Source organism: Chelon labrosus, assembly GCF_963514085.1.
Source record: "Chelon labrosus genome assembly, chromosome: 9".
NCBI classification, from domain to species: domain Eukaryota; kingdom Metazoa; phylum Chordata; class Actinopteri; order Mugiliformes; family Mugilidae; genus Chelon; species Chelon labrosus.
In genome coordinates this window covers 2,679,277-2,733,530 of record NC_140359.1, presented here as the reverse complement: position 1 = coordinate 2,733,530, position 54,254 = coordinate 2,679,277, and the positions used below count along the sequence as shown (strand labels likewise).

At 40.1% G+C, this 54,254-nt stretch overlaps 1 protein-coding gene and 1 pseudogene across 3 annotated transcripts; both read left to right on the top strand.

The window, feature by feature from the left end:
* Positions 1 to 23,020: 23,020 nt before the first annotated feature.
* On the top strand, positions 23,021 to 31,688 carry LOC311493160 (annotated as a pseudogene). Its single transcript has 4 exons — positions 23,021 to 23,111; positions 23,207 to 24,286; positions 28,233 to 28,295; positions 30,781 to 31,688. The product of its transcript is annotated as an uncharacterized misc_RNA (transcript).
* A 9,274-nt stretch (positions 31,689 to 40,962) lies between these two features.
* Positions 40,963 to 46,637, top strand: ptrh1 (peptidyl-tRNA hydrolase 1 homolog). Of its 2 annotated transcripts, XM_084550744.1 has the most exons (6): positions 40,963 to 41,232; positions 41,553 to 41,678; positions 42,338 to 42,557; positions 44,077 to 44,176; positions 45,182 to 45,227; positions 45,824 to 46,637. In XM_084550744.1, the coding sequence occupies exons 2-6, from the start codon at positions 41,571 to 41,573 to the stop codon at positions 46,088 to 46,090; spliced, it is 741 nt and encodes a 246-aa protein (XP_084406870.1). In that variant the 5' UTR covers positions 40,963 to 41,232; positions 41,553 to 41,570; the 3' UTR covers positions 46,091 to 46,637. The 2 variants fall into 2 exon arrangements, with proteins under 2 accessions (XP_084406870.1, XP_084406869.1); XM_084550743.1 differs by having other exon boundaries at positions 40,963 to 41,678.
* The last annotated feature ends 7,617 nt before the right edge of the window (positions 46,638 to 54,254 follow it).

The following is a 54,254-nucleotide window of genomic DNA, read 5'->3' as shown; positions in this document are numbered from 1 at the left end:
GAGTGACACAGCCCACTGGGGAAATAATATATGGGCCACGACAGTTGGGCTCGTGGTTATACCACAGTCACAGTTCACGGGGGTGAAAGGGTTAATTAATTGGCCACCGACGTCCAGCACCGTATTTTGAGTTAAGCTTCGTCTCATCCCGCATCCCACACTGCTCCTAGCGCAGTCACAGTCTTGTTGAAAACTTCCGTATTCACCACTTGTTGCCTTTTGTTGCTTAACTGACACTATGAATGGGTTGGTGGATGCTGAGGGTGGCGGGGTGAGCGGCCATGCACCCCCGCATCGTGGTGTCCGAGCATGCTCCGTTGCGCCACTCGCAGCTGCCGTAAGCTCCATGTCGGTCATGAACGGGTTAGTGCTATTCCGCTCACCGGCGTATCCTCCATCAGTGTGATTTACAAAGTCCACATTCGCTCCAACAGTCTCCGTTATATCCATCAGAAATGGGTTAGTCCCGGCGTTTGGGTTAGTCCCGGCGTTTGGGTTAGTCCCGGCGTTTGGGCATGCCACGGCGTTATCTTTACGTGCAGCCATTCTCTCTCTTTGCCCACCAAAAACGTCTTCCGAGGGGATCCCGGACGAGCCCCCAGTGTTACCTGAACCAGTCTAGTCGGCTCCGAACCGTAGTTGGGAGCGCACCGGCCTCTATTTATCTTTCCGCTTGCGGCTCGTAGGTTAGCTGGTAACACGCTAATGTCTGGGCATCTCTTGATAAGAAGGAGGACTTAAGTGGAATGCCGGTCACAAACGAACTTTATTTGGACGACAGGAACAGCGGCCTTAACAACTTATGGTGCTGTAGCCCTGAGCCTATCTAGACACTGTTTTTAACTGCCTGGCTTCACCTGCGGAGTTGTAATGTCACCCTCTTGCACACACCGTTCTGGCACTTCCTTTTTCCCACAATTCCCTGGTTACACATAAACATAGGTTACATCCAAGCCCCCCAGCTGTCTCAGGCTGTGCCTGTAACACGCTTTATATTGAATTTGTCTGCATTTTTTTGTAAAAAAATAATCTTTTTTTTTTTTTTTTTTTTTTTTTTTAATAAAACAACACCAAAGTATTTAGGGGGGCTAAAGAATATTTTAAAGAAGCCTAATGACGCCACTGCTCCCACTCTGTTTCTGTAGAGATCCAGGTCCCGCCAAACCACAGGTGCAAAGCCCGCATGTTGGGCTATAAGTACAAGTCAAATGTCCCTTTTAATGCGCGTCTCACCCGTAATGCAAATCAAACCTTTTCCGTTATAGGACATAAAAAAAAACAAATTTAATCCAAAGATTGAACATGTATTTCATTAAGCAATCAGACAACTGTTGGAACCAATATAAATGTAAAAATACAGTTTATTTTCTTTATTTTTGAAGAAACAATTGAATAATCAGAAAAAAATCATTTGGTAACAGGAATGAAAATCGGTAACAGGAATGAGTATGTGAGTGCGTTATGTGAGTGTGTGTGATCTGTTTATTGTGTCAAACCCATTGCACTACTGAGCTACATGAAGAACATCATATTAAAATACATTGTTGCTAGTATTGGTAAGATTAAAAGACAGAACATATACAAAATTATTAAAATACATCAACATTTCAAAAAACTGATAGAGGTAGTATAGTGGGAGTCAAAAAGGAAAGCCCCACTAACTAACTATGTGTGTGTGTGTGTGTGTGTGTGTGTGTGTGAGTGAGTGAGTGAAAGAGAGAGTGAGAGTATGTGAGTGTGTGTGACCTGCATGTAGCTCAGTCCGAACATCATATTAAAATACATTGTTGCTATTGGTAAGATTGAAAGACAAATCATGGACATAGCCTATACAAAATTATTAAAATCCACATATCAACATTTCATTAACTGTTCGAGGTAGTATAGTGGGAGTAAAAAAAGAAAGGCCCACTAACTGCAAACTATGTGAGACATCAGGTTTGAATGAGAGATCTGAATTCTGTGTGTGTGTGTGTGTGTGTGTGTGTGTGTGTGTGTGTGTAAACGTACTGGCTTTGTGCCTTTGTGTATGACACAGTGAAAGACAAGAAAGAGCAATGTACTGTAGTGGTTTGTCGGTTTGTTTTGCTTCTCTCCCTTTAGCATGTCATGGATGCACAGTATTGGTTCTTTACATCTGAAAAAGATATAATGGACACAGACAAAAAGTTAAGATGTTACGTTCTTGGATCTATGCATTGACCGTAATTTCCAATAAATTTGAAAATTTTCTACACCTTCTACAAAATATATTCATTATCCCCAGTTTTACACTAATCATCACTTTAATAGATTTAAAAAAAAACAAGTAACTGACCTCTTCTAAGACTTTGTGTAGCTTTCCCCAGATTTCTTTGTCAATTTCCACGTGACGTGATGTGACTGGTTTAGGGGGATTGATGATGGACACAATATCGTCAAACAGGTACCACAGAATATCATCTCGGGCTGGCCAGAAAAATCTGTTGACCCCTACTTTTGCCATACTGCGGACCTCAACATGTGTTTCGCTCATGTCTGTGATGACTCCAGGGTACAGATCACCATCATACCTGAGGACACACCACTGGCCAACAGCTTCAGGCCTTTGCCACTCTGTAATGTCTGAGGATGCTGTAGGAACTGCCTGCGAATGAGTGAATGTAAAATGCTTTGCATCAAAGCATTTACAGTGGAGATTTTGTGCTGCTGTGCACATGCAGCTGACATCCCTATAGGAAAGTTCTCCATAGGCAAGGGTCACTGTGGATGGAAGAGGAGGCAAATCATTGGGCATTCCTTGAACTGCTCTGTCGATGTCTTGTTCATCCACAAAAAACAGCTTGACTGACGTTCCACTTTTCTGCAGTGCAGAATACAGCTCTGCAGCACCAGGTAAGTCTGTGTCCTTTGCAGACCATGCTGTCTGCTTTCCTCTTTAGTGCCCCTCCGATGCCATCAGGGGCACCCTTCCCATGACTTGCCTCAAAATAGTTCCACGTCCCTGCTTTAAATCCACGGCTGAAAAGCTCAGTGCTAACCAAAAACAAGTTACCCCGCTGCCTATACTGGGTGCAAGGTCCATCACTGTAAAAATGGACTGTAGTGATCTCAGGGTATGTACTCCGCACATAGTCAAGCACTGGGGACAAGTGCTGCCAAATTGCTGGTGGGCCCTTCAGTCGTGAGGGGGAAATTGAGCAGAAGGACACTGGACTGGAGTTGGAATGTACATAAAGCACGCCTGTGTGCAGTGTTGCTTGCTGGTGTGACGCTCCGAAGTGTACAGCTTGTATTTCAGCACTGTACTTGCATATGTAATTTTCTGAAAAGTCTACATGAATTAAACATTCATGGCCTTTCAACCCATTTCTGAGAGCCCTGTAGTGGGTGTACTGATTCCTGATGTTATAAACATGTCTCGTGAACCTATGCAGCTGGAGGTTCAGCTGGTCCAGCAGATCTTCAAGAGTTGACCGGAACTCCTTCTTCATGGTGACTTTCGATGTTTTGTTTGGGTCATTCTTATGCTCCTTATCCACTGTCGCCCACTGCAGGTAAGTAACCTCACTCTCTACATATGAACTTGAGACTGGGCAGGAGAGGTCTTTACATTCATTACAGTCACCATACATGCATTTTATGTTTTCAGGGTCACATGTGATTGATTTCACCAGCTCATCCAAATTGGTGTTGTTGATGACCCTGAGCTGGTGTAGCTTCTGAACGATGAATGCCAAATTCTCATGCATTTTGCACATGCATGTGTCACGATCACTTAGCGTTGGAACCACAACCCAGAATGGACGTAGAGAACAAAAAAGAGAATAAGAGATAAATCTCTCTTCAGCCAAAAATTTCAGGTGTAAGTTCTTCATTGTATCTAAAAGGAATCGCTTTTGCTTTTTAGTTTTTTTAACAGTGATTGTCTGCTTTTTCCCTGTTGTGATTCGGCTCACATCATCTCTCTCATAGAAAGCCCTCACGCTGTCCACCAGATAATTCCCTATCCCTCTCTTTTGCATCCGTTGGTAGGTGTAGCCATCAGTCACATTCTGCCATCTTCTATTTGAAAAACCCACTGAAGCCTGGGCAATCCATTGCAGCCTGTACTTCTTCATAACCTGCCCCGTTATGACTTTGGAAATTATCTGCCTTTCTCTCTCCCCCTGTGCATTTCTGTACTTGTTCTCGATCAAAACATGATGAAAGAAGAGTCTTTCTAATGGCCGCATGTGGAAGCTGTCTTATTTTTCGGTTTTTCTTGTATTTGTCCTTTCTTCATGTTACATTTTTCAGACGACTCTGTAACTCCTCAATTTGTTTAATCAACTTATATTTTGTTCTCCTGCGCCTTCGCTGTCCTTGATCCCGTTGCCTAAAACACAAGTACATCACAATAAATACACATTGCATTGTATTACACTGTTCAGTAACACTGTTTAATTAATGTCTGTAGCCTATTTAGAAATGTATTTATTGATTATTTATTTATTTAACTATTTATTTACCTCACACACATACACATGAGTAAAATAATGCATTATCTGCCGCGAAACTCATTTCACCAATATTTTGTTATCGTACGCTAGTGCTATTCCCCGTTGAGTCTGGAGTTACCTGTTATCATGTCTTCTGACCTGGATGATGTCGCATGCATCGTGATGGTCGGCTTGTTTACCTGTTTACCTGCCTTCTCGACGGCGTACAAAGATCCTGCGTGATGAACCGAAGATTTGAAATTTTGATTCATCAGTCCATAATACCTTCTTCCAGTCTTCAGGAAACAAATGCTCTTAATCATTAATATGTTGCTTGCCTTGTGTTATGACAATTTTTCATGAAATGTGTTTTTAAATGTTTTTGTTTTAAAAGCAGATAGGGACAACATTAGCATCTACTTAGAATTGTGTCTGGCCACCTGATAAATGTATGTCCAATAATCACTCAACCAAAAAACACTGTTTTGCAACTGGAGTTTCTTGAAGATCTTTCAACTGAGTAGCTTCTTCCATTCTCACAGACTCGTGGTGAATTTGGGTTTAAATTGGAACATCTGTGGTGTTGCCTGTGACAAACTCACCCACTCATGTTTTCAAGGTTACCATCTTTTTTCCTGAGGTAGTTCTGGCATAGCTTGGACTTGTGTTTTGGGGTCATTATCTTGCTGTAGGATGAACCTCTGACCAACTAGGCGCATACCAAAGGTTATTGCATGGCGCTGCAGAATGCTGTGGTAGCCGTTTTGGTTCAGGGTGCCTCTCACTCTGTACAAGTCACCAACCCTGGATCCAGCAAAACAGCCCCAGATCATCACACTTCCTCCTCCATGTTTGACAGTTGATGTCACACACTGTGGAACCATCCTCTCGCCTACTCGATGGCGTACAAAAATCCTGAACCGAAGATTTGAAATTTTGATTCATCGGTCCATAATACCTTCTTCCAGTCTTCAGTAGTCCAATGGCGGTGTTTCATGGCCCAGGCGAGCCTCTTTGTCTTAGTCTGACATCTTCTTTGCAATTTCCCTGTAGGAAAGACCTACATTTTTAAGTGTTATGATGGTCTGTCTCTCTTCCATTGTTAATTGCCTTTTTCTCGCCATTTTTGTAGCAACACACTACTTTCTGCAGTACAATACTGTTCACCTAATGCTCATGAGGGTCTGGTACCACAGTGTGTTTCAACACTGCTTTTATGCGGACAGATGGGGTTGTAAGTAACCGAGAAAAGTTGGAACATCTATAGAAACTAGTAGCCCCAGCTTTCAAGGCTGATTCAACCTTCATTGTTGCAGAACAGCTTTAAATTGTTAACCCACTTCGTGTTCCCTGAAAGAGGCCTTTTTGTATAATTCTGAAATGTACATTATTTTTCAGTTTTGGGTAACCAAACCTTTTGTTTTTTTAACCTCTGGCTGTTCAGTACTTACCTTTGTACCATTTCAAGCTATTTATTCGACATGAATTGCAATAAATAACTGGAAAAAAAATTAGGGTGTTCTAAAACTTTTGACCCGTTGTGTATGTAAATGTCAGATCTTAAATGTCAAATCTCTCTCATCTATATATATAAATAAACAAGAATAGTAGTTACTTACATATAGAAGGGTGAATGGATTTCTTTAAATATGAGAAATCGCAAGTGGGAAAAAAAGTCCAACATAAACTACTTTTAGAGCGGCTGTGAGTAGATGTTAAGCATAATCTGAGTAGAAGGTAGGGGTTGTATCGACCAGCTACATTAGCTTATCTTACAACACACTGTAAAGTACTATTAAACGATACTGACAGTGCCAATTTATATAGACAATACATATTTGCAGTAGGCTACCCCCCTGGAACCATGACAACCCAGAGTTCAGACCAGGAGGCAGAGTTGCAGTTTCACACACTTCTGTGCCGCTTCTCTAGGACTATCTCACACCCCAAATTCTCTAAATTCCATAGATGTTTTGTCTGCTCCCAGACTCTTTAAACCAAACAACAACAAAATCTGAGTTATTCATAGGAACCTTATACAAAGCAATACAAATTCATTGGTAGAACAGAAGAAAAGGAAAATCAAATGTGGTCTTTTAAATGTCAGATCTCTCTCATCTAAATCTCTCTTAATGAATGATTTGATAAGAGGAGAGGAGAGGCAGAGGAGGAGGAGTGGCAGCAATCTTCCACTCTGATTTATCTATTAATCCTAGACCTAAGCAGAACTTTAACTCATTTGAAATCCTTAGTCTTAGTCTTACTCATCCAGGCTGGAAAACACAAAAACCAATTCTTTTTGTTGTGTGTTGTGCACCTGCTCCTTACTCTGAGTTTTAGCTGAATTCTCTGAGTTTTTATGTGATTTTGTACTAAGGAGTTAATTCCTTCATTATTTACCTCAGTGGCATGTGTCAACGATGTGGACGACAGCAACCACAATTTAACTCCTACACAAATAGATTACTTTGTCGATAGCATTGCAGCATCGCTTAGTATAACTCTAAACTCAGTTGCCCCTGAAAAAGACGGTCATAGTATAATTCACAGTTGCGCAATTCAAAGCAGGCACTAATTCTGAAGAAGCTCACATAGCCTGGAAAGATAGTTTAACAACTTATAAAAAGCCCTCAATAATATTAGAACAGCATATTATTCATCATTAAGAGAAGAAAACGAGAACAACCCCAGATTTCTTTTCAGCACTGTAGCCAGACTGACAAAGAGTCTGGCTACAGAGCCATCTATTCCTTTAGCCCATTCCTTTAGTAGTAATGACTTCATGAGCTTCTTTACTAATAAAATTGTAGACATTAGAGAAAACATTCAAGGCATTCTTCCGACAGCAGTCAAAGATGTAAGTACAGTGGCATTAGAAACTTCTGTAGGACCTAATCAGTATCTGGAATCCTTCTCTCCAGTAGAGCAAGATGTTTTAGAATAGAATAGAATGTCACTATACACATGTACAATGAGATTAAAAGCCAACTAAAGTTAGTCAACTATAGACCAATTTCCAACTTTCCTTTTATTTCTAAAATTCTAGAAAAAGTTGTTGCTAATCAGTTGTGTGACCGTTTAAACAGGAATGGTCTGAAGAGTTTCAGTCAGGTTTTAGAGTTCATCACAGTACAGAAACAGCTCTGGATAAAGTTACGAACGATGTCCTCATGGCCTCTGACAATGGTTTTGTTCCTATAGTTGTGTGACACTATTGATCACAATATTTTAATTAATTAATTCTAATTAATTACTATTTTCTCCGTTACAGCGCTGTTACCGCTGTTATATGACAGTTAAATGTGGTGCGTGAGGTTGCGCAGTCAGCCAGCCACAAGAGCTGCGAAGGTGTTTTTCCCTCTGGGTGGGGGACTTAATAAACATATTTATTAAACATATATATATATATATTTTAAAAGTAACGCAATAGTTACTTTCCCTGGTAAGTTACTTTTATAGTGGAGTAATTGAGTTACTAACTCAGTTACTTTTTGGGAGAAGTAACTAATAACTATAATTAATTACTTTTTAAAAGTAACGTGTCCAACACTGGACACTATTGATCACAATATTTTACCACAGAGACTTGACAGTGTGTTAAAGATTAAAGGAACTGCATTAGACTGGTTTGAATCCTATCTGTCAGACAGAGTCCAGTTTGTCCATGTCAACAATGATTCTTCCACAAAAGTAAGTTATGAAGTTCCTCAGGGTTCTGTGCTAGGATCAATACTTTTCACAGCATAAACTTCCATTGCTATGAAGATGACACGCAGTTATATTCAACCACGAAACCAGACAAAACGAATCAGCTGATTAATCTCCAAGTATGCCATAAACACATAAAGGCTTGGATGACCTGTAAATTTCTACTCTTAAAATACTCTCTACTATATTTGGCCCTAAACATCTCAGAGATTCATTATGTGATCAGTTAGTTTCCTTGGATGACATTACCTTGTCCTCCAGTACTACTGTGAGGACAAGGACAAAGACCTAGGTCCATCGTATCTGAAAGACCTCATTGCACCATATCATCCCAACAGATCACATCGATCTCAAAGTGCAGGCCTACTTGTGGTTCCCAGAATTTAGTTTAGATGAAGTGATGCACCCATCATGCCTAGTGTCTACTGTACAAGCCTGTGGGGGCAGTGCTATGATCTGGGGTTGCTGCAGTTGCTCAGGTCTAGGTTCAGCAAAGAATGCCCAAAGTATGAGGTCAGCTGACTACCTGAATATACTGAATGACCAGGTTATTCCATCAATGGATTTTTTCTTCCCCGATGGCACTAGGCATATTCCAAGACGCCAATGCCAGGTTTCATGGGGCTCAGATTGTGAAAGAGTGGTTCAGGGAGCATGAGACATCATTCTCACAGATGAAAATCTACAGCACCAAGGCTGAAACATCAGAGGGCCCCGATGACATCAGTATCGTGGTAGAGGGTGTGAAAGTCCTGACTGGTCTGGGTCATTTTCCAAGAGCTTGTGCCATGCTTGTTGGTTTGACATATGCAGTGGACCTTGCCTATCCCAAGGAGTTCAAGTACACTTGAAGTCTTCCAAAAACTATTTCTTGAGCTGGATTGTTTAAGGCTTTCCCCAGAAGTGAACACGCTCAAGAACAAGCTGTTAGCTTAAGCAAAAGGCCCCTTGCAGACTCAAATGACTGTTCAGTATCGTGTCTTCAAGGCTTTAAATGCACAAGTTTCAGTGCTCCAGTTCGAGGTAGTTGTTTAATTCACAACTGATTTTTCTGAAACTGTAAATAAGCTTCATGCTTTTCACTTAGTATTGTTATTAACAGGGTAATTTACAGTCTTTTACATGCCTTGTGATTAGATGGTGAAGGATGTAGATGCAAATTTGTTATTTATAATGTAAACATTTATAACTAAGTTTAAAATTCAGCAAGTGATATCCATTTTATTGTTGTGGTTTGACCAAACATGTCGTCAAGATGTTTACACTGAAAAAATCTTTTATGCATGGTCATTTCTTACATGCCACTTGGGTAGATTAGACACAAAAAATAAAGTGTCATTCAATGTTATTGAGTAGATTTAAAGTCCTTTAGTATTAATTAAACCTTGAATATTCACACTTTATTTAGGTGTAGATAATTAAGAACTGCAGTTTAAATCCGTCGAAATTAGCAAAAATGCTTAAAAAATTTGCCAATGTTCTTCCTGTGGCATTTTGATTCAATTGGAGGTTTTTTAAAGAGCTATTTGGACAGCCAGACAGTAATGAATTACAGTAAGCCAGCCTGGATGAGTCAGGATGTTCCTAATTTTGACAATATTACACAAGGTGAAAGAAGGCAGTCCTGGTTACTTGCTTTATGTGCAAATTAAAGGACATATCCTTGTCAAATATAACACCAAGGGGTTTTGTTTGTACTTTTTAGGCAGATATTGATCATGAGGGTGGTGCAGAGGTCTCAGAAACTCATAGATCAAACATGAAGCATATGAGTTATAGTGCTAAGAATAAGAAAACACCTTATCGAGTGCTATTGCGAAACCGTTCTAAATGATTTACAAGATGAAATAAGGACAAATTTCATTTTAAAAGTAGTTTAAAAGAAATGAGTATTCTTTTGTGGAAAATGCAAATGAATTCGGTGCACTTATAATTACAATAATATTAGATATTTCTTTTGTGTGTGAGGACATTTGGACCTCTCATTAGAGGAATGACATGCAAAAAGTGCATGAAACACTAAGGGGTTATTGCTAAAGTAAAGTGTAAAGTACAGGGAGAACAGAGATAACTGATAACTGTCTTATCAGTGTGTTTTTTTTGTTTTTGTTTTTTTTTTACAGCGCATTGTTTTCTGCGTCCTGATTGGCTAAGGGACTGTAGACCATTGTCAATCAATCTCCTCCGCACGGTGTCTCTTGTACAGTAGCTACAGAATGCGTTCAGCTTGCCAAATTTACAGTATCTTTGATCGATGGCAGTGTGACTGAAGTGCGGTATGTTTGCAAGTTATTGAGAAAAGTGTATAAAATGTGTAGTGAGGGGTTTTGCAACTGTAAAACATTTATAATCATTGTAAAAAATAAAACTGACTACTTCGCGGATTTCGCCTATTGCGGGTTATTTTTAGAACGTAACTCCCGCGATTAACGAGGGACCACTGTATTGCGATTGTAACAAGCTTGATTGTCATTCAGTGTTTGGAGAATATCTCTCCTGTCTCTTCTTTCAGCCATTTTCTCCTCTGCTTAAGAAATTCCTAAGCCTCCTAAAAGTCCTCCTCCCTGCTCTTAGCAGATCTCACCTCAGGAGCACTCTTAAGAGCTAAGATTCTTTAGGAATAGCTTTTATCTTGACTAGGAGCTACTCCTAACTTTGAGAGGGAAACGTCATGATTCTAAGAATTTCCTTAGAATTTGGCCACTAGGAGCAACTCTTAGCACTAAGAATCTTTAGGAATACGGACCCTGGTGTCTTGTAGAAATCATGGATTCAGACTTGCTGTTGTGTGACACTGTGATGGGAATAACGGCGTTAAAATAAACGCCGCATAAGTGATGATGATTGGCTAAGGTAGATTTCATGGTTAGCAAACAGCGGCAGGTCAGTGTTCAGCTGGGCAGGTGTTGTTTACACACAAACGCACGCATCGCAGTATCACATTGCCGTTTTCAAGGTGAAAGTATAGGCACTACTTTAACCTCATTGAGATAAAAGGCAAGAACGTACACATGAAAAAAAATCTAATTCTTAGACGTATTCAAACTAGAGCCCGACCGATATATCGGCCGGCCGATATTATCGGCCGATATTAGGCATTTTCAAAACTATCGGTATCGGCATTTATAATGGCCGATAAATGAATATTTCAAAAATAAAATAAAAACGAAACACCCTTCAACCATGTCATGAGTGTTGGCGTTGTATAGTTTAGTTTGTCCACCAGAGGGCACTCTACACCGTCCCTGTTGGCAACACTCCAGCCAGAGTCGGCAGAGAGAACCAGTTATCCGCGAGTAAGATCATCGGTGAAGTGTGTTCATGGTGAGTTGGTCACGAGACATACATTGCTTGAATAACAATTAAAAGAACATCCCCATCAGTTCTCTTAACTCAAATAAGCATGACAAAATTCGTGACTATCATGTCCAGTTTTGCTGCTGTTAAATAAGCCGAGAGTGAAGCGGAATTAGCTAATTACGTTACGTTGTTACAGTGTAGTTGACTGACTGTCCTTTTAACTTTTGACAATGTGACTGAAGTATTTCTTTAATAGCGTGACAGTTATAGCAATGAGACGTATCATCTCTCCTTGGCCTGTTATATTGAAAATGTATGTTTTACAATTTGCAGTATGACGTTATCCATTGCTAAATTATGGCTCATCATAGACTAGCTAACCACAAAGCTAGCTAATGCCACTATCAGTGGAAGACCGCTAACGTTAATGTTAATGAGCTTGGAAACCACAACGAACTTATTCTGCCTAAATAAAGTACTGTAATGATTACTGTATTTATAACTAGCATATCTCTAGTTACAGTCCCTGCATTGTAAAATGTAAGTTAGACTTGCGAGGAGTGAACATTTAGACATAGAGAAAAAGTATCAAACGTAGCTTGTGCATAAAAGTTAGCTTTTCTTTTACACGTGTGTGAAATCCAGTGACACCAAGTGTGCGTTGCAGACTGTCGTTCAGCCGCAGCATTAACGAGTCACATAATGGTTTTAGAAGGCAGGCAGCAACTGATGATTGAAAATGGTTTGATGTAGCTTGATGGAAAGAATTTAAAAAGTGCAGGTAAATGGATGCATTATCATATTATTTTAGTTAAAACTCATAAATAACTACAAATAGCTAATGTTAGGGAAATCTGTTAATGTTTTGTTGCGCGTTTCTGAAAAAAAAAAATATCGGCCGATATATCGGAATATCGGTTTTTAAAACCAACAAATATTTGTATCGGTATCGGCCTTCAAAATCCTTTATCGGTCGGGCTCTAATTCAAACATATATATTTTTTAAAAAAGTAACGCAATAGTTACTTTCCCTGGTAACTAGTTATTTTTATAGTGGAGTAATTCAGTTACTAACTCAGTTACTTTTTGGGAGAAGTAACTAATAATTAATTACTTTTTAAAAGTAACGTGCCCAACACTAGACACTATTGATCACAGTATTTTACTACAGAGACTTGACAGTGTGTTCAAGATTAAAGGAACTGCATTAGACTGGTTTGCATCCTATCTGTCAGACAGAGTCCAGTTTGTCCATGTCAACAAAGATTCTTCTACAAAAGTAAGTTATGAAGTTCCTCAATACTTTTGACATTATACTACATATCCCTTAGGCGATATTATTAGAAAACACTGCATAAACTTCCATTGCTATGCAGATGACACCCAGCTATATTCATCCATGAAACCAGACAAAACGAATCTGTTACGGGTCCCACAGTGTTTGACTACGTATCAAATACGGTTCTGCTGGAACAGATATAATGCAGCGGTAATGAAGACACGGAGCATTCACTCTTGCGTACAGGTCGCATCTTTATTCATTTGCACAGATTCGAAATTCATTCCAACATAATTTATCGGAATCTCTCAATCACTATATTTCTGTCAAACAGTTCACAAAATTCTGTTGCAAGGTAAGTAATCAAAAATGTGAGGATTTGTAAGTGCATCTGCGGTGTAAAACACCTCCGCCTACCCGCCTGCTAGACAAAACACAGGGCAAAGCGACATTACGTACGCGCGAAGCGGCGCGGTTCTTTTAACTTTTCCACAACTTATAAACATCACGAAACACATTCAAATGGCCGGAATACACAGCCTGCAGACACGTATACATCTTACGGCTCAGAAACATAACTTCTTTCTGAAGTACTGACCTGTTGGAACAGATATAATGCAGCGGTAATGAAGACACGGAGCATTCACTCTTACAGGTCGCATCTAAGATGTGGGCGGAAATACACACCGAAGACCACCCGAACCGCAACAGCCCCGGCCACAAAGGTTCCGCTTGCATCCTTTTTCCACTATCTCACAAGATATGTAAATAAAAATGTGATTAACACATATTTAACAGGGGAATTATCTCGACCCTTCAAAATAAAAAAAAAGAAGGAAATATTTTTTTCCCATATACTAAATTAAATTCACATAAATGTGGTGACACCATTTGAGTGCACTACAAATCAGCTGGTTAATCTTCAAGCATGCCGTAAAGACATAAAGGCTTGGATGACCTGTAATTTTCTACTCTTAAAATACTCTACTATAGTTGGCCCTAAACATCTCAGAGATTCATTATCTAATCAGTTAATTTCTTTGGATGGCATTACCTTGTCCTTCCGTACTACTGTGAGGACAAGGACAATGACCTAAATCCATCATATCTGAAAGACCTCATTGTACCATATCATCCCAACAGATCACGTCAATCTCAAAGTGCAGGCCTACTTGTGGTTCCTAGAATTTAGTTTAGATGAAGTGATGCACCCATCATGCCTAGTGACTACTGTACAAGCCTGTGGGGGCAGTGCTGTGATCTGGGGTTGCTGCAGTTGCTCAGGTCTAGGTTCAGCAAAGAATGCCCAAAGTATGAGGTCAGCTGACTACCTGAATATACTGAATGACCAGGTTATTCCATCAATGGATTTTTTTTTTCCCTGATGGCACGGGCATATTCCAAGACGCCAATGCCAGGATTCATGGGGCTCAGATTGTGAAAAAGTGGTTCAGGGAGCATGAGACATCATTCTCACAGATGAAAATCTACAGCACCAAGACTGAAACATCAGAGGGCCCCGATGACATCAGTATCGTGGTAGAGGGTGTGAAAGTCCTGACTGGTCTGGGTCATTTTCCAAGAGCTTGTGTCATGCTTGTTGGTTTGACATATGCAGTGGACCTTGCCTATCCCAAGGAGTTCAACTACACTTTTGAAGTCTTCCAAAAACAATTTCTTGAGCTGGATTGTTTAAGGCTTTCCCCAGAAGTGAACACACTCAAGAACGAGCTGTTAGCTTAAGCAAAAGGCCCTTTACAGACTCAAATGACTGTTCAGTATCGTGTCTTCAAGGCTTTAAATGCACAAGTTTCAGTGCTCCAGTTCTAGGTAGTTGTTTAATTCACAACTGATTTTTCTGAAACTGTAAATAAGCTTCATGCTTTTCACTTAGTATTGTTATTAACAGGGTAATTGACAGTTTTTTACATGCCTTGTGATTGGATGGTGAAGGATGTAGATGCAAATTTGTTGTTATTTATAATGTAAATATTTATAACTAAGCTTGAATTCAGCAAGTGATATCCATTTCATTGTTGTGGTTTGACCAAACATGTAGTCGAAAATGTTTACACTGAAAAAATGTTTAAACTGTCACTGCTTTTATGCATGGTCATTTCTTACATGCCATTTGGGTAGATTAGACACACAAAAAAATAAAGTGTCATTCAATGTTATTGAGTAGATTTAAAGTCCTTTAGTATTAATTAAACCTTGAATATTCACAATTTATTTAGGTGTAGATAATTAAGAACTGCAGTTTAAATCTGTTGAAATTAGCGAAAATGCTTAATAAATTAGCCAATGTTCTTGCTGCGGCATTTTGATTCAATTGGAGGCTTTTTAAAAAGCTATTTGGACAGCCAGACGGTAATGAATTACAGTAATCCAGCCTGGATGAGTCAGGATGTTCCTAATTTTGACGATATTACACAAGGTGAAAGAAGGCAGTCCTGGTTACTTGCTTTATGTGCAAATTAAAGGACATACCCTTGTCAAATATGACACCAAGGGGTTTTGTTTGTACTTTTTAGGCAGATATTGATCATGAGGGTGGTGCAGAGGTCTCAGAAACCCATAGATCAAACATGAAGCATATGAGTTATAGTGCTAAGAATAAGAAAACACCTTATCGAGTGCTATTGCGAAACCGTTCTAAATGATTTACAAGATGAAATAAGGACAAATTTCATTTTAAAAGTAGTTTAAAAGAAATGAGTATTCTTTTGTGGAAAATGCAAATGAATTCGGTGCACTTATAATTACATTAATATTAGATATTTCTTTTGTGTGTGAGGACATTTGGACCTCTCATTAGAGGAATGACATGCAAAAAGTGCATGAAACACTAAGGGGTTATTGCTAAAGTAAAGTGTAAAGTACAGGGAGAACAGAGATAACTGATAACTGTCTTATCAGTGTGTTGTTGTTTTTTTTTTGTTTTTTTTTTTTACAGCGCATTGTTTTCTGCGTCCTGATTGGCTAAGGGACTGTAGACCATTGTCAATCAATCTCCTCCGTACGGTGTCTCTTGTACAGTAGCTACAGAATGCGTTCAGCTTGCCAAATTTACAGTATCTTTGATCGATGGCAGTGTGACTGAAGTGCGGTATGTTTGCAAGTTATTGAGAAAAGTGTATAAAATGTGTAGTGAGGGGTTTTGCAACCGTAAAACATTTATAATCATTGTAAAAAATAAAACTGACTACTTCGCGGATTTCGCCTATTGCGGGTTATTTTTAGAACGTAACTCCCGCGATTAACGAGGGACCACTGTATTGCGATTGTAACAAGCTTGATTGTCATTCAGTGTTTGGAGAATATCTCTCCTGTCTCTTCTTTCAGCCATTTTCTCCTCTGCTTAAGAAATTCCTAAGCCTCCTAAAAGTCCTCCTCCCTGCTTTTAGCAGATCTCACCTCAGGAGCACTCTTAAGAGCTAAGATTCTTTAGGAATAGCTTTTATCTTTACTAGGAGCTACTCCTAACTTTGAGAGGGAAACGTCATGATTCTAAGAATTTTCTTAGAATTTGGCCACTAGGAGCAACTCTTAGCGCTAAGAATCTTTAGGAATACGGGCCCTGGTGTCTTGTAGAAATCATGGATTCAGACTTGATGTTGTGTGACACTATCAGTGATGGGAATAACGGCGTTAAAATAAACGCCGCATAAGTGATGATGAGGTAGGACCCACGGTGACACAGGTGTCACACACCCTATAAATACTCTGGAAAGTTCCAGATAGAGCTTTTTTCTTGAATGTAACTCATGAAGTCCCAGAGTGACATCCACTTAACATCCTGGCAAAGTCATGTGACAGTATGTGAATCGTTGTCCTCATGACATCACTTCCAAAATGGTGGCATACCTGGTTAGCACTTGGGAGAGAGCTAGCTAATTTTGAAAAATCTCTTTTTGGACAGTAAAGGTGAGTTTCAGCCCATGTAACAGTTGTAATCCTTTAATAACAAGTCCATGATCACTTTTAAACTGTTCTGACCACATTACTTGCACAAATTTATGCGTAGAAAGTTTAGAAAAATCGCTGTGACATATGTGTCACATCAGGCCTTTAACATAAAAATTGCTGTGGAAAATGCCATGTGACATATTTGTCACAATAAGAAAAATGGCAATGTTTTGCTCAAATAATTAAGCTCAATCAGTTAATTTGTATTAACTGATTGTATTGGTGGTTCATTTGAAAGCATAATGTCAAGTTAAATAAATGATAAGATGTATAATGACACATGTCAGAAGGTGCACATCAGTCCCAAAAGTGCACCTTCTCTTTAGCGGAAACACTTTTCTTGGTAAATAGCTGGACAAACAAACACACAAACAGTTTTTATTAAACTATGCTGGCCCTGGTTCAATTCAATTCAATTCAATTCAATTTTATTTATATAGCGTCAATAACAATACAAATCGTCTCAAGACGCTTTACAAAAACCCGGCCTGAAACCCCCAGAGCAGCCTGAAGGTGACGGTGGCAGGAAAAACTCCCTTTTAACAGGAAGAAACCTTGAGCAGAACCCAGCTCATATGGAGGGACCCATCTGCCTAAGACAGTGTCTCTTTTTTTTATATTGTAGTATGCATAAGAAAAACCGGTTCAGTGTTGGCATCTTTACATTTCACTGACAACACTGACTCGCCAAACAAGCATGTACAGGACAAGTGTTGGAAGATCCGCCCATGGCTCGATATGTTTCGCAAACAATGCCTGGAAATCACACCAGAGGAGTACAACTCCATTGATGAGCATTCATGGGTGGAGTAGACCTCCATGATGCATGCGTCGCAAGGTACAAGTACCACATGAGGTCACGGAAGTGGTATCTCTACCTGTTCTGGCAAACCATCATGCTAGGCCTAGTCAATGCATGGCTGATCTACCGCCGTGATTGTAAACTACTTGTTGTCCAAAAGCCACTGAAACAAAGCCACTGTTGAAAATACTTCTAATATGAGGCTGTTTTATTGTTTTATTGTTCAGTTTGACATTTTTGTGCTGCAAATCAAATTTGAATAATAATTTGTGGCTAAGGGCGGCACAGTGGAAAGGTGGTTAGCACTGATGCCTCACAGCGAGAAGGTCACCAGTTCGAATCCATGGGCCGGCTGGCCTTTCTGTGTGGAGTTTGCATGTTCTCCCTGTGTCTGCATGGGTTCTCTCCAAGTACTCCGGCTCCCTCCCACCGTCCAAAGACATGCTGGTTAGGTTAATTGGTGATTCTAAATTGGCCGTAGGTGTGAGTGTGAATGGTTGTCTGTCCCTCTGTGTTAGCCCTGCGATGGACTGGCGACCTGTCCAGGGTGTACCCTTGCCTCTCGCCCGATGACAGCTGGGATAGGCTCCAGCAGACCCCCGCGACCCTTAACAGGACTAAACGGGTATAGAAAATGAATGAATTTGTGGCTAAACCTTATTAAAAAATAAGTCATTTTGATTTATATTGTGGAAATGCAAATAAAATGGCAACTCTGTGTTTCTAAAGAAGAAACTGCCAAGTGGATTTATTTTCAAATAACATATAAAATCTATAATAAATTTCCTTTAAACGCCTGATGTGACATATATGTCACTTTACAGATCTTGGCCACTAGGTGGTGTTTTTCCAAAATAACATCAGAAATATGTTCCAGGTGATCCACCTGGTCTGTTTTATATCCAGCATAATTTTCCCTTAAAGAAAAATGGGTCTGGGTTCTTATGGGTTAAATTCACATAAATGTGGTGACACCATTTGGGTGCACTACAAATCAGCTGGTTAATCTTCAAGCATGCCGTAAAGACATAAAGGCTTGGATGACCTGTAATTTTCTACTCTTAAAATACTCTACTATAGTTGGCCCTAAACATCTCAGAGATTCATTATCTAATCAGTTAATTTCTTTGGATGGCATTACCTTGTCCTTCCGTACTACTATGAGGACAAGGACAATGACCTAAATCCATCATATCTGAAAGACCTCATTGTACCATATCATCCCAACAGATCACGTCAATCTCAAAGTGCAGGCCTACTTGTGGTTCCTAGAATTTAGTTTAGATCAGGGGTCTTCAACGTTTTCCAGGCCAAGGACCCCCAATCTGATGGAGAGATGGAGCGGGGACCCCCTACTTATATATATATATTGTATAAAATTGTGTTTTATATTAAACCGGTCCTATAGTGCCTTGTAGAAATGTACCTTGTTGTTCTGCATTCAATACTAAGATATTAAAATAACAAACAGGTTAATATATTCATGTTTTTATTTTGAACATGCAAGGTACAGTGGTATGGGTGGCCGTGCCACTGCCATTTATAAACATACCTCAAACTGAGGTGAATATAAAAAAATGTCTAATCAATCAAAACATTTTCGCGACCCCCCTGCAGTACCTCCGCGGACCCCCTAGGGGTCGCGGACCCCCTGTTGAAGACCTCTGGTTTAGATGAAGTGATGCACCCATCATGCCTAGTGCCTACTGTACAAGCCTGTGGGGGCAGTGCTATGATCTGGGGTTGCTGCAGTTGCTCAGGTCTAGGTTAAGCAACATTATGTGCCCAAAGAATGAGGTCAGCTGACTACCTGAATATACTGAATGACCAGGTTATTCCATCAATGGATTTTTTTTTCCCTGATGGCACGGGCATATTCCAAGACGCCAATGCCAGGATTCATGGGGCTCAAATTGTGAAAGAGTGGTTCAGGGAGCATGAGACATCATTCTCGCAGATGAAAATCTACAGCACCAAGACTGAAACATCAGAGGGCCCCGATGACATCAGTATCGTGGTAGAGGGTGTGAAAGTCCTGACTGGTCTGGGTCATTTTCCAAGAGCTTGTGCCATGCTTGTTGGTTTGACATATGCAGTGGACCTTGCCTATCCCAAGGAGTTCAACTACACTTTTGAAGTCTTCCAAAAACTATTTCTTGAGCTGGATTGTTTAAGGCTTTCCCCAGAAGTGAACACACTCAAGAACGAGCTGTTAGCTTAAGCAAAAGGCCCTTTGCAGACTCAAATGACTGTTCAGTATCGTGTCTTCAAGGCTTTAAATGCACAAGTTTCAGTGCTCCAGTTCTAGGTAGTTGTTTAATTCACAACTGATTTTTCTGAAACTGTAAATAAGCTTCATGCTTTTCACTTAGTATTGTTATTAACAGGGTAATTGACAGTTTTTTACATGCCTTGTGATAGGATGGTGAAGGATGTAGATGCAAATTTGTTGTTATTTATAATGTAAATATTTATAACTAAGCTTGAATTCAGCAAGTGATATCCATTTCATTGTTGTGGTTTGACCAAACATGTAGTCGAAAATGTTTACACTGAAAAAATGTTTAAACTGTCACTGCTTTTATGCATGGTCATTTCTTACATGCCATTTGGGTAGATTAGACACACAAAAAAATAAAGTGTCATTCAATGTTATTGAGTAGATTTAAAGTCCTTTAGTATTAATTAAACCTTGAATATTCACAATTTATTTAGGTGTAGATAATTAAGAACTGCAGTTTAAATCTGTTGAAATTAGCGAAAATGCTTAAAAAATTAGCCAATGTTCTTGCTGCGGCATTTTGATTCAATTGGAGGCTTTTTAAAGAGCTATTTGGACAGCCAGACGGTAATTAATTACAGTAATCCAGCCTGGATGAGTCAGGATGTTCCTAATTTTGACGATATTACACAAGGTGAATGAAAGGCAGTCCTGGTTACTTGCTTTATATGCAAATTAAAGGACATATCCTTGTCAAATATAACACCAAGGGGTTTTGTTTGTACTTTTTAGGCAGATATTGATCATGAGGGTGGTGCAGAGGTCTCAGAAACCCATAGATCAAACATGAAGCATATGAGTTATAGTGCTAAGAATAAGAAAACACCTTATCGAGTACTATTGCGAAACCGTTCTAAATGATTTACAAGATGAAATAAGGACAAATTTCATTTTAAAAGTAGTTTAAAAGAAATGAGTATTCTTTTGTGGAAAATGCAAATGAATTCGGTGCACTTATAATTACATTAATATTAGATATTTCTTTTGTGTGTGAGGACATTTGGACCTCTCATTAGAGGAATGACATGCAAAAAGTGCATGAAACACTAAGGGGTTATTGCTAAAGTAAAGTGTAAAGTACAGGGAGAACAGAGATAACTGATAACTGTCTTATCAGTGTGTTTTTCACATGATAATAATCCTGAATCATCTTCCGTATCTTATCTGCACTGCAATTTTATAACATGTCCTCAAAACAACGTTGTCAAAGGTTACAGTCTTCATTTTCTGCTATGGTGAGGATTGCCTATTTTTTTGTCATGAAGAACTGTAACTCCTCAAGCTTGAGGTATTTTTTTCCACCTGAAAAAGGAAAAAATCACAAATACAATAACAGCTCCAAAATTGTGAGGCCAAAGCCTTATAAAAACCTGTAAATCACCCTTTTAACCATGAAGCATGACACAAGCATGATGATTTTCAACCTTTTCTAAAACTTGTCAAATACTACCCTACCAAACGTATTACAACTGAAATTGCTACATCCATTCTACCACTGTCTGAACTTGGTCTTCCTTTCCTGGGATCATTCCAGGAGAGGAAAGTCAAGAGTTACCTCTGCTGCAGAGGATAAGTACATTAGAGTTAACTCAGATTAGAGCTCACCCTAGACTGAGTATCAGGACTTCCTGGCCAAACTGTTGCAATGAAGAGGTAACTGAGGAAGAACAGGAAGAAGAAAATAGCTCACACAAGGAATGGACGATATAACAGTGGAAATCTGGACTGTGTGATTTTTGATGCAATCAAGACAAAAATGTCCACATTAGACATGGTCAAGGAAAACAGAGCTGGACACATTGCTCTGCTCGCTGAGTTAACTAATGTTAATTGTAAAAGAAAGAACAAGCAAAATGATGTTACTCCCTGGAAGATAACTGCTTTTTATTTCAAACTGGGTGCCATTGTCATAGTTAACTACTTCAGAATGAGTCTAGTAACCCTATATCTGTATTTCATTATGAGGCATTTTCAACCAATACTGCAGAAAAAAATAAAAACCTTGAATGCGAGTGGGTAGTTCTACAACCAATTAAAGCCCCTTTGACATTCAACTTCAGACCAACTCCATGTGGCCAGGGGGATCCTGCACACATAAAGAATATGTGTGCAGAGAGGGACGGTTCACCTCAGAATTCTCAGTTCTTTAGTAGATTAACCTGCAACTGAACAGCTGTCCAAATACTCATGAGTCCTTCTTCTCTGACTTGTGGTATACCTCCTTCTGCTGCAGCTTTTCATGCTTGCTCCCATAAGACAGAGCTTGTGTTTCTTCAAGGGAACATATCATGTCGAAGGCTGTTGGTGGTGCCAACTTTTTACTGATCTGGTGTCTTGTAGAAATCATGGCTACAGACTTGCTAAACGTCTTTCTCATTTTTATCTGCTGGCCAAAGACTGCTAACCATCTAATGTTAGCAGATACTTTGCAGCAGTCTGTGTTTGTTGGTCAAAGATCGAAAGATTGAAAGTGCACAGTTTATGATTCAGCTGGAAAGCAGCTATATAAACTGGAGGTGAGTGGAAAAGGACTCACCAGAGAGCAGCGGTAAGGGTAAGTGCTGTTCTATCTCTTGTTCATCTTGGTTTAGTCAGACTCACAGTGACTATAATTATCATTAAATGTGACTTAAAGTTTGAGATCATAAAATAATTTATTTTGAATACCCTGAATTTTAATCAAATATCAATTTAATTAAATATTGACTGAAAATATAAAAAAGAAAATGTCATGAAATTATAAATACTTATACGAGAAAATAAACCGACTCACTATTTTACCGAAGTTATTATTGTCAATATATATTTTTGGAATAGTCAAAGAATTCAAGGATTTATTTCTCACTAATAAAATTAATATCTGCAATGAAAAATATCATATAAATAAACAATGGTGTGAAAATATAATCGATAAGTCTGATCTGGAACCCCTACAGCAAATTCAAATTAAACACAGTGTAACTTTTGATGTATATTTATATAATTATAATATAATCTTGAGTCGGGGGTGTTTGTCAGTGGTGTCTTCTGATTATGTTGCCACAGGAGCAAAGATTGTAGATAATGTGTAACATGCAGAAAGACAGAGATCGCTTATACAGCTGCAAAATATTGGTTTTGTTCCAAAACACTGGGCGCATTTGGCATCTGTATAAAGGAATAATCCTCTCTGGGTTTGCTTTTCAGTTTAAAATGTTTAAGAGTTCGCACTTTACCTCCAGATGAAGCTGTGTTTGTTGTTGCTGCTGGCCCTGTCGGCTCTGTCCTCAGCCAGTCTGCAAGACATCGTGAAGAAGAGCTGGAACAGAAATGGTATTTTGTGACCGAAGACAGTTTGACAGTGACACATAAACTATTATTTTTGTCAGTTTATCCCTACAGTGGTGTGTCTGGTGTCTTTTCTGTAGTTTCCTTGCTGAACCCAGAGCTGGAGGACCAGGTCCCTGAACTGACCGATAGCCTAGTGGTCTCTGGTCCTCTGACCCCTGCTGATCTGGAGCGGCAGCGGGATCTGCCTTCCCCCTTCATCTTCGGTGATAATGTGAACCTGGAGTGGTTGACTTGGAAGGGATCTCTGCCCAACGGAGCTGTTTCCATCTACAACAGCTACACCAAGCGCACCGACTACGTATGCAATTACAACTGCGAGGCCGGCTTCTACAACCCCACCCTGGGCCCTTACTGCCGATACCCCTATGGAGAGCGTGAGTATTACGCTGCAAAGTTTAAGATCCTGACCAACAAAGACAACGTTGAGTTCCTGGAGTGGAAAGAGGGCTCCTATGGTTCAGTGCCACAACACTCAGTGAGGACCTGCTCTGGTGGTGGCGTCTATGTTGGAAAGAACAAGTATGGCCTCGGGAAGGTTGTTCCTCGGTTTGAAGCCTTCTTCTTGCCCTGGGAAGGCAAGGAGTATTGGTATAAGCACTACCAGGTCTTGACAATCAACAGGGATGCCTACACCCAGCGCATCAGTGATGTTAAGTACGCCATTGATGAGGCCAAAATCTTCCAGTATCCCCCTGAGACCATGCACATCTCTGGGGTCACAAACAACGGGTGCCAGACAGTGGTGAAGACAGTCACCATCTCACAGACCTCTGAGAAGCAGACTACCTGGAACATCGGCCGAGCCACCACGTTGGGCATCAGAGGCAGCATCACGGCCAAGATCCCCTTCATTGGCTCTGCAAGCATTGAGCTGAGTGCTGAGAAAACGCTGCAGTTCTCCAGGGGAACCACCGTGGTCAAGACGCTCAGCCACTCGGTGTCCGTGGAGCTCACAGTCCCGCCAAACCACTCCTGCAGAGTCCGCATGGAGGGACGCAAACTCAAAGCCGACATTCCTTATACGGCTCGCCTCAGCCGAACCTACCGCAACGGAAAGACGCATTCGACGTCCATCTCTGGGACATACGATGGCGTACAGATCGGAGAGGTCCGGGCCGTGGTGGACCGCTGTGAACCAGTGGTCGACACCAAGCCATGCCCATGAAGGAAAAAATTTGTAAAAGATGTGTCACAATAAAAATATTATCACCAACCATATTATAAATGTATTAGAATGTAGAAAAATAATAATAAAATCATAATAAAATCATAATAATGGCAAAAGGTGAATAAAAAATGAAAAATGGACGACTTGTAACAAAATGTGTTACAAGTCATTTTTGCCTGAATAATATTAAGTTACTGTCAGTATCGTCATTGCTCTGAGATTTCTTTAGCAACTGCAGTCTTTGAACACATTTTTTAATAAAACTTACGATATTATATAAAATCTGTCAGGCAACATGCAGTATGGACTGTTTCTTTGGGGGTTTTGGGGAATTGCTTTTATACAAAGTGACAGACTTATAGACGAGCCTGAAATAGTGCAAAATCATGAATAAGTAACACTATTATTCCCATTTTCCTCCTATTTTAACTGTATTATTTAAAACTGCTTTGATAATAAATATAGTTAACTAACAGAAATGTTAATTTGCCCATCCATCCATGAATGAAAACATACTTATTCTTATACATTAATTATCACTATAACTAAAATGTAATCTCTTCTTGTTTTGGTTGTACAACAGCTTTAAAGGATTTCAAGACTTCCACCATCTTAAGCCCAAATTATGCTTCCGCGTTGACACAGCGCGAGGGGGCGTACGGACCTATTGCGGACCTATTACGTCCTTGCGGACCCCCGTGCGTCCTACGCAAGGGCCAGACGTGCACCTCCCAAAAATCCTCGACGCGCGTCGAGGCGACGCAACAGCAACGCAGCAGCAACGCAGCGGCATTGGCTGTGATTGGTCCGCTAACTACATCCGCTGGAGACCGCTTTTCCGGTTTCCACTCATAAACACCGCTGTTGTCTCCTTTGTCTCCTTTGTCGTGCCCTAATTTGCAATAGAAGTATTTCTTCCTCTGCTTGAATAATTTGGAGCTCCAACGCCAGTCTCTCTGTCTCGGTGTCCATCGTTCACTGTGACTACGACAAAAGCCGGAAGGTAAATAACTATACGAGGCGAGATACGTCACAAGAGTCTCGGTCGGTTGGTCACAAAAAATCATAGTGCCCTCTACCGGTGTGGCATGCATTTCGACACGTAAACCCCACGCAGAACCATCACGGTCTCACGACTGCATCCAAGCAACTGCGTGGCCATTGCGTGACCATTGCGTGATCACTACGCGGAAGCATAGTGTTCACTCTAACATTACACTAAGTATTCCAAAACTCAAACTTAACGTAGCTTCAAGGTTTTGAGATACCCTTGCTAATCCTTATTATGTACAACAATGGCAGCCCACAGAGTGAAACATTTATTTGTTAAATTGCACACTTGAGCCCTGTTCTCATAGGAGAACACCAGGGGACTAGTTTCTTCCTAAAATAGTTTCTTTTATTTGCATTTTTTTCTGCCTCTTTTCTCTCAAGAATTATGAATAAGAAATCACAGTTTGGACAGCTGTTGGGGTGAAAAATCAAGATGCCGCTGCACAGCATGTGCAGCCCTTCACAGAAAAAAATAGTCCAAACCATTAGAAAAACAAATCACAATGGATAAAATGCGTGGCAGCATAGTTTTAAGTGTTGGATTTTGTTTAGTGGTACAGTCAAGTGTTCATTACATCATTAAAGGAGCAGTTTTAAATACTGACAGGTAGGTTACAGTTCTGCCTAATACAGTCTCATTATGTTTTATTGTAGAAATATCATTTTATTTTTAATCCAAATCTGCAAAGTAGCTAAAGATGAAGAAAGGTGTAGAGGTACTGTATAAAAGGTAGAATATTACCTCTGACATGCAGTGGAGTGGAATCAGAAAGTAGAGACTTAACCAGAGATAAAGTCAGTAAATTAGAGTACAACACAGAGTTAATTTATCCTCTATGAATGAACCACACAAAACACAGACGTATGGGGTCATTTCTAAATCACAGGATGCATCCAGGTAAAACTACTCCCGTTCAAATCTTTTTTTTTTAGTCTGCAGAACTGTTCTGAACTCTAGTTAGAACCTCTGTGTTGAGCTTCTATCATGAGAAAATTATAATACAATGTTGTTTATGCTGAAGCAGCTGAAGGCAGTGACAGTGCAGTTCTTTCTATGTGAATGACCTTCACCCAGCCTTGCTCGGCTCAGAGTGCTCATTCAGACCTAAATTAATAGATTGATAATAACTTTCTGTCTCAAGGACGCACACAGATGGCCATGACATCAGCAATTTTCAGTGATAGGACTGTGCATGGGAAACAATGTCGGACTTAAAGCAGCTTCTCCCCCTGGTTTAATCTTGGCAGCAGTAGAAGGCATTATGCAACCAAAGGCTGTCTTAATCAATGACCCACTATTGCAGGAGATCTAATCAACTCATTCCATGTCAATAGACTCTGGGTTTATTGGGGGCAATAAGTATGAGGGGCTGTTAGGGACATTATTCAGAATTAGCCTCTCACATACACGTCAAACGCAAAACTCTTACACACACATGTCAAACGCTCTCACATACACACGTCAAACGCTCTCACATACACACGTCAAATGCAAAACACTCACATACACACGTCAAATGCTCTCACATTAACATGTCAAACGCTCTCACGTATACATGTCAAAATGCTCTCACATATACATGTGAAACGCTCTCACATTAACATGTCAAACGCTCTCACATTAACACGTCAAATGCTCTCACGTATACATGTCAAACGCTCTCACGTATACATGTCAAACCCTCTCACATATACATGTCAAACGCTCTCACGTATACATGTCAAATGCTCTCACGTATACATGTCAAAATGCTCTCACATATACATGTCAAACGCTCTCACATTAACACGTCAAATGCTCTCACATTAACATGTCAAACGCTCTCACGTATACATGTCAAAATGCTCTCACATTAACATGTCAAACGCTCTCACGTATACATGTCAAAATGCTCTCACATAAACATGTCAAACGCTCTCACATTAACATGTCAAACGCTCTGACATTAACATGTGAAACGCTCTCACATTTATACGTCAAATGCTCTCACATATACATGTCAAAATGCTCTCACATTAACATGTCAAATGCTCTCACATCTATATGTCAAAATTGAATAAAAACGGAAGGCGTTTGAGTAGAAAAGGAAGTTGTTCGAGTAAAAGCAGATGCAAAATGGGTTAACTAACTGAAACTGTATTGGTGGTTTGCAGTCACGTGATTCCAATGACGCGCAAATTTCAGATGCGGGCAGGAAGTAGAGAGCGGTAATTAGAAATGATGGAAACTCGAGTAGGGTGACCTTGCACGTAGCAGGTATTGTGAAGAAGTAGAAAAATATGTAGGATATGACCCATACACACTAAGTAAAGGTGATTTTTCGTACTTGTTGTGGGACTTACCTCGTATGGAGGCCATCGACATCACAAATTATTCATCCTCCCGACCTCCTACTACACCGCTAGCCAAGTGAAGGCATACAAGTGGTTGGGTCAGCGGCCTCGGATCCAAAGCAGCACTGAATGACTCCTGACTTATTTTTGCCTGGGTGAGTAAATGTAATTCACTCTCTTTACATTGCTGTTTCAACTTTAATGTAACGTTACATGAATGCACCACTGGCACCAGGCTACAAGTTAGCTGGCTAACTGTAGCTAACTGGTTTCTACCTAATGTTTCTAGGTTAACCATTGTCAGAGGTCTACTGCGACACCGTTGAAAACGTGGGTCATGGCTAAGGACAACGGAGAAGTTGTTACAGCACATAAGTAAGTCATAATAAATGAACACCAAATCAACATGTAAACATTCAAAATTAGGCCACCTTTACCCCTGCTTTAGTAATTTGTCCAGTTGTTTGAACATGACAATGTGACAGCAGAGCTATTGTGAGAATACTATAGTTTGTTTCCAGTGAGATATTAGCTTATTTTGACTTTAGTTTCTGTGTTGAACTGGCAATGTGTGATATATCGTATCATAGAGGACTGTCTGGTGTTCAAGGGTAAGTTCAGAAAGCAGAAGCACACCTAAATTAGGTTCTCAGCAACGTAAACAAAGCAGTCTGTCAGTTGTTTGTTACTTAATAGTATCATTGTGCATGTCACTGTGAAAAACAGAATTGATCTGTAAATGCATAATTCCTTTTCTCTGTCCTTTTTACCAACAGATTGTCAGAATCCTGCTCACATGTTGGAGCAGTTCTATTTGCCATTGAAGCTGGTGTTAAAATGAAAGAGTGAATCTTGTACTATGGAAAAGTGCAAGTGGATATCTAACTATTATCACCCACTCTCCAACATTGTCAAAATGAATCAAATGTTTATATGTTCTCATGTCTATACATGTATGTCCATAGGTTTTCATAGAATGAAATCACTAATAAAATAAATGAGTTTCTGAAATATGCCAAGGCCACTTTGTGATGTCAATTTCAATAACCTATGAATTAAGTATGGGAGGGTGATAACTCAATATTGGCTATCATCTTTAGCTGGAAGTATATCAGGATGATTTGGGGATATTATGACACAGTTTTTAAACAAAGTATGAAATATTTTTAATACCTATCTGTAAGAAGACAAATATAAAAACACATGTAAAATATACAGAGGTGCCCAAAGTACACACATTCTTTACTCAACTGGAAGAACAGATACTTGTGTAAAAACAGACTCACAAAAGTAACTTAATTGATTCAAATTAATTTACTCAAGTAATAGCATTAAAACATTTTAGGAGTTTCATATATAGAATATATTTGGCAAAGAGGATGAGAGGGAGTAAGATAGGTTAGTTGTATAATTTACAAATTGTATTCATCAAGGTGGTGGTAATTGTTTAGGATGAATTCTGAGGTAAACAAATGGGTATGATATAGTTATCAAAACAGTTAATGTAACATGGCTACATGCAACCTCCATGCATTATTCTGTATTTCACCGAGGTGGAGCAATGCATCTGTGGTGTCGGTGCACGTCGCTTCTGCATCAGTGTTGCTCTGATCAGCTTTTCTGGCCCTCAATGTTCCTCATGTTGACGTGATGCCTCCGTCACTGGTTTACCTCTCTGGTAGCCAAGATGAACCGTACATCTGTGACAGCACTTGGGCAGCCTAGATAAAATAAATGTGATTAACACCATGCACTGAGAGTAAGGAGGGAGAACTGCAGTTTACATCATGTTATTAGTCTATGAAATAATTCTCCACCGTTTTCGTATTAAGTCTATAGGGCCATCTCAATCACAGATCTGACAATATATTTCCGGACTATAAAGCGCACCTGAATATAAGCCGCACCAGCTAAATTTTGGGGAAACTACAGATTGTTCCATATATAAGCCGCACCCGACTATAAGCCGCACCCGACAAACTGCTGGTGTTTTAATGTTTAATTACCGTAAGGGTTTCTTCTACCACGGAGGGGATTGTCGGGACAGAAATGACTGTTTGGAAACGCAAAGCGTCCCATTTATTTACATTTGACAAACACAATAAATCTTTCGATCAATAATCGATCAAACTTTCACATCTTTGACATTACAAACAGCATGTGCACAAATACAACGGTGAGCTCCTAGCGCACTTCCTGCAGTCATAGTACCGTAGTAGTGCAGTAGCCTATAACAAAAAACAAAGCTTACAACGCTTGACGAGGCAATAACGTTAAATGACTAAATTTAATTCGTTTTTAAAAGTGCTTGCCTAGTAACACGGCAGCAAAAGTGCAGTAACCCGGCTGCTCAACTAAATAACAACCATTCACACTCACATGCACACCTGCAGCCAATTTAGAATCACCAATAAACCTAACCAGCATGCCTCTGGACAGTGGGAGGAAGCTGGAGTACCTGGAGAGAACCAACGCAGACATAGAACATGTAAACTCCACACAGAAAAGAACAGTCGGCCGATGGAGTACAAATACAATAAAGAAAAAATACTTAAGTGAAAATTCCGCATTCAATATGAAGTAAAAGTAAGTATTGTCAACAACTTTAAAGCATAAAAGTATATTATTGCATTCATGTTATGGCAGCAACTTCAGCTCCTTATTTAATAAATCTGAATCTGCAGCAACTGTATAAGTAGGAAGTATTTGAGTAAAGTGAAAGTATCTCAAAAATACAACAAATTAAAAATACTTGAGCAAATGTACTTCTTGCTATTACATTTCGACAGCTGTAACATTTAGAAGACAAATTCAGACATTGTACCAAAGTACAAATCTTAAAAATGAAAGCTAGAAGTCCACAAGATGTGGACTGAATGTGGAGCTAGCATGTCAGGATTTTTTCATTTCAATACATTCAAATAGTAGATTTCACTGTAATCTGCCAAACAAGATATGGAAATGAAGTCAAACTCATTGGACCAGCTTTTTATTAAGGCTGGATTCTTCTTCTTGAGTTATTTAATTTTGGTCATGCACTCTACACATGTTCTAGGTTTGTCCAAACATGCATTCAGTATCTCTGTCTTTGTTTAGAGCCATGGCTGAACCCCACATTGGAAAATGTTGTGCTCCCTCCCAAACTTTTCTTCAACGGCTACACCGAACGCACCGACTACGTGTGTAAAGTCAACTGTGAGGCTGGCTTCTACAGTCCCAGCAAAGGGACCTTCTGCCGGTACCCCTACGCCGACAAAGAGTATGCATCCTCAAATTTGAAGTGCTGGTCAACGTGGACCACTTTGAGTTCCTGGAGTGGGTTGAAGATTCGTATGGGCAAGAATAAGTACGGTCTTGGCAAAGTGGTGACCCAACACGAAGCCTTCTTCCTCCCCTGGGAGGGTGACGAGTATTGGTACAAGAATTTCCTTGTCCTCGCCATCAACAGAGACAGCTACAGCAAGCACATCTCTAACGTGGAGCACGCCATCGACCAGATGGAGCTGTTCCACCATCCTCCAGAGGCTCTGAAGCTCACCAAGGTCACCGACCTTGAGTGCAGAAATGTGGAGAAGACGGTGACGCTGGAGAAGACCAGCACAATGGAGAAGACCTGGGACATCAGTAGGGAGACCCGCAATGGCTCCGTGTCCACCATGAAGGCCAAAGTGCCCATCCTCGGCCCAGGGAACGTGGACTTCACCAAGGAGCAGACGGTGACCTTCTCCGAGGGGACCACCACGTTGGAGTCGGTCAGTCACTCCGTCTCTGTGAAGCTTGTGGTCCCGCCCAACCACTCATGCACAGTGAGGATGGACGGCAGGAAAATGGAGGCCAACATCCCCTTCATAGGTAGGCTGAGCAGGACCAACCACAATGGAGACACCCACTGGACAAACATCACGGGCACCTACGATGGTGTGAGCGTTGGAGAGATCAACGCTGTGGTGGAGAGGTGTCAGCCACTGACTGATGCTGTTCCCTGCTCGCCAGCTCAGGACTAAGATCTTTCTATTAAATTTGCAACTTAAACACTATGATAAACTGTTATGTTCAAACTGTGTTGTTCAAATAAAATGCACACACGAAAAAAAGAGAATAATTTTTTGTCGTTTTGTCCTTTAACAGGCTAGTTTTGGGCCCAACATGACCATTATCTATATATATGTATGTGTACACAAACTGGAAATAACTTTTTCTAGAATTTTAGAAATAAAAGTAAGGTTGGATATTGGACTATGGATACCTATAGTTGGCTAAAAACATCATTACAGCAATCTTAAAAGACTGAGGGACATATCCTGTTAATAAAGAAAAAACAATTGAATCTAATAATGATGTAAATGAAGAGCTAAGGCTGTCACTGACAACATCATCATGGATGTTAAAGTCACCTACTACAATGACTTTATCTGTTCTCAGTACTAAATCACATAAAAACTCAAAGAATTTAACTAAAAACTCAAGGAGCAGGTGGGCGATACACCACAACACAAAGAACATTTTTTTTTGTGTTTTCCAGTCTGGATGAGTAAGACTAAGAGTAAGACTTTCAAATGAATTAAAGCTCTGCTTAGGTCTAGCATTAATAGACAAATCAGAGTGGAAGACTGCTGCCACTCCTCCCCTACCTGTGCTTTGAGCAATTTGATACTTAATATGACTTGGTGACGTAGACTCATTTATACTGACATATTCATCATGCAATGAATATCCAATTGAGTTGTTTGTTTTTTTTTTCCTTTACCAGTCTGAACATGTCTCATAATGAAATTATGGAGTGTTAGCAGGCTCATATTTATTGGCATTAGCATTAGCATTAGCAGTGATGTGTTTGCATTCAGTAGAGGATTCACTCAGCTGTTCGATGAATTACTGTTTACTGTCTGAGTGAACAAGGAGAACATTAATGCACAGATTACTGGAGCAACACTGAACAGTAAATAAGGATTTTCCAGTTTAACATAGATGATTTCATTTCCCTCTTCCAAACCATCCATCTTCTCTGGATAAAATGTGGGCGATGTTGTCCTCAGAGGATTTCCCTTTTGTTTGTCAGGTGCAGGTGGGCAGCTGAATCCTGGTCTGAAGAGCTGGCTGTCCTGTGCTGAGCCATTCATTCATAAATGTTGTTTTTTGTTTTCCCAGTGTACTAGTCTTTACATTCCTCACTGCGCTATATTTAAAATAAAACACTCAGTTCTTCCTCCCTGGGGAGGGTATAAAACACTCAATTTACATACAGGTGTTTATGCATTAGGACACTTGTTTCTAGGCCAGTCTGTTTGTCTCCCAAAGACATGCTGAATGTCAGAAATCTCACTTCAAAAAACAACCACACAAAACTTGACAGTAGATGATCATGTGCATCAGGGCTCTGACAAGAATTATAGTCATAGCACACACACAACACAACTGTTGGTGGTTCTGATACAGCAGTAAGACGAAATCAACGCAACAAACTCTTAAAAGTGACAACTTTGTAATTAGGAACAAGCTTTAAAGGGACACTGTACATCACAATGTTTAATATAAACACAGATTCATTTTAATTTTCTGTATTACTGCAACATCACTGCAATTCTAAAATGTTTTGGAGCTCCAGATGTTGAGCCAGAGGGATCTTCTGAACTTCCTGACTAGGAAGCTCCAGGACCATCACATTCCTCATCAACCATGTATGAGATGGGCAAGCATCTGTCCTATGAGGACATCATTGATGACTTTGCAAGTAAAAAAGCCAGGAAGCCGACATTTTGAGGACAATACACTGTGACTTTTACTGTGAATAAACTGTTATTATTTTGATTAAGTATATTAGATGTTATGCTGATAAGTGTGAGACTGTGATGTTAAATAAGTATTATTTTTAGTGTTGTTTTGTTTTCATTCATGCACTTAAAATATATGTTTGTTGTATTTTTTTTTATTTAAAGTAAATACTCAAAATCAGTTTTTTACTGACGTATAGAGGATTGTTGCTTTCCTTGTATTATAGTTGTTTTTTTTTATCAACTGTAGTCTCTTTTGCCCATGAAGTGTAATAGATTGTGGCATCTTAGTGGATCATCTAAGGGTTAGGAATCTCTTCATCAAAGTTTGATAAACTAGGGGCCCCCAAACAGGATCTTACTTAAGGTCCCCACGAAGCTAGAAACGGCCCTGCTGTGTTTGTTTTCTTTAATATTCACGGGAATGGTGAGTAGCTGTCAGTCATTCCCATCATAAGCTACATCACTCACTGTGTGACAGTCATTGGCTGTATATATACTAGGTGACAGTGCGGTACGATTATGACCTAATAATGCCACAGAAACACCAGCCACAGCGCACCATTGCAGTTTATCTTATTTATATCCTACGTTTATTTTTAAGGATATGGGGATGTACCAAACACACAAGATAGCTACAGATAAAGACAGGACATTTTAACTCTCCTCAGATGACGATGAACATGTAGCTTTGGGGCCCCAAATTGTATTCACCCGCTCAAACACAAATGAAGGGAGAAATAACACCCGTTAGGAAGGACTGGGGAGAATGACTGACTCGAGTGGAGGAAGCGTCGTGGAGGCGGTTGGTGGCAGCTGGACTGGGAATGGTCAGGAGTTTGCAAGGGGAAGTGATGTTTCAGGAAGTGAATGTGATGGAATGGAAGAAAGCGGGAGATATGAACAATGGAATATAGTAAGGGGTAAAAAGCGGAAGAAAAAGGATAAAAATAATTTTAGTGATGAGGGGGAAAGATGTAATGTAGGGGAAAGATGCAATGTAGAGGAAAGGAGTAAAACGGAGTTCAAAGTGTTTGTGAGATTGGTTCATGAGGGATCTACTTTTGATGAATGGAGTCCAATTCAACTTACCAAAGCGCTACATAAGGAGTTTGGAGAGATAAGGAGTGCTAAAAAGCTAAGGAATGGAAGTCTGCTGATTACATGCAAGGATGAAGAGCAGCAAAAACGTGCAATCAAAGTTAATAAAATTAATGGTAATACGGTCAAGTGTTCAGTGGTGTTTGACAAAAGACTTGTAAGGGGAGTCATTTCTGGGATACCATTAAGGGAATCAGTAGATGATATCAAGGGAAGCATAACTAATGTCAAGGTAAAGGAAGCAAAGCGATTGAAAATGAAACGTGATGGAGGTATAACTGATAGCCTTTCAATTGTGCTAACGTTTGATGAAGCTAAACTTCCTGAAAGGGTATTCATAGGATACATGAGTTACGAAGTCAAGATGTATATTCCACCATCGCTCAGGTGCTTTAAATGCCAAAAGTTTGGACATGTAGCTGCAGTGTGTAAAGGGAAACAAAGATGCAGTAAGTGCAGTGGAGAGCATGAATATGGGCAGTGTGGTAAAGATGCAAAGTTAAAATGTAGTAATTGTGGGGGGGAACACAGCTCAGCGTACAGGGGATGTGAAGTGAGTAAGAGAATGCAGGAAGTACAGTGGCTTAAAATGGTTCAAGGTACACTATATTACCAAAAGTATTCGCTCACCCATTCAAATGATCAGAATCAGGTGTTCTAATCACTTGGCCTGGCCCCAGGTGTATAAATTCAAGCACTCAGGCATGCAGACTGTGAAACAAGACATTTGTGAAAGAATGGGCCGCTCTCAGGAGCTCAGTGAATTCCAGCGTGGAACTGTCATAGGATGCCACTTGTGCAACAAATCCAGTCGTGAAATTTCCTCGCTCCTAAATATTCCACAGTCAACTGTCAGCTCTATTATAACAAAATGGAAGCGTTTGGGAAAAACAGCAACTCAGCCACGAAGTGGTAGGCCACGTAAAGTGACGGAGAGGGGTCAGCGGATGCTGAAGCGCATAGTGCAAAGAGGTCGCCGACTTTCTGCACAGTCAATTGCTACAGAGCTACAAACTTCATGTGACCTTCAGATTAGCCCAAGTACAGTACGCAGAGAGCTTCATGGAATGGGTTTCCATGGCTGAGCAGCTGCAGCCAAGCCACACATCACCAAGTGCAATGCAAGGCGTCGGATGCAATGGTGTAAAGCACGCCGCCACTGGCCTCTAGAGCAGTGGAGACGCGTTCTCTGGAGTGATGAATCACGCTTTACCATCTGGCAATCTGATGGACGAGTCTGGGTTTGGAGGTTGCCAGGAGAACGGTACATTTCAGATTGCATTGTGCCAACTGTGAAATTTGGTGGAGGAGGAATTATGGTATGGGGTTGTTTTTCAGGAGCTGGGCTTGGCCCCTTAGTTCCAGTGAAAGGAACATTGAATGCTTCAGGATACCAAAACATTTTGGACAATTCCATGCTCCCAACCTTGTGGGAACAGTTTGGAGCGGGCCCCTTCCTCTTCCAACATGACTGTGCACCAGTGCACAAAGCAAGGTCCATAAAGACGTGGATGACAGAGTCTGGTGTGGATGAACTTGACTGGCCTGCACAGAGTCCTGACCTGAACCCGATAGAACACCTTTGGGATGAATTAGAGCGGAGACTGAGAGCCAGGCCTTCTCGACCAACATCAGTGTGTGACCTCACCAATGCGCTTTTGGAAGAATGGTCAAAAATTCCTATAAACACTCTCCTCAACCTTGTGGACAGTCTTCCCAGAAGAGTTGAAGCTGTAATAGCTGCAAAAGGTGGACCGACATCATATTGAATTCTATGAGTTAGGAATGGGATGGCACTTCAGTTCATAGAATGAGTAAAGGCAGGTGAGCGAATACTTTTGGTAATATAGTGTATATCTTATGCAGAAGCAACAAAGACTGTTAGAAGAACAGTGGCAGGTCCAGACACAGTTGTTAAAGCGGGGATACAGTGCACAAAGTGTGATAAAATTAAAGAGGAAACATTGATAGTGTCTAAAAGTAATTTTGTATTGTTCATAGCTGAGGTGGTCAATTGCTCAGCACAGACTACAAGCCGAACAGAGAGAATCAAAATTATAGTCAAATCTGCTGAGAAATTTTTGGGTGCTAAAGATTTGATGTGGGAATCAGTGAGGGATACTTTAAATGAAGAGGTACAACAATCTCAAGCATGGGGTGGTTCAGGATAATGGTTTTGATTATATTGCAATGGAATGCGAGGAGCTTAATAGCGAATGGACAGGAATTTAAGAAATATGTTGAGAATTTATGTGTAAAACCTAATGTTATTTGTATACAGGAAACTTGGTTGATTCCTAAACTGGATTTCATTATTAAAGGATATACCTTAGTAAGGAGAGATAGGGGAAATGGTAAAGGTGGGGGAGTCATAACATTTATACAAAAAGGTATCCAATATAGGGAAATTAAAAGAGGGAAGGATCTAGAGTACACTATGATAGAGGTCTGGTCAAATGAAGGTAATATAGAAATAATAAATTTCTATATTACCCTCATGTGCTTTTAATCAGTCCTTGCCATGTTAAATTAAAGGCTTTTTTTGATACTTCTTCAACTTCAGAGTGCCTCTGTAATTTCTTTTTTTTTGGAATAAATTTCTATAATCCATGTAGGCAATTAGAATTAAGCCAGTTAACAGACATTTGGAAGGATACTAGAGGGAGAGTGGTGTGGTGTGGTGACTTTAATGCACATAGTACATTATGGGGGGAAAGGAATGATGCCAATGGGGATGTGCTTCTAGAGTTTATTGATGAAGAAGATTTAGTATGTCTGAATGATGGTTCAGGTACTAGAATGGATGTGGGTAGGGGAACAGAATCTGCAATAGACCTCACATTAGCTACAATGACATTAGCAGACAAGTGTGACTGGGAGGTTATGAAGGACAATGCTATAGGTAGTGATCACTTCCCTATAAAAGTTCAAGTAGGAATGGAAGTCGCAGTTGAGCAAGAAATCAAAAATGAGAGATGGGTTTTAGAGAAAGCTGATTGGGACAAGTTTAGAGAGATTAGTGATGAATTGCTGTCAGTAATAGATACACAGAAAGATATTGAATATTTATGCAGTTATATCAGTGCTGGCATAATCAGTGCTGCATCATTAACCATCCCTAAATCCAAGCCCAAGAAGCTAAGTAAAATAGTTCCATGGTGGTCTAATGAATGTAAAAAAGCAGTTAAAGATAGGAACAAAGCATTTAGAGTGTTGAAGAGAACGCACAACTTCCATAACCTAATTGAATTTAAGAAATCTCAAGCAGTTGTAAGGAAAACTATTAGGGAGGCTAAGAGGGGTTGCTGGAGAAGGTTCTGTGAATCTATAGGAAGAACTACACCAATACAGAAAGTTTGGGGCATGATAAAGAAAATGAAAGGATGTGGAAAGGAATATGGTTATCCTGGATTGGTTGATGGTCAAAACATTATTACTAGTAGTGTTGGCAAAGCAGAGATCATAGCAAAGACATTAAGTAAAGTACATGAAGTAGTGAAAATCTTACTCAACAGGAAAAGAGAGCAAGAGCAGAAACAATAGGAAAGTATCAACAGGACCTTGAGAATGAAGAGGTGATAGGAGGGGTGATGGATGAGCTGTTCACAATAACTGAATTAAATAATGCACTAAGGAAATTGGGTAAATCCTCTCCAGGGGGGGATGGCATTTGCTATTCTATGTTGGAGAACTTAACTGATAAAGGAAAGGAAATGTTATTGTGTTTATTTAATAAAGTCTGGATTGAGGGAATAATTCCAAGAGCCTGGAAGGAATCTATAATTATCCCCATTAAAAAACCTGGGAAAGATCCACAGATCCCTGGCAATTATAGACCAATAGCACTCAAATCTCAAATGGGGAAGACTATGGAAAGAATTATAAATGACAGGCTAGTATATACAGTTGAGATTAATGGGTTGTTACAAAGCTATCAAAGTGGTTTTAGAAAAGGCAGAAGCACAATGGATCCTTTAGTTTATTTAGAGGATGTGATAAGGCGAGCCCAAGTGAATAAGGAGTCAGTTGTGGCTGTCTTTTTTGACATTGAGAAAGCGTATGACATGATGTGGAAGGAAGGGCTGCTGATTAGGTTAAATCATATGGGAATCAAGGGAAGAATGTTTACATGGGTTAAGGAGTTTTTTGTCAAACAGAACAATAATGGTGAAGGTAAATGGGGTAGCAAGTGGAAAGTACCAAACTGAAAATGGTATTCCACAAGGGAGTATCATTAGTCCTTTACTGTTCTCCATTATGATAAATGGGATTTTTAAAGATGTGGAGAACCTTGTGGAGGTAGCATTGTTTGCAGATGATGGTGCTTTATGGAAAAGAGGGAGGAATGTTGAATTTGTGGTGAGTAAGGTACAGCAAGCTGTGAATGTTGTGGGTAAATGGTCCATTAAATGGGGTTTTAGGATATCAATAGATACAACTAAAATAATGTTCTTCTCAAGAAAGAAAATAGCTAAGGATTTAAGAGTGGAATTAGCTGGAAATGAACTGGAAAGAGTTGAATCCTTTAAATATCTGGGTATATGGTTTGATCAAAAGTTAACATTCATTCATTTCATTCATTCATCTTCTATACCCGTTTAGTCCTGTTAAGGGTCACGGGGGTCTGCTGGAGCCTATCCCAGCTGTCATCGGGCGAGAGGCAGGGGTACACCCTGGACAGGTCTCCAGTCCATCGCAGGGCAAAAAAGTTAACATGGGCATTGCATATACAAAAGATCATTGATAAATGCAAGAAAGTGCTAAATGCGATGAGGTGTCTGTGTGGAGTGGATTGGGGAGCAAGTAGACCTGCTCTAAGAACAATTTACACAGGATTGGTCAGATCTGTACTAGATTATGGAAGCATTATATATGGGTCTGCAGCCAAAACGTTGCTGAGTAAATTGGATGTAATCCAAAATCAGGCGTTAAGGTTATGCTGTGGGGCTGTCAAAACTACACCAGTATCAGCTATTCAGGTGGAAATGGGAGAAATGCCTCTTCACCTTAGAAGAGACCAGCTAGCTATTGTGTATTGGGCAAACTTGAGGGGTCATAGTGACGATCACATGAGTCATTCATGAAAGTTTCTGAGATGGGGTTTAACGAAATAGAAATAAGTCCCACTGTACCTTTCCCAGCTGCGCCTCCATGGCTTTTTAAAGAAGTGCCCATCGATTTGGGGTTGCTAGAAGAGAAGCAAGAAGATGACATGGACAAGTATAGGGTGCAGAGTTATTTAATGGAGAGGTACAGAGAGTGTATTATTCTGTATACAGATGCCTCAAAAAAGACTGACAAAAGAATGGGGGTTGCCTTTGTCATCCCAAGTCTAAAAATGGAATTTGGTAAGAGAATTAGTGATGATTTATCAGTTTTCACAGCAGAGTTGACTGCTGTGTTGTTAGCTCTGGTATGGGTGGAAGTCAATAGGCCAAGGAAGGCAGTAATTGCTTCAGACTCAAGTTCAGCCTTAATGAGTGTCAAAAATTGTCTATCAAAATCAAGGCAGGACATTGTATTAGAAATAGTACAAGTTATAAACAATCTGCTTAAATCAGGTACAGAGGTAACACTGGTATGGGTACCAGCTCATATAGGAGTTGCAGGCAATGAATTAGCAGATAAATGTGCTAAGAGGGCAGCTGGAAAGTCCATCATTGACATAGAGGTGAAGAGTAAAGCTGATTTTAAAAGTATGGTTAAAAACAAAATGAAGGAAAAATGGCAAGCATTATGGGACAGAGGACAGACTGGAAGACAATTCTATAACATCCAGAACAAGGTGAGAAAGGGCAGAAATACAAACAGGAGCAAGCAGGAGGAGGATGTGTTCTCAAGAATGAGGTATGGACACACAAGATTGAATAGTTCTTTGTTTTTAATGAGAAAGCATGATGATGGCAGTTGCGAAGTCTGTGATAGTCCAGAGTCCATAGAGCATGTGTTTCTACACTGTCCTAAATATCAGGAAGAGAGACAAAGACTAAAATTACAATTACAAGAAATTCAGTTGAGTCTTAACATGAAGGACATCTTGCAAGGAAGCTCGGGTGAAATCTGTTTCAATTATGTATTTGGTTTCCTGAGGAATACAGGATTATTTCATAGAATTTAGTTTATTTATTTATTTATTTATTTATCATCATCATTATAGATATATTATTTAATTTGATTAATTATTGACTTATTTTTGATTATCTATTTGTTTGGGGGTTTTGTTTGTCTTGGTTTATTGGTTTGTGTGGTATATTTGTTTGTTTATTTTGAAGTTTTGATAGATAAGACTCAAGTACCATACCCCAGTCCAGTTGGTGGCGGTAATGCACCATTAAAGTTAGTTGCCAACCGCCATAAAAGCCGAAAGAAGAAGAAGAAACAAATGAAATTCAAACTGGTCGTGAGACAGCCGAATTTGGCAACATGGGCTGCAGCCACCACGCTAGATGGCGGTGCAGCCAATCACAGGAGGAACAGCCAGCTCACCGGGCTATCTCGGTTACACTCGTTGACTGCGGGGAGAGCTGCATGACAGCAGATTAAGCTAGAGCATGACCCATACAGTCTACTGTATGACCTCAGTTCACTACATGTGTTGGATTTTATATGTTATATGTACGGATTTTATGGTACTTGTTAATCGCGTCTGTTGGGGTTGCGTTGCTTTGAGTTAAAGGTACAGTAAGCTAACTGTAGCATGCTAACAGCAAAAGTCAAAGTTACCATCACACGTTGAGGCTTAAAAACAATATAAGAACTTAACTTTGCTTCGTATGAGGACGTAGCAAATAGTTCTAGCAGTCAAACATGGTACTTAAGACATTGTGAAGCCCAATATGAATTCAAAGGGTGTCCTCATAAGGACAGTTTCTTTCATGTAAAAACACCTCACATTTCAGTTATTTTCAAGCCCAGACAGTTTGTTTTAGTAGCCGAATGACTAATGACACAGTTTTTCGTAAAATTTGTCGCACTATTTTGCAATTTTTCAAGAAGCTGTTGAACTTTATCACAATGCGGCGACTTTTAATGAGAGTCATAAATCGAGTTTTGCTGAGTGATACGTTTACACCAACGATGGGGGTCGAAGCAGAGATACACACACAAGGCCCCCGAAAACTGGTGAGTATAAAACCGTCATATCATCTGCACCCTGTCTACCACACTGTAACTTCTTTTAAAGTTAACCAGCAAAAGTTTACCAAGCCCGTGTAATAGTCCGATCAGCTCTCGCGAACCCCCTAAAAAATGAATTAAGATTTTTAGGTTTTTAGGTCAAATTATCCATCACAAAATTAAAATGTGAAGACATTATCTAAGTAAGTCATAGCCATTGGTAGCTACTGTCTGTTCACTGTGCCACTGCGATTTTCAGTGTAGTGTGCAGTACACTGCAGTGCAGTGTGTCAGCATCCAAAGAGTGTGAGTGTAATACAATGTAGTCTAGAGAGTGCTCTCACTGCTGCCAGAGGATCAGTACCATCAGTACAAGGCAGTAGTTGTATACAGTCACATTTGTGTATGGCAGCACACACAAAGTTTTTCTTGGAAGAGAAATGAACCTTATACTTGCAAAAATGTAATTTGGCATTACTGTTTTTTATTTTATTTTATTGATTGTGACTAAAATTAGTAGCTGTTATCAACCCTTGTGAGGTAGATAGAAAAATATCCAATACCATGAGATTTTTGCTCTTATCAGGTGATAATCTGGACATAAAGTGATACCTAATGTACATCTGCATCTCCACTATAGAGAAGTAATCCTGTATTTGTGTTAGGTGGTGGGGCTCGGTAACCGAGGGATGGAGGATACCAGACACAGTGTCGGCATGGCGGTGCTCGGCGCCCTCGCCGCCCGGCTCGGCTTGGCGGACCGTTGGCGTGCTGACAAGAATGTGTCGGGTGAGGTCATCTTGTCAGAGGTGCTGGACACGCATGTGGTGCTGCTCCGTCCCAAGCTGCTCATGAATGTCAACGGAGTATCAGTGGCCAAAGCAGGTGAAGTCATTTCTGTGTGTGGTTAATTATTTCTGTTATTTATTATATTTTACTTGCAGATCACTCCCAGATTTCTTTTTCATTCTGATCTGATAAAACAGCATAATAGGATGAGACGTCATCTTCAGTTTAAATTCTTCGCAGGTTCTTCCTCCTCAGTGATATTTCAAAGATCTTTAACTGCTCCAATCCTACAGAAAACGTTCACTGTTCACAGAATGGGCATAAAGTCAGTTCTAGCAAACTACTCTGGTTATCTTATAGAATTAAAACATTTAACGTCTGAGATCAATGTACAAACCAGAAGAGTCTTTGGATTCAAAGAAGCTCCATTCAGACCTTGCATTAAAATCCATCCCGGTCAATCCAGTCTCAAGTGTCCAGCTTAAAGATCCATTCTCATTCCACATCAGGAAGTGGTCTGGGTCACAGCAGTGAAATTAGGGTGCCTATGGACTATTTGTCAGGGTTCAGTTCTAATCTGAGCTTTGTTTCTAAAATAATGTCAGGTCAGAGATCAATATATACTGTAAATAGTAACTTAACATGTGTGTTTTCAGTAAGTAACAGTAACTTTACAGCTTGTTCCAAAATATGCAAGAAGGTTCCGAGTTCGAATCCATGGGCCGACTGGGCCTTTCTGTGTGGAGTTTGCATGTTCTCACTGTGTCTGTGTGGGTTCTCTCCAGGTACTCCAGCTTCCTTCCAGCGTCCAAAGACTTGCTCATTAGGTTCATTGGTGATTCTAAATTGGCCATAGGTGTGAATGTGAGTGTGAATGGTTGTCTGTCTCTCTGTGTTAGCCCTGTGACAGACTGGAGACCTGTCCAGGGTGTACCCCCTGGACAAGCGGTTACAAAACATGAATGAATGAATTTCCCCAGCTCATTACACACACACAACAAACAGCTGTTCATACTTCTGATCTGAGTAGGTAGAGATCCATTAGAGACATCAACTGTTACAATATTCTACAGCAGCCTAAATGATGTTGGTGTTTTTTGGTGTATTTGAATGTAGAGCACGAAACTGAGATTGTAGTTCAAGTGCTGGGTGGGGACGAATGTGGAGACACATTTTAATGGCAGGTTTGACCATAGGTACTTAAAGCTGGCCACTTTTGATCGGTTTGCCGAGGTCAGATGTTGATGCAAGGTTTGAATGAGGCCTGAGACTCCCAGTTGAGTCCTAAGTCCTCCTCCCCTGTTCACTGGCAAAGTGAAACAGGATCAAAACAGTTTCTTCCAGTCACAGGTAAGCACTTGATTGTTCATAATGGGAGATGTGACAGATGTTCCTATTAAAACCCCAACCAGTCATTTAGAACTGAAGACTTTGATGAAACATACAGAATTAATCTTTTGACTACACCTAATCAAAACCATACATCCTGTAGTGTTATCAGTGTTCCGTCCAAAAAAAAAACAAAACAGATGACTAAACTTGACTGGTTAATGTTTTTCTGCTTTCAGTAGTGGAGTGTTTGATGATCTAAAGTAAATTTTGTCTTCCTCTCCAGCTGGTAAATATGGCATCAAGCCTGAAGATATCCTGCTGGTCCACGACGAACTGGACAAGCCTCTGGGGAAAATCGCCATCAAACATGGAGGGAGTGCCAGGTGGGTGTTCCTCTACCACGCTCTTGTGATCTTGGATTACAGAAGAACTTCTGAAATAGAGGGGCTGCCCAGTGAGGTGTCATGGGGGGCTTGAGGGGCAGGGGGACTTTCAGTATTCATGTCTTTATTCATGCTTGAACGATAAACAAGCCTCCAGTCACTAGGTGGCAGCGGTGCTCAAACTAATCATCGGGCTGATGGAGGCTATTGTCACAGGCCTGTCACAGGCTGTCAGTTTGGGAGCGCGGCATCAGAAAAAAAAACAAAAAAACACTGTTAGCCTCGTACAAAGTTGCCCACCACATCGCAAAGGTGCAAAAAAACTCACATGATATTCCAGGGAGTCACTTGCACTTTTTTCTCTGTTATGAGAATCACACAGACTGAGCAGCCTTGTTTAAATGTTACAAATTGAGTTAATAAACTGACTAGGGGTGGGACTTTAACGTGTCAATTACGTTTGCATACCACCGAAGCACTTCAACCCTACGGTACCATCTAAATGGAAAGCATGTTGCAGTGAGCACAGAAACTACTGGAGCTGTTAGCGCTAGCAGTCCCGATTTGATTCAGTCGTCCACTAAAATCCATTAAAATGTGAAAAACGTGAAAAAATGTCTCTCCCCTGGGGCGGCATGACAGAAAATATTTGAGAACCACAGGATTACAGTCATCATCAGATTTAATGTACTAACAACTAGAATAATATCTGGAACATCTCGGTACTGGACTTGTCATGGAAACTGATCATTTGAAGGTGTGAAAAAGTAAAAGATGAAGTTATTTATGTGTAAAAATCAATTTAATATCATGAAACATCCCTCTAGTTGGCGCTAAAAAAGCAATATTTTGGCCGGATGGTACAAGAATTATACAGTGTGGGAAGTCCAAGTTAGTTAGCAACCTAAATGAGAATGTGAATACATAATGTCTCGACTGAAAATGGCTGCTCTGAAAAAAGGGAAATCTGAATCATTGACACCAAATTGTTGTTCTTCTTCATAGAGGTCACAATGGAGTCCGCTCCTGTGTCGACTGTCTCCAGACTGATGTAAGTAACTGCAGGACGGCTTGAGTCATTTGTGTAGTTTTCTATACCCAAAAGTATGTTCACAGTGGAATTGAATTTCACTCGACTGTGAAACTTAGGTTTGGAGGGTACTGTGTATGCATTAAAAGGGGAAGCAAGGGCAAATGGACTTGTTGTTTCATTCAAGTAGCTTCTTCAGTTCTAAAAGACTGGTGGAGAGTTGGTGAAACTCGCATTACCAAGCAAAGAAAATAACAACTTAGTATGTGTGCTTCAGTGAGTGAGAGAGAGACTTTACAGCTTGTTCCAAAATACGTATCGTATTGATCATTTTTGATCTATTTGGTCATTTATAAACCCTAGTCATGCTATTTTTAGGTGGGAAACACCCACAGATATTCTTATTTAAACCCCAACTCCTCACCAGTCACCAGAACTGAAGACTTGGAGGAAACATCTTCAAGTAACCCTATAAGTCCAGTTGCTTGTTGTTGTTTTTTTTTGTTTTTTGTTTTTTTGAATAAACCATGACCTGGATGACTGAGAATCCTGACAGACATATGTTTAAAGAGTGAAATGTATTGAATGTGTATTTCCGTCCTCTGCTCTCTCTTCAGGTGATGCCTAGACTTCGGATCGGTATTGGCCGGCCGTCAGGGAAAACGTCTGTGGAACGTCACGTTCTGAGTCGGTTTACCTCCGAGGAGCAGAAGGTTCTGGACTCTGTTCTGGTCCAGAGTGTGGACCTCCTCCTGTCCCAGCTCTGCCAGCAGGACACCCAGTCCCCCTCCTCACCAGCAGGGGGCAGACAGGCAGCACTGAAGAGGAAGGAGAGGGAGCGCTCAGTCTCTCCAGATGGTGAATCAGCTGCTGCTCAGAGCTGAGCTGTTATCATACACACAACTGCCTCAAGAAGATAACAAGAGCCAGGTTTATTTATTCTCTGGAGTGAAAAAAGAAAAAGACTTAAAAGAAACACTTTTAAAGGTGCATAAGAAGTCAAAAAAGAGTGAAAAGGATTTCTGGGTTTCTGTGATAGCTGTGTAAACACATTACTTTCCACAAATGTTGGTGGTGAATCCAGCAGCCAGAAGCATCACAGGAAGTTAATTGTTGATTCTTAAAGTGGTTTCAGTGAAATATACTGATAAGCTTTTGCTCTGGTAGAGAAATTATTGAAATCTAATGCAAAAGGATACAAATGTACACATGTTGAAAAATGTTTCTTGCACAGATTTATGAACTCTGACGTGAGAAGTGAGTGAGCTGACTAGAGGGTTATTGTTAACCTAGTGATAATCAGGAATCATGATTATGATATATCAGCTGATATTTGTTTATTTTTACGTTAGGAGATCCCTGTGAAGCCTGAAGTGCTGTTTTGACAGTGAAATGCATATAGGATCATTAAACAAAATGATTTTAACAAGATTTTTGCTTTGTATTATATTTGATAAATCTTACATTAATGCCAATTTATTGATGGCAATTTTTAGTTCTCTGTATCTGGAACAGTTCAAACATTCCTGTTGGTTTGGTTGTATTTTTTTATGACTTTTTGTCATTTGGTAGAAACACATTCCATGCACCAACATGGAATAAATTAATGAATATTTTAAGATGACATGTTAGTCTTTTAAATAGTACTTTTTAAAAATAAAACAGTATTGTGGAAAGCATCATGAAATACATTAGAGTAATGATCAACTTGTATGTATTAGTATTGTATTGTCAGGTAAGTTTCTGACCAGCCCATAAAACCAGTAGATCAGCGGCCCAATGGTCTGGCCCAGTCACATTGTTAAACACCAGCCCCTTTCACTTGGTCCTGCTTGTGTAATGCATTCGGCAAAAAAAAAAAAAAAGTCAGCGCAAGAGTTTGTTCCCTAACTGCTGGCCCCTGACCCATGCTGCTCTGCAGCCCATTGGTTATTTTCATCACTGACACAGGGCTGGACCAATCATCAAACACGTTTGGCTCAGTGCACCGGTGTGCAGTGCAATGCAGGATGAACGTAAAGTTATCTGTTAGGATCTTCTGAGATGGAGAGAAAACTCAAAGGAGGCGCAGAGAAAAAAATAAACTTGCTCTTCAAACAAACGCTGCCAAATGTACCAAAATTACAGACATGTTTGCCAAGGCAGAGCCTTCATCAGCTCCCATGACTGATGACAGTGGTGGTGGTAGTGGTTGTAGCAGTGGTACTTACAGTGAACAGGAACATGTAGTACAACCTGGGTTAAGCTGGACTGGTTTCAGAACAGTTAGGCTATGTAATGAGGAGGCTAAAGCAATATGTCTGTGAAGGTTCTCAGTCATCCAGGTCATGGTATATCCAAAACCTGAACCTTTTTTGGATAGAGGCTAAAGCGACACAACCCCTTGGTAAAACTGATAAAATGATAAAATGTCAATAAAATAATTTTGGCTAATGTTCTATGGCCAAGTTAGTTTGTATTGTAAACGCAGGTGAAATTAGCTAACAACCTTACCACTAGCAGCTATTTATTATACATTGTGTACACTGACTGGATGAGAAAATAAGCCTAGGTTAGTACGTTCACGTCTTCCATCCTGAACTAAATAGTCTTGAATGTGAGAACACTTTTTAAAACCACCATTCACCAACAATCAGTAATTTCATTATTAGACTATTATTGTTTGTGGGGTGAGTAGCAGGCTAGCCCAAGGCTAAGCTACTTTTTGGCCCTGGAAAAATGTGTTAGGCAGTTTTTATGTAGGTGGTTAGGGACAATGAACAGAAATTAAAGAAAATCACACTTTTAAAAATGATATCATTTAGTCTGTTGCCTATGTTATGCCAATGCAGCTGTGCGCCTCGTTACAAGAGAATCCAATAATTCTAGGTGTATTTGTAAAGGTAAAGCTGCCACTCACCAACATGAAAAGTGAGTCAGCGGGCAGCATTCTGATTTCGTTATTAGGCTATTAACTGTTTAACTAGTAGGCCTAGGCTAAGCTACTTTTTAGGCCTGGGCCTAAAACAAAAGAACATCACACTTTTTAAAATGACATCATTTTGTTCATTGCCAGTGTTATGCCAATGCAGCTGTGTGTCTATTTATCAGAGAATCCAATAATTCTGGACCTGACTGCATCCTTATTTAAAAAGAAAAACTCACCCCACAGTCTCTGTTCATGTTTTGTTGGGCTAGGTTGAGATAGCATCCCCAGAAGAGGAGAGTGTTACTGAGAGAAAGGAGAGCAGAGAGCAGAAGGACATAGATTACTTTGCCCATCCTAAACCTTCTATGTTACAGAGCTTTTTGGATCACCACCCACAACAAAATGCCAAAAATCCAGTAGTGCAAAGGGTATTGACCAGTAAAAACAGATGAATGCGGCTTTAAGATTCATTACTGTGATGGAGTATACATTTTTGTAGTGTTAATAAATGACACTTTTTGGAAGTATTTAATGTGTTCACTCTCACTGATCCCTGTTAACTCATTGCATGGCTTAAGGTACGTGGTTTTGAAGAGATGCACAGTTGGTATACACATTCAAGAGACCAAAAAGACAGAAAAGGTGTGCGTTATCGAATGTGGTGGGCCAGTCTGGTCCAAAATGCCAGAGCCGAGTTTTTGTCCCAGTCCAACCCTGTGTGGACGTTATTACTGGACGTTCACTTAACGTCAGAAAAATGGAAAAAAAGACGACGCCTGAGTAACAGTCTGCACCTTGAGGGGACCAAACTTAAACGTGCAAAAACGACGTTGAAGAGATGTTGTTTGAACGTGTCTCCTTCGTCCTACTCCGGAGCATAAACATACATAGACGCCTCATTGAGTGAGTTGGCCCGTTGCTGCGATACGTCGACGTTGTCGCCATATTGGAGGAGGCAGCTCTGTCCCACGACCTAATACAAGTCAATGGAGTGAACTTTATTAAGCGTCTTCTACAAAATGCTATAAGTTAATGCCTCTCATTTACACATTCTCACACGAACGTATATATTTATGGAACCATTAGGAACCAGAAACAACGGCTGTAACGTTCTCTGATGATTATAAACGTTAACTACTCCTTAGTGTACAGGTCGGCACCAAACCACTGGATGTATTTTTATAATGTTTTCATGAATGTTTACAGCTGCCAGTGTATGTAATGCTGTTACTGTGATGATACATGACAGTTAAACATTAAATCTGTGTCTATAATAACCAGATCTTGACATGTAAATGAGACATCTGTATTACAGCACCAGCGTTTACATGTTAATGATTTTGATTAATCGTTCTAACTACTGATTTTAACTACTAATATTGACAATCACTGGGACAAGAAAATTAACAAAGTCTGCAAATCAAAACACTGCAACTGCCTGGCTGGCTTTTACATAGAGCAGGTCTAAACCATACTCTTTAATTTGACTTTTAAAAAACTCCAATACTTACATTTATACAGCTATATGTGCAAGGAAACAAAGAACATATATACCCAGCCAGCATGTCCATGTGGGCCCCACAAGGGTTTAATACGGGCTATGTGGGTACTGAGAGGGCATGGGCTTGAACTGGGCAAATTTTTCAGGTCCCATGTGGTTTCAGTTACATGGGCCAGCCCACCTGTGAACCCCTTGTGGGCTGGCTGTATGAGCCCCATAAGGTATGTAAGTGGGCTAAGTTGGCATAAACAGGGCCCCATATCTTTTTCAGAAACATGGGCCCTGTAAAGTATATATGTGGGCTAAGTGAGTCTGGGCTGGAACTGGGTGACATGGACATGGGCCCCATAGGTATTATAAGTGGCCTAAGTGGACATGGTATGGAACTGGGAAACACAATGTGGGACCCATTTGGTTTTAGTTACATGGGTGCCACATGGACTAAATTGGTCCTATAGAGAATGTAAGTGGGCTAAGTGAGTCTGGGCTGGAGCTGGGTAACATGGACATGGGCCCTATAGAGAATATAAGAGGGATAAGTGGGCATGGTATGGGATGCTTTAAGACCTGTTGCAGTTCCTCAAGAACGACTCCAGTATCCGCCTTGCAGGTAGAAATGAATGAAATGCCTCTTGAAATGAGGAGAAGGCAGCTAGCACTAACGTATTGGTCACAAAGATAGCCATCCAACGCAGACAGTACTATTTCCATAAATATGGATATGTGTGTCTTATGTTGGATGTTATGGCTATTAAGCAGCATATCCAGTATAATCGTCATACCCAGAAAATGTCTGGATTTGTGGATATGGGGGATGGTATGAATGAGACGGATGTTGCCACTGAGGCTCTTGTTTTTATGATTGTTGTCCTACAAGACCATTGGAAGGCTCCAGTTGCCTACTACCCGACCAAGTGCCTGTCGCCAGGGACACAGGAGGTTCTACTTGTTCATGTGTTGGAGGAACTGCGTGAGTGCGGCATATATGGATAAAACCAAATTTAATTTTGATCAAGTACCTCTTGATATAGTGAGAATATTGTAGGGATGACTACTGGGGCTTTTACACAATACTGATATATTATGGAAATATTTCCCAGTCCTATTATGTTGTTCCGTATGCTGCATCATAAGTTCATATGATGTTTTGTTCTCTGGTTCCAATGTTTTTGCAGTCTCCTGTCTTGTTTCTGTTGGACTTCTGACTTCAGTACTTTTCATTCCTTAGAGGTTTCATAATGGTATGGCAGTGTTGATGTTTTCAAGCTTTCCCATTTCTGTTATAATATTGTTTCTTGTTGCTTTAACATCTACAAATGAACAAAATCACATACTGCTCTTGAGGTATCTTGGTTTGCCATGATAATATTAACAAAACATTTCCTTGTGAAGGTACCTATCTGTCATTAGGTTCATCATCAACGTCAACACCCCTGACAGCGTCAGCGGTACATCTGCACCTATTGCTTTGCCAGGATCACTTGTAGCTGCTCTTCAATTCAATCAGGGCATATACAGTGCTGCTTGAACGTTTTTGAACCCTTTCCAACTTTCTCTGTTTCTGCTAAAATATGACCTAAAACACCCCGCCGCTTTCTCAGACCTTCATCTTTGGGAAATCTATGTAATATGAGAAAAGTTAGCTAAGCAACTTAAAACAACCCGAGTAGTTAGGTCAGGGCAATTTAGTTAAATACGATTTACTTTTTTGTTGTTGGGAGGCTGGTTTCACCACGGGAATTCATAGTATTATGCGCGGGACTTGTAGTATTATCAACAAAGTAAGCAAATTCTGTTTTCAAAATGATGTTGTAATGATCAAATACAATCAAAAGGAATTGTTCAGTCTTACCTGTGAAAGGTAGTCCCGTGGGATCTAGTTTTGCTTGTCATACGATGGAAACATTTCCAAGCAGCACGAATGAGGCACCCTCTCATTGCGGCAGTTTGCCTCCTCCAATATGGCGGCGACGTTGACGTGCGGTCCAGGGCTCATTGAGGTGTTTATGTATATATATCTATGCTCCGGAGAGTCACTGAAAGCATACAAGAGTCTGGAGGGGTACAAATGGACGCGGTCAGGCTTCATGATGCACATCTAGCTTTGGAGTTTGTCAGCTAAAAACAGTGTCATCACTGGAAGGGTAAGTGGCTCTTCGTCACAGATACAATCATAACGGCAGCATAATGGAACTAGCTAATCACTCAGCTAAATGACCGGCTGTCATGGTTTGATTAGTTTCTTGGGCTTCTGTTTATTGTATTTTGTTAAGTTCTTGGTTTTTTACAGTCATGGTTTAGTGTTTAGTTTTTCTGTTTCCTGTTTTATTTTGTTAAGTTCTTGATTTCCTGTTAGGTGTTACTCCCTGTGTTTTCCCTTTTGATTAGGTCATTGCTTTCTCCTTGTGTTGTTTCTTGATTTGTTTCACCTGTGTCTCGTCACCCCTCTGTTCCTCGTGTGTGTATATATAGCCCCGAATTCCCCTTTGTTCCGTGTCCTGTCATACCTTTTCTATGCCTAGTTCATGTCTTTCCATGTCAGAGATTTTCATGTCTAATTCTAGTTTTCATAGTGAAAAATTTTTCTGAGGAGGTTCATGACAGTAACATAACTACAATAACAAGTAACTGTTTAATCCCAATTTTCTTTCTCATTGTGCGTAGTTTTAGTGCTGAATGAGCAACACCCCTTTGCAGGGTTGGACTGGGACAAGGGGGCGGCCCTGGCATTTTGGACCAGACTGACCCACCACATTCAATAACGTACACCTTTACTGTCTTTTTGGTCTCTTGAATGTGTATACCAACTGTGCATCTCTTTAAAACCACGTACCTTAAGCCATGCAATGAGTTAACGGGAATCAGTGAGAGTGAACACAATATAATACTTCCAAAAAGTGTCATTTTTTTTTTAAACACTACAAAAATTTATACTCCACCACTCCATCACAGCAATGAATCTTAAAGCTGCATTCATCTGTTTTCACTGGTCAATACCCTTTGCACTACTGGATATTTGGCATTTTATGGTGGGTGGTGATCCAAAAAGCTCTGTAACATAGAAGGCTCAGGATGGGCAAAGTAATCTATGTCTTTTTGCTCTCTGCTCTCCTTTCTCTCAGTAACACTCTCTTCTTCTGGGGATGCTATCTCAACCTAGCTCAACATGTCTGTAATTTTGGCACATTTGGCAGCGTTTGTTTGAAGAGCAAGTTTTTTTCTTTCGCCGTTTCTCTGCACCTCCTTTGCATTTTCTCTCCATCTCAGAAGATCCTAACAGATAACGTTATGTTCATCCTGGATTGCACTGCACACCGTTGCACCGAGCCCAAGGGAGGAGGTGTTTGATGATTGGTCCAGCCCCGTGTCAGTGAAGAAAATAAACCAATGGGCTGCAGAGCAGCGTGGGTCAGGGGCCATCGGTTAGGGAACAAACTCTGCATTACACAGGGAGGACCAAAGTGATAGGGGTTGGTATTTAACAATGTGATTGGGCCAGACCATTGTCAATGCCTTTATGTAAACAAATCTGTTGGACATTGTGTTAAAAACATGCTAAATAAACAAGATAAACAAGACATTACACTTGGAAAACACTGGGTTCTGTACCTGATATAAAGTGGTCACTAAACAAGCCAAATCCATTATTTGAGGGATCCCATCGCTCTGTTTTTTCATGTCTGCTTCTTGCATGTTTTGTCTTGCAGTAATCCACATTTGTCTCTTGTGGGATAATTGGGAATCCTATAAAATGATTTTCCCTTTGCTTGTCCCCGACTATTCTGGCATCCTGGGGCACAGCAGCTGTCAACCATTTTTGGATGTAACTGGTACAAGGACAAGTTAGTTAGTTGCTCCCAGTTGTCAACCAAATAGTCATTAGCAAAGCACGCTTTCGTGCCAATTAGCGGTGGAAAAAAGATTCAGGATCCGGCTCATATAACTGGCCATCAAAGACGACTCAAGAATCATGGAAGTAGACATCTATTTAACCAGCTCAGTTGAGTCATACCACATTTTATTGATATATAATCAATAAACTGTACCATTCAAACATCTTACATTTCACTTGGCAGAGAAACAAAATGTACTACCCAACTTGACCACTAGCAAGCAGCGCAAACTAAGGCACTCAGCAAAAACACGTTGAAAAACAATACGTTAAAGACGCTGCCAAGTCACGTCTAAACAACTTCTGGATTTAGTTGAAAAGTCGTCATTTTCAGGTCGATGAAACATAGACGTCCCTCTATGCTCTAAATTTGGCTGAAGGTGAAAGATAAAAAGTCGTCTAAGAGACGTCTCTATAGAAACATTCCTGTACAGTCTTAATTTGGTTGAAAAGTGAAAGGTAAAAACACTTCCCATGCATGAACAATATGCAAAAAAACAAACAAAAGTCAGCCACTGCTCATTTGGCTTTATAGCCAGGCGCATTCTTGAAGTGGTCCCCCCAAGCATGACAAATCTCTGTTACATTGTCATTCCACTTTTTCACTGCAGATGCAATGACAAAAAAAAAAAAAAAAAAAACACTTTTTACTCACAAGACAATGAACATTTTAATTAAGACCATTGTCTGAAAAGTGTATGAATTTATTATAATCATTATTATCATACGCTGTCGCATGACCATCTC

Excerpts from the sequence above, each read along its gene's own strand:
- ptrh1 (XM_084550743.1), top strand. The coding sequence starts at position 41,493 with ATGACTAATGACACAGTTTTTCGTAAAATTTGTCGCACTATTTTGCAA. Across the intron at positions 41,679-42,337 it reads CACAAGGCCCCCGAAAACTG|GTGGTGGGGCTCGGTAACCG; the intron begins GTGAGTATAAAA and ends TATTTGTGTTAG. Across the intron at positions 45,228-45,823 it reads TCGACTGTCTCCAGACTGAT|GTGATGCCTAGACTTCGGAT; the intron begins GTAAGTAACTGC and ends CTCTCTCTTCAG.